Here is a 72089-nt window from a genome sequence, read left to right as displayed (position 1 = left end):
AATGAATTATTCCATGCATATAAACATCCTCTTCTATAAATTACTCTGTGCATTATCTAGATTTGCTCTGTCCACTATAGTAGCCACTAGCCACATGTGGCCCTTGAAACATGGACAGTCTGAATGGATTTGTGTTGTAAGTGTAATATACAAGATTGCCAAGACTTAGTGCTAAAAACAATATAAAAGGGCTGGGTGCGGTGGCTCATGCCTGTAATCCTAGGACTTTGGGAAGCCGAGGTGGGCAGATCACCTGAGGTCCGGAGTTTGAGACCAGCCAGATCAACATGGAGAAACCCCGTCTCTACTAAAAATACAAAATTAGCTGGGTGTGGTGGCGCATGCCCGTAATCCCAGCTACTCTGGAGGCTGAGGCAGGAGAATGGCTTGAACCCGGGAGGCGGAGGTTGCTGTGAGCCAAGATCACGCCATTACACTCCAGCCTGGGCGACAAGAGCGAAACTCTGTCTCAAAAAAATATATACAGATATAGATACACATATATCTATATGTATGTATATATATGTATCTATATCTATATATGGTAAATTATCTTATTAATAATATATATACATATATCTATATCTATATATGGTAAATTATCTTATTAATAATTGTATGTTGGTTAAATGTTGAAATGGTAATATTTTGGATGTTTCATTAAATAAAATATACATTAGGTCAGGTGTGGTGGCACATGCTTGTAATCCCAGCACTTTAGGAGGCCTAAATGGGCGGATCACTTGAGGCCAGGAGTTTGACACCAGCCTGGGCAGTGTGGTGACACCCTGTCTCTAGGCCGGGCATGGTGGCTCACGCCTGTAATTCCAGCACTTTGGGAGGCCGAGGCGGGTGGATCACCAGGTCAGGAGATTGAGACCATCCTGGCTAACACGGTGAAACCCCGTCTCTACTAAAAATACAAAAAATTAGCCGGGCGTGGTGGCGGGCGCCTGTAGTCCCAGCTACTCGGGAGGCTGAGGCTGGAGAATGGCGTGAACCCGAGGGGCAGAGCTTGCAGTGAGCTGAGATCATGCCACTGCACTCCAGCCTGGGCAAAGAAAGAGCGAGACTCTGTCTCAAAAAAAAGAAACCCTGTCTCTAAAAAAAAATACAAAAAAATTAGCTGGAGATGGTAGCGTAGACTTGTAGTCCCAGTTACCTGAGAGGCTGGGTGAGAAGATCACCTAAGCCTTGGACACTGAAGCTGCAGTGAGCTGTGATCATGCCCCTGCACTCCAGCCTGGGTGACAGAGACCTTGTCTCAAAAAACAAACAAACAAACAAACAAAAAACTACTTATCTATCAATTACATTAAAATTAATTCTACCTGTTTCTTTTTCCTTTTGTAATGTTATTAGGGGCGGCAAATATGTGGGTTACCAAATCCATATCAGTCTGTAGCTACCTTAATTCTTGCTTCCTCAGAATAAAGAATTTGACTGAGGGGCATAAGGCAGAAAAAGAGACCGAGGCAAGTTTCAGAGCAGGAGTGGAAGTTTACTAAAAAGCTTTAGAGCAGCAAAGGAAGGCAAGTGCACTTGGAAGAGACCCAAATGGGCACCGTGAAGGTCAAGTGTGACGTTGCATCTTTTGACTTAGGGTTTTATATGCTGGCTTACTTCCTTCCCTTCATCCTTCCCATAGCGCGAGCTGCCCGCATGCACAATGCGCTCCCTGCACTTGGGAGGTGAGCATGCACAGTGTGTTTAAGAAGTCGTATGCATGCTCACCTGAGCCGTTCTTTCCTTTTCTGGGGGAATGCCCACAAAGGTCATACTCCACCATTTTGTCTCTTAATGCGCACGCCTAGGCTCACTTGCCCAATTCTGGAAAAACTGTTGGAAGCTGCTTCTGCTGAATTTCAAGTGTTTTTATCTATTGAGAAATCCCTGGTGCCTGCAACCAATTATCAATTTAGTGTGACAACTGTGGGCCATCAGGAAATTGCCTCTCCCTAGCACCGGCTGCCAAATATCATTTTTAGAGAGGCAGTGTGACAATTGCCAAACCATCACCTGACGGTGCCTGACATTCCTGGTGGGTGGGGGGAGCCCTCTCCTGCCCCACTTATGCCTGACTCAACTTCCTACTGTAACAATGCGGCTACTAGAACGTTTAAAATTACTTAATGTGGCCGGGCGTGGGGGCTCAAGCCTGTAATCCCAGCACTTTGGGAGGCCGAGACGGGCGGATCACGAGGTCAGGAGATCGAGACCATCCTGGCGAACACGGTGAAACCCCGTCTCTACTAAAAAAATACAAAAAACTAGCCGGGTGAGGTGGCGGGCGCCTGTAGTCCCAGCTACTCGGGAGGCTGAGGCAGGAGAATGGCGTGAACCCGGGAGGCCGAGCTTGCAGTGAGCTGAGATCCGGCCACTGCACTCCAACCTGGGCGACAGAGCGAGACTCTGTCTCAAAAAAAAAAAAAAAAAAAAAAATTACTTAATGTGGGCTGGGCACGGTGGCTCACGCCTGTAATCCTAGCACTTTGGGAGGCTGAGGAGGGTGGATCACGAGGTCAGGAGTTCAAGATCAGCCTGGTCAAGATGGTGAAACCCCATCTCCACTAAAAATACAAAAATTAGCCGGGTGTGGTGGCGAGTGCCTGTAATCCTAGCTACTTTGGAGGCTGAGGCAGGAGAACCACTTGAATCTGGGAGGCAGGGGTTGCAGTGAGCCAAGATCATGCCAATGCACTCCAGCCTGGGCGACAGAGCAAGACTCTATTTAAAATAAATAAAATAGGCCAGGCGTGGTGGCTCACGCCTGTAATCCCAGCACTTTGGGAGGCCGAGACGGGCGGATCACGAAGTCAGGAGATCGAGACCATCCTGGCTAACATGGTGAAACCCCGTCTCTACTAAAAATACAAAAAAAAAAAAAAAAAAAATTAGCCGGGCGTGGTGGTGGGCGCCTGTAGTCCCAGCTACATGGGAGGCTGAGGCAGGAGAATGGCGTGAACCCGGGCGGCGGAGCTTGTGGTGAGCCGAGATTGCGCCACTGCACTCCAGCCTGGGCGACAGAGTGAGACTCCATCTTAAAAAAAATAAATAAATAAAATAAAATAAAATAAAAATAAATAAAAGAAAATAACCTATGTGGTTCACGTTTCCATTGAGATATGGGTGTTAGGAATTGAAAACCAAGTGTAGGCTGTGTGTGGTGGCTTATGCCTGTAATCCCAACACTTTGGGAGGCCAAGACAGGCAGATCACCTGAAGTCAGGAGTTTCAGAGTAGCCTGATCAAAATGGTGAAACCCCGTCTCTACTAAGAACACAAAAATTAGCTGGGCTTGGTGTGCACCTGTAATCCCAGCTACTCAGGAGGCTAAGGCAGGAGAATTTCTTTAACCTGGTAGGCATCTTGGTGCAGTGAGCCAAGACGGCACCACTGCACTCCAGCCGGGGTGACAGAATGAGATTCTGTCTAGGACAAAAAAAAAAAAAAAAGAAAAAGAAAACCAATTGTAGTGGGCTGAATGGTGGTCCCCCAAAGGACATGTCCATGACCTAATCTCTAGAACCTGTGAATATGACCTTAGTTGGAAAAAGGATATTTGCAGATATAATTGATTTAAAATCTCAAAATGAGATTATCCTAGATTAGCCAAGTAAGGCTTGAATATAGACAGTGACAACTGTCCTTATAAAAAACACACAGAGAAGATACAGAGAAGAGGAAAAAGCAGTGTGACCACAGAGGCAGAGATTACAGTGATGTGGCCACAAGCCAAAAAATGTCTGGAGCCACCAAAAGCTGAAAGAGGCAAGAGAGGATTCTTCCCCAGGACTTCAGAGGGAGAGCAGCCTGTCAAGACATTGCTTCCAGACTTCTGGCCTCCAGAACTGTGAGAGAATAAATGGTATGTTGTTAATTTAAGCCACTATGTTTGTGGTAATTTGCTACAACAGTCCTAGGAAACCAATACACCCATAAATATTATTTATAATGTTAGGACGAAAAGTTGTGATGGGTGGCCGGGCGCGGTTGCTCATGCCTGTAATCCCAGCACTTTGGTAGGCTGAGGCGGGCAGACCACTTGAGGTCAGGAGTTCGAGACCAGCCTGGCCAACATGGTGAAACCCCCGCCTCTACTAAAAATACAAAAATTAGCTGGGCTTATTGGTGTGTGCCTATAATCCCAGATACTCGGGAGGATGAGGCAGGAGAATTGCTTGAACCCGGGAAGCAGAGTTTGCAGTGAGCCAGATTGTGCCACTGCACTCCAGCCTGGGCAACAGAGCAAGACTCTATCTCAAGGAAAAAAAAAAAAAAAAAAGAGATCCATAAGGAATTAAATGTAATTCTTTGCACTGCACTTGTGCTGCTTGAAGGAGACATTCTAAGAATCCGGGTGGAATGGACACCCAGTTATCACACTTCATCTGTTTCTCAATATTAGCCTCTTACAGATCAGCAATAGCTTTGGGGTGAGGAGGATTGACTGGGAAGGGACATGAGGCAAATTTCTGGGGTGATGAAATATTCTTTGTCTTGATAGGGGTGTATGTTAAAAGAGGGTATTTCTATCTCAAAATAAATACAACATGAATCACAGATATATTTTAAAATTTTCTAGTAGCCACATTACAAAACAAAAAAAAAAACAGGTGAAATTAATATCAATGCTACATTTTACTTAGATTATTTGATAAAATGGTTGGATGCTACTCTTAAAATCTGAGTATTTTTCCATGTGTACATTAGACCTCACTTAAGAAAAATAGACTGGGTACAGTGGCTGACACCTGTGATCCTAGCACTTTAGGAGGCTGAAGCGGGCAGATCGCTTGAGCCCAGGAGTTTGAGACCAGCTTGGGCAACATGGCAAAACCCTATCTCTACAACAAATACAAGTATTAGCGGGGCGTGGTGGCACATGCCATCAGCTACTTGGGAGGCTAAGGAGGGAGGATGGCTTGAGCCCTAGAGGTCAAGGCTGGAGTGAGCCAAGATTGCGCCATTGCACTCCAGCCTAGGCAACACAGAGAGAACCTGTCTCGAAAAAGAAAAGAAGAGAAAAGAAGGGAAAGGGAAAGAGCTTGTTCATATATGGGCCACAACTTACATAACCTTTTGTTTTTCCTGGAGTTTTGTTTGCTTCTCTGGCTTTTTTATTGATGGAGAGATAAAGACCATCCTCTTTCTTTTTTTTTTTTTTTTTTTGAGACGGAGTCTCGCTGTGTCGCCCAGGCTGGAGTGCAGTGGCCGGATCTCAGCTCACTGCAAGCTCTGCCTCCCGGGTTTTTACGCCATTCTCCTGCCTCAGCCTCCCGAGTAGCCGGGACTACAGGCGCCCGCCACCTCGCCCAGCTAGTTTTTTGTATTTTTTAGTAGAGACGGGGTTTCACCGTGTTAGCCAGGATGGTCTCGATCTCCTGACCTCGTGATCCGCCCGTCTCGGCCTCCCAAAGTGCTGGGATTACAGGCTTGAGCCACCGCGCCCGGCCAAGACCATCCTCTTTCATAAACATTATTTGTTGACTGGAATCCACTTTCTTCTTGAAATAATTTTTTAATGAAACTCCCTGACTTGCTATTCTAATTGAACCACTAACTTTGCTGGTCTGTGGACAACTGTCATTCTCGGATTGTTTTTCCACATTGTGCTCTTCAGTTAATTTCACTATTTCCTGTTTGTGAATTCCTGTTTTATTTTGCTGGAGTATGTCCTTGAACCTGTTTTTCCCCCAGAAAATGCATGCGGGTGTACATCTATAGCATCAAAACTCCCTGAGAACTTGGAGGACGCTCTTTCAATATCTTAGACATCTTCTAGAACCCAATATTGTTGATGACAAATGTGATGCTAGTTGCAGATGACCTGTTTTCCTCTCTCCAGAAACATGTGGGAAGTTTTTCATTATCCTTAGAGTGCTGCAGCATCACCAGGCTGTGTCTAGTTTTGTTTTTGGCTTTTCTTTATCTTGCTTGACACTTGAACCCTTTCAATCTGAAGATTCTTGCCTTTCTTCAACTTAGGGATATTTTTCCTATTATTTCTTTTTTTATTCCCCCCTCAAGACAGAGTCTCACTCTGTCACCCAGGCTGGAGTGCAGTGGCATGATCTTGGCTCACTGCAAACTCCACCTCCTGGGTTCAAGCAATTCTCCTGCCTCAACCTCCAGAGTAGCTGGGATTACAGGTGTACGCCAGCATGTCCAGCTAATTTTTTTTTTCATATTTTTAGTAGAGACGGGGCTTCACCATGTTGGCCAGGCTGGTCTTGAACTCCTGACCTTGTGATCCGCCCTCCTCAGCCTTCCAAAGTGCTGGGATTATAGGTGTGAACCACTGCGCCTGACATTTTTCCTATTATTTCTATCCTCTCTCTTTTCTCTATCTATCCTTTTTTTTTTTTCTTTAATTGAGACAGAGTTTCACTCTTATCGCCCAGGTTGAAGTGCTGTGGTGCGATCTCCGCTCACTGCAACCTCCACCTCCCAGGTTCAAGTGATTCTCCTGCCTCAGCCTCCTGAGTAGCTGGGATTATAGGCACAAGCCACCAAGCCTGGCTAATTTTTTGTATTTTTAGTAGAGATGAGGTTTCACCATGTTGGCCAGGCTGGTCTCAAATTCCTGACCTCAGGTGAACTGCCTGCCTCGGCCTCCTAAAGTGCTGGGATTACAAGGATGAGCCACCACGCCCGGCCTTTCTGTCTCTTTCTTCTCTTTCTCTGGAACTTGGAGATGGACTGCCCCGCCTGTCCCCCTTTTTCCTCTTTTTTGGCACCTCTTTACCTGCCATCCCTTTGAATGCTGGAATTTCCCCAGCATGGAGCCAGCACATCTCCTGTCACTCATCACTTTTCTTCCACTCCTGCAGGGATTCACCTCTCTCTGGGATTTTGAGGTTCACCCAAACCACAGTGCCTTTCTCCACCGCTCTCCTGAACTGTGGATCCTAACTTCCTTCTGCCTTCTCAGTCTGTCCACATGGGCATTCCACAGATACCTTCAATTTAACATCTCACACCCAAATCACTTTCTTCCCACCCCATCACCAACTCTTCCCCACGTCCTGTGTCAGTGAAGTGCTTCACCTCCCAACAAGCCTCTCGAACACTACCAGGCCCTGCTTCTGCCCTCCGGGCCTCTGACCAGGCTCCTGAGTCTGCACCTGTTCCTGACCTTCCACACCATGCGGTTGGCTTGATTCCTGTCCTTGTGCCTTGCCATGGCTTCCCAGAGTGGGCCCTTTCTCTCTCCCACTGTGTTCACTGTCTGCATATTTGTGGAAACGAGAAACAAGATGAGAAAGAGTGGGCAAGGGGAAAAGGCAGAAAGGAAGGGAAGGGAAGGGAAGAGGAAGGGAGGGGAAGGGGAAGGGGAAGGGAGGGAGGGAAGCAGGGAAGGAGGGAGAGAGAAGGAAAGAAGGAAAGAAGAGACTCAAGGGATAAGTACTTCTTGAAAGGGGAAAGGCTGCTGATAAGTCTTTAATCAATACACTTGTTTTTACATTGATGAAGTTGGGATAAATCATACTAAGGACAGCCTTAAAGAAGAAAAAAAAATCAGCAAAGGATCACAGGCCTGGTGGGGGTTGTGTAAGACATGAGAGGATGGGGGCTCAGAGAGAGGAGGGCCAGGAGTGTGGGGATGAGTTCCAGCTCAGCGGTGTAAGGCTCTCAAGCACCAGCTGGGGGCACCCAGCTTCTCACAGTCCTGCCTCACATCCCCATTGCACCCTGCAGCAGAAGCTGCAGCGACCCAGGGCCTTACAGAACATAAGCATAGTTCGACCTGGGAACACAGTAACACCGGGATTGGTTCTGGAGGTTGGTGGGTGGAGGGAGAGAGAGTTTTATTGTAAGGCATGGGCTGTCACGTCTGAAATGTTTAGGGCAAGTCTACAGGCTGGATATCAGCAGGAGTCAGTGCTACAATCTTGAGGAGGTAACAAACAACTCCCAAATCTCATGGCTTCTAACAACAATGGCTTGTTGCTTGCTCTCACGTTATATGTTGGTGCCTGCAGCTCTGCCCCTGTGATCTCTCACTCCAGGACTCAAGGTGAAGGAGGAGCCCCTGTCTGGAACTAGGTATCCCTGAGGCAGGGAGCAGGACAGCTGCAGAAAGCAACGCAATGGCGCTTGTGAAAGGAAAATAGAAACTCTGGACCCCAGTTCATTGTGCCGAAAGGAAAAAAATTAAGCTGAACGCTGCATCATGCAATCCACTGCCTTTCCTTTTGTTCCTAAGCAGGTAGCTACAGGTGAAAGGTTAGAAATCTCCACAGGTGGCCAGGTGCGATGGCTCTCGCCTGTCCCTCACTTTGGGAGGCCGAGGTGGGCAGATCACAAGGTCAGGAGATCGAGACCATCCTGGCTAACATGGTGAAACTCCGTCTCTACTAAAAATACAAAAAATTAGCCAGGTGTGGTGGTGGCATACGCCTGTAGTCCCAGCTACTCGGGAAACTGAGGCAGGAGAATTGTTTGAACCTGGGAGGCGGAGGCTGCAGTGGGCCAAGATCGTGCCACTGTACTCCAGCGTGGTGACAGAGCAAGACTCCATCTCAAAAAAAAAAAAAAAAAAAAAAAAAAATCTCCACAGGTAGCTACTGTGTTTACCTTATGTAAAGTCCTGATTATTGAGTGTCAGATGAATACATAATTGACTGTCCCCTTCCCTGCTCCTTTTCTCTTGCAACATGTGAATAACTATGCCCTCTTTTCCCTCCAGCCCAGTTTCCCCTTTAAATATTGACACCTTCAAAATCATCTTTGGAGAAAGGCACTAACCTGTCTCTCAGGTGTGTCATTAACTTTGGCGAAATAAGCTTCTCCATTGATTGAGACCTGTCTTGGATACTTTTTGGTGTACATGCTTAGAGCCTCTGCTTGGAGCTGGCCTGTGTCACCTCCACCATGTTTCATGGGCCATACCCACATGGCCAGGCCGGACAGCAGGGCAGGAAAGGCACACTCTTTGCCCGGGAGGCACCATACATCTCATGGCTGGTGGGGATAAACAGTCCCCTTCTAGGAAGCGGGGCAGTGGATGACAGAAACCAGAATCCAATCCAATTGCCCACACCTGGTCAGCTTCCTTTTTCATGGTTATAATTGACCTTTTTAGCAGCATTATTTTGTAAATGCAGCTGACAAGAAAGAAAGTCATTTTATACCATGGTAGAACCAGGCACTGGGATGAAAAGGTCAGCACCGGGGTACAGGGCCCCCTTTTCAGTTCATTCACAGTGCTCCTGTCGGGGTCAGGGGGTGGCCAAGCCCTCCTCAGGCCACTGGGATTCCCCTCACCACAGGCTGCCCTCCCTCCCTGAGGTTATGGGTTCAGCCTGTCTGGGACCTTGGTGGTAGGGTTTTTTGGTGGTAGTCGGGTGTTTGCTTTTTTTCTCTAATAAACAAAGCAAGAGGTCAGTGGGATGAGCTGGCCACGCTGTCTGAAGCAGGCGGAAGTGCTGTGGTTTCTGGCAACTGTAAACATCTGTGTGCAGGAGGTGGTGTGGGCAGATGTGCTGGCAGAGAGGAGGGCCACTCTGCAGAAGCCCTAGGCTCTCATATATCTCTCTCCCTTGTTGTTTTGGCAAAAGAATCACATTATTAAAATAGAAGAAGTTCAGATCAAAAATAGAACTAGATAGCCGGAGGCAGTGGCTCATGCCTGTAGTCCCAGCTACTCAGGAGCCTGAGGCAGGAGGATCATTTGAGCACAGGAGTTAAAGACCAGTCTGGGAAACTTAGGGAGACCTTGTCTCTAAAAATAACAATAATAATAATAAAGATATAATCTGTGTAGAGCACCCTTGACCCAACTAACTCCATCTTAGAAAAAAGACTCCATTTTATATTTCACAGGGCACTTTGCCAACAAGGATAAGATGTTTTGCTTAATAAGAAAAAAAAAAAAAAGATAAAGGCTATATCCAACCAGATAAAGACACAAATAAGCACAACTTTCCAACTGTCAGTTGTCACCAGAGGGCTCTATGACTCTAAAGGAGCAGGCCTGGCTGTGCACGGTGGCTTATACCTGTAATCCCAGCACTTTGGGAGGCCAAGGCAGATGGATCATGAGGTCAGGAGTTCAAGAACAGCCGGGCCAACATGGTGAAACCTCGTCTCTACTAAAAATACATACATTAGCCAGGCATGGTGGTGTGTACTATAATCCCAGCTACTCAGGAAGCTGAGGCAGGAGAATTGCTTGAACCTTGTCTCATGACCACAGAGATCAAGGATGCAGACACACAAAGAGTGAGGGGTGAAGAGCAGAAATTTAATTGGCAAAAGAAAGAGAATAGCTTTCTGCTACAGAGAGGTGTCCTGAAAAAATGGGTTGCTGATCAGTGGTGAAATGCAGGGGGTTTTATAGATGAGCTAGTGTGAAGGTGGTGTCTGATCTACATAGGGCATGAAAAACTGGTTAGGACCAAGTATCCTACATCTGCCACCCATCTGCATAGGGTGCAAATCTCTGGCAGCCCCCAGCCAGTCTTTTATTATGCAGGTGGGTTCTCTGCCTGAGCTGTGCCATGTTGCCTATTTCTTTCTTACTGTACACATGCTGACAAAAAATGGGAAGGTGGAGCTTCCATGGTGGACGTGCCTGGCCCCCAGGTAGCCCTTTTCTATTGGCGCAGCTGCCGGCATTCCCCCATGCAAGTTTCCAGCTTCCTTATTTATGTTTGCAGCTTGATTTTTCAGGCTGCTCTTTGTTAGGGAAAAAAAAAAATTTCTTGGGCTGCTTTTTGTTAGGAGAGGAGTTCTGCCAAGGACTCTTTTGCCCTCACTATCTGCCTAAATAATTTCTATCTCCTGTTTCAACACCAGTGTCTTGACTGACACTTATCATGAGTGACAAGAACTCCACGTCTGCACCCAAGGCCCTGCCATCAAAAACTTTTTTTTTTTTTTGAGATGGAATCTTTCACTGTCACCCTGGCTGGAGTACAATGGTGTGATCTCGGCTCACTGCAACCTCCGCCTCCCAGGTTCAAGCGATTTTCCTTCCTCAGCCTCCCAAGTAGCTGGGATTACAGGTGTCTGCCACCACACCCAGCTAATTTTTTGTATTTTTAGTAGAGACGGGGTTTCACTATGTTGGCCAGGCTGGTCTTGAACTCCTGACCTTGTGATCTGCCTGCTTTGGCCTCCCAAAGTGCTGGGATTACAGGCATGAGCCACGGCGACCTGCCAAAAACTCTTTCTTGCAAGACTGACTGATGGCCCGGCCCAGACCAGGACTCTTCACTATCCTTCGCTCCCCCTAGACTGGTTCATTAAGTTTTTCTCCTTTCTGTTTTTCCTCTTGATGTTAAATATGACTTTGTTTGTTGTGGCCTGTTTAACCTATAACAATTCTATATTAAGTATACTATTATGTATGGTTTGCAATATTGATGGACTTGTGGGGTGGCTCGAGCCTGTGTGCCTGCGACTCTGACTACCAAGTGAATGGCAAGTACTGAGGAGAACTGCCTCCTTGGGAACTCCCTGTAGCTCGTGGCTTTTGTGATGGAAACAGCATCAATAAAGGCCTGACATTATGGTGTGATAAGAAAATAAAAACTTGGGACCCCAATTCACTGTGCCAGAAGGAAAAAATGAAGCTGAAAGCTGAGTTATGCAGAAAGCTAAAGAAAAAAGAAACCAAAAAAAGGTTAAATATCTGTGCAGAGAGTTACTCTATGCTCACTTTATCTTTTTGTTTTTTGTTTTTTTTTGAGATGGAGTTTTGCTCTGGTTGCCCAGGCTGGAGTGCAAAGGCACAATCTTGGCTCACTGCAACCTCCACCTCCCTAGTTCAAGTGATTCTCCTGCCTCAGCCTCCCGCATAGCTGGGATTACAGGCATGCACTACCACGCCCAGCTAATTTTGTATTTTTAGTAGAGACAGGTTTCTCCATGTTGGTCAAGCTGGTCTTGAACTCCTGACCTCAGGTGATCTGCCCACTTCGGCCTCCCAAAGTGCTGGGATTGCAGGCATGAGCCACTGCGCCCGGCTGCTCACCTTATCTTATGTAAAGTGCTGATTTGCTGAGTGCAAGATGAGTATGTAATTGACTATCCTACTACCTGCTCCTTTTCTCTTGCAACATGTGGATTCAGTAATATGACCACACACTCCCCTTTCTCCTCCAGCCTGCTTTTCCCCTTTAAATAGGGAAACCCTCAAAAATCATCTTTGGAGAAAGGCACATGAAACTGCCTTTGCAAAAATTGTATCAGTGAGAAAAATTGTAACAGTAAGCTAAGCTAACTGTTCAACCCTCACTTCCCCTTTCTCTTAATTTTTCCTGGGCTATTGGGCCACGATAACTTTGGAAGACATTTAGGCTATAGTTTAAATGATAATAGGCTTTGCCCCAAACTCAACTGCTTTTGTAAAGTTAATGGAAGGCCATCAGGTTCACTGGAGCGACCTGAGTCCTGGTAAGGCGCAGACATGAAGGGATCAGCCAGGCCGGGCACAGTGGCTGGTGCCTGTAATCTCAGCACTTTGGGAGGCCAAGGCGGGTGGATTACCTGAGGTCGGGAGTTCAAGACCAGCCTGACCAACATGGAGAAACCCCGTCTCTACTAAAAATACAAAATTAGGCAGGCATGGTGGCACATGCCTGTAAACCCAGGTGCTAGGGAGGTTGCGGCAGGAAAATCGCTTGAACCTGGGAGGCAGAGGTTGCAGTGAGCCGACATCGCGCCACTGCACTCCAGCCTGGGCAACAAGGGCGAAACTCCGTCTCAAAAAAAAAAAAAAAAAAAAGAAAAGAAAAAAAACGGGATCAGCCATTATTCCGGAGGTTATAAGATGCAACTTCCCCAATTGCTCCTGCAAATAACACTATTGTAGATTGGCCTTTTGAGATTTATTTCCAGTTTTTTTGTATGTCCGATGCCCATGGCTCTACCTGGACCTGATGGCTCCACCTGGACTGCCAACCCTGTTCCTGTGGCCCCACCCAGAAGAGATTCAGCTCACAGGAGAACTTCAACCCCTATGATTTCACCCCCCCCAACCAATCAGCAGCAAGTATCTGTTGATACTTGGCCACTCCCACCGCTTCCCCCAAACTGTCTTTGAAAAACCCCTAACCTGTGAGCTTAGGACAAGATGATTTGTGTATGAACTCCATCTCCCATGTGGTAAGGCCGGCCTGGTGTCTATTAAACTCTTTCTCTACTACAATGCTGTGCTCTTTCTTTATGCAGGAGGCAGGAGGAACCCCTCGGGCAGTTACACACAGACCTGTCTCTCAGGTATGTCCCTAACCTTGGCAAAATACACTTCTAAGTTGAAGACTTGTCTTGGATACTTTTTGGTTTACAGTGGAAAGACACAAATATGCATGGACCTGGTTATCGCTAACCTTGCACCACTCATGACATAATCACAAAAGGCAAGATTTGAAAGAGACTCTAGAAACCAAGGTTTGCTGAAAAACCAACTGACAAAAGGCAAATAGGAGAAAAGTCACACAAATTTATTTGGTCATAGTTTTATGTGACACAGGAGACTGCAAAATGAAAACCCAAGATATAGCAGAGTATGAACCCCAAATATCTGAGGCAGGTCTCAGTCGATTTATTTATTTATTTATTGAGACAGTCTGACTCTGTCACCCAGGCTGGAGTGCAGTGGCATGACCTCAGCTCACTGCAGTCTCTGTCTCCTGAGTTCAAGAGATTCTCCTGCCTAAGCCTCTGGAGTAGCTGGAATTATAGGCGCCTGCCACGATGCCCCAGTAATTTTTGAATTTTTAGTAGAGATGGGGTTTCACCATGTTGGCCAGGCTGGTCTTGAACTCCTGAGGTCTCAGTCAATTTAGAACATTTATTTTGCCAAGGTTAAGAAGGCACTTGTGGCCGGGCGCAGTGGCTCACGTCTGTAATCCCAGCACTTTGGGAGGCTGAGGCGGGTGGATCACAAGGTCAGGAGATCGAGACCATCCTGGCTAAAACGGTGAAACCCCGTCTCTACTAAAAATACAAAAAATTAGCCGGGCGCGGAGGCGGGCGCCTGTGGTCCCAGCTACTCGGGAGGCTGAGGCAGGAGAATGGTGTCGGCCCGGGAGGCGGAGCTTGCAGTGAGCCGAGATCGCGCCACTGCACTCCAGCCTGGGCGACAGATCGAGACTCCGTCTCAAAAAAAAAAAAAAAAAAAAAAAAAAAAGAAGGCACTTGTAACATAGCTTCAGGAGGTCCTGATGACATGTACCCAAGGTGGTTGGGCATAGCTTGGTTCTAAGCACTTTAGGGAGACTTGATCGTCAATCAATGTATGTAAGATGTATTTAATACATTGGTTTGGTCTGGAAAGGCAGAACAACTCAGAGTTGTGTGTGTGTGTGGGGGGGGTGCTTCCAGGTCACAGGTAGATGAGATATAAACAGTTGCATTCTTTTGAGTATCGATTAGCCTTTTACTGAATGCACAGTTTACAGGAATATGCCTTAGTCTGGATTAGTGTGAAACAACAAGGCAAAAGAAGCCATCAGATATGCATTTGTCCCATGTGAGCAGAGGGATGACTTTGAGTTTTGAGTTCTGTCCTTTGTCCACAAGGAATTTCCTTGTGGGCAAATTGTGAAGGAGGTATGTAGTATTTTTTTTTTTTTTTTTTTAATCTTTGTAGCTATCTTATTTAGGAATAGAATGAGAGGCAGGTTTGCCCAACGCCATTCCAAGCTTGACTTTTCCCTTTGGCTTAGTGATTTGGGGAAGATTTATTTTCCTTTCACAGGAGATTGTCCTTTTTTTTTGCTTAGGTTCAACGAAGTATGGACAGCTGTATAGAAATATGATTGGACAAAAAGGGTGTGATGTAGCGCTAACAGCCTGAGTGGGGAAACCCAGCAAGCCCTGTCCATGTAGATTCTTCTTGGCCTCTCTCTGCAGCAGTCCCTTTTTTCTGGGTGTGGGGAAGGACTCTCTCTGGAATGGAGGTGTTATGACCTGCAGTCAAACAAGGCAGGTTCATTTCTTTATGACCAGTTTTTACACAGAAAGGGGGCAGGATTAGAGCAATATTTTTGGGTTTTATGGCTCGCCATGGGGAAGAGGGGCTCTGGTTTCTATGGCTTGCCTTGGGGAAAAGTTCTAGTTTCTATCCTAGCCTGTGGGGGAACAAGGGGCTAGAGACAAAAGAGCAGAAGGTCAGAGAAAAACTTATTTCTGGAGCTGCTTCTGAGACCTTCATCTCGGAGTATGGTATTGTGGGCCGCAACACGGCTGTAGATGAAAAGAGTCAAACTCTGTAAAATATTTGAAGAGATTTATTCAGAGCCAAATGTGAGTGACCATGGCCCAGGACACAGCCCTCAGGAGGCCCTGAGAACATGTGTCCAAGGTGGTCAGGATGCAGCTTGGTTTTATACCTTTCAGGGAGACATGACACTTCAATCAAATACGTTTAAGAAATACATTAGTTTGGTTCAGAAAGGTGGGATAACTGGAAGTGGGGACTTCCAGGCTATGGATAGATTAAAAGATTTTCTGGTTGACAATTGGTCTTTATCTAACAATCCATTAGGATCAATAGAAAGGAAATGTCTGGGTTGAGATAAATGATGGTGGAGACCAAATTGTTATTTGCAGAAGAAGCCTCCAGGTAGCAGGCTTCAGAAAGAATAGGTTGTAAATGCTTCTTATTAGACTTAAAGGTCTGTGTTGATGTTAATACTGGAGAGGTTTAATGAGGCATGTCCGACCCCTACTTCCCATCATGGCCTGACAGGTTAAATTTTAAGAGCAATTTAGAATCATTTGGGTATATACCCAGTAATGGGATTCCTGGGTCAAATGGTATTTCTGTTTCTAGATCCTTGAGGAATTGCCACACTATCTTCCACAATGGTTGAACTGATTTACACTCCCACCAACAAATGCAAATGTTTATTGCAGCACTATTTACAATAGCAAAGACTTGGAACCAACCTGAATGCTCATCAATGATAGACTGGATAAAGAAAATGTGGCACATATACAGCATGGAATACTATGCAGCCATAAAAAAGAATGAGTTCACGTCCTTTGCGGGGACATGGATGAAGCTGGAAACCATCATTCTCAGCAAACTAACACAGGAACAGAAAACCAAACACTGCATGTTCTTGCTCATAAGTGGGAGTTGAACAATGAGAACACATGGACACAGGGAGGGGAACATCACACACCAGGGCCCGTCAGGGGATGGGGGTCAAGGGGGGGAGAGGGAGAGCATTAGGACAAATACTTAACACATGGGGGGCTTAAAACCTAGATGATGGATTGATAGGTGCAGCAAACCATCATGGCACATGTATACCTATGTAACAGCCCTGCACATTCTGCAAATGTATCCCAGAACTTAAATAAATAAATAAATAAATAAATAAATAAATAAAAGCTGAGTGCGGTGGCTCACATCTGTAATCCTAGCACTTTGGGAGGCTGAGGCGGGCAGATCACGAGTTCAGGAGATCGAGACCATCCTGCTAACACAGTGAAACCCCGTCTCTACTAAAAAAAATTACAAAAAATTTGCCAGGCGTGGTGGCACGTGCCTGTAGTCCCAGCTACTTGGAAGGTTGAGGCAGGAGAATAGCTTGAAGCTGGGAGGCGGAGGTTGCAGTGAGCCCAGATCATGCCACTGCACTCCAGCCTGGGTGACAGAGCAAGACTCCGTCTCAAGGGGGAAAAAAAAAAAAATTAACAGCGCCCTGGCCAAGGAGAAAGAAGTCCATTCAGATGGTTGGCGGGGTTGGGGGTGGAGAGGGGTGGCGCTTAGAATTTTATTTTTGGTTTATACACTTCACAAAAAGAAAACCTATGTATGTTAAGTGTGCAGTCCAAGGTCACTCAGGGAAAGCTGCGTACACTGCATTCTGCCATCCCCAGTGCTCAGCACTGAGTGGGTATTCGGTAATGGGATGGAGTCATTCACGAATCCTGGAGCTCCCGTATATTCCACTCCAGGGTTTCCAGCTGACAAGGCTCAGGTAAAGAAGCCTCCACAGCAGTGTAAAGGTCTTCAAGATCTGGGATTCCTTTTGTTCTCCAGGTAGTGGGGGAGGGGCACCTCGCAGCCTCTCCTGGTTTGTCTCTCCAGCTTTTCAAGGTAATGTCAACCTAAAAGCTTTTTTAGGTGTCCTGTGAACAATGTAATATCCACAAGCGAGCCAAACAGAACCCGTAACTATTGGGTCCACAGATCTGACATTTCCTGTGGGAATGGGACTCCTCGGACTTCATTTTTTGAGATAGGGTCTCGCTCTATCACGCAGACGAGTGCAGAGGCATGATCACGGCTCACTGCAGCCTCAAGGGATCATCCTGCCTCAAACTCCCTAGTAGCTGGGACTACAGGTGTCCACCACCTTGCCCGGGTAATGTTTATATTTTTAGTAGAGATGGGATTTCGCCATGTTGGCCAGGCTGGTCTTTAACTTCGGAGCTCAAATGATCCGCCCACCTCTGCCGCCTAAAGTGCTGGGATTACTGGTGCGAGCCACCGCACCCAGCTTGGTGCTGTAAACTTGGTCTGAGTTACACTTTAGACTCTAGGATTCCACTTCAGAAGGAGGATACTTACAGATGTGAATGGAATTTATAAAATGCCAAATTAGGCCGGGCACTGTGGCTCACGCCTGTAATCCCAGCACTGTGGGGGGCTGAGGCAGGCAGATCAAGAGGTCGAGTTCGAGACCAACCTGGCCAACACGGTGAAACCCCCATGTCTACTAAAAATACAAAAATCAGCTGGGCCTGGTGGCGCACACCTGTAATCCCAGCTACTCAGAAGGCTGAAGCAGGAGAAGCGCTTGAACGCGGGAGGCGGAGGTTGCCAGTGAGCTGAGATCGTGCGATTGCACTCCAGCCTGGGCAACAGAGCGAGACTCTGTCTCTCTCTCTATATATACATGCCAAATCAAATAGAATTCAACAGGTTGTGTTATCAGGGGCAAAGCTCACCTTTACTGAGCCCTCACTAATCTGTCATGGACTGTTCTGAATGTTACAATTAAAAGAGTTCGTGTATTCAGAATAAACACCTATGTGGTAGGTACTATCATGAAAACACCGGAGCACAGACAGGGTCAGTAACTTATCCCAGATCACGCAGCAAGAAAGCAGCAGGAGCTGAGATTCAAGTCCAGGAAACCTACACTCTTAGCCCATAGCACACATTGCTACATTGTCTGTAGCCACGATTACTATTCATTGAGCATTTTCTTTGCCTGGGACATGGAACTAGTGTCTTAGAGCTACCTAATTTCATTTACTCCTCAGCACAGTCCCTTCAGGTGAGAGGTATTATTCTCACTTAAACGCAGAGACTGAACTACTTACTCAGGGTCCTGGTGTGTCCGGAGTATGGTTCCTTCTGGTGGGTTTGTGGTCTACCCTGACTTCAAAGAACGAAGACGTGGACTTTTGCCATGAGTGTTTCAGCTCTTAAAGGTGGCACGAACCCAAAGAGCTAAAGAACAAAGCTTAAACAGCATAGAAGAAGAAGCCAAAGGGCTGCTGCTGCAGGCTGGTGGTAGGGGCCAGCTTTTATTCCCTTATTTGTCCCCGCCCATGTCCTGCTGATTGGTCCATTGTATAGAGTGCTGATTGGTTCATTTTACAGAGTGCTGGTTGGTCCATTTTACAAACCTCTAGCTAGCTACAGAGTGCTGATTGGTGCATTTTTACAGAGCACTGATTGGTGCATTTTACAAACTTCTAGCTAGCTACAGAGCATTGATTGGTGCATTTTACAAACCTCTAGCTGGCTAGAGAAAAGTTCTCCAAGTCCCCACTAGACCCAGGAAGTCCAGCTGGCTTCACCTCTCACTGGTACTAATTGGTGGTGGAATTGGATTTGGACATCAGGTTGACTCCCAAATCACTCCTCTCCCATATTCTTTCTGTTTTTTGACAGGCAGGGTCTTGGTGTGTTGCCCAAGCTGGAGTGCAGTGGTGCGATATAGACTCACTGTAGCCTCGACCTCCTGGGCTCAGGCAATCCGCCTCAGCCTCCTGGGTAACTAGGATCACAAGTGCGCATCACTATGCCTGGCTAATTTCATTTTTTTTTTTCTTTTTTAGATACAGGATCTCACTATCTTGCCTGGGCTGGTCTAGAACTGCTCAAGGGATCTTCCCACCTTGGCCTCCCAAAGTGCTGGGTCTCGAACTCGACCTCTTGATCTGCCTGCCTCAGCCCCCCACAGTGCTGGGATTACAGGCGTGAACCACTATGCCAGGCTCTCCATATTCTTTTTTTTTTTTTTTTTTTTTTTTGAGACGGAGTCTCACGCTGTTGCCCAGGCTGGAGTGCAGTGGCGCGATCTCGGCTCACTGCAAGCTCCGCCTCCCGGGTTCCCGCCATTCTCCTGCCTCAGCCTCCTGAATAGCTGGGACTACAGGCGCCCGCCACCGCGCCCGGCTAATTTTTTGTATTTTTAGTAGAGACGGGGTTTCACCGTGGTCTCGATCTCCTGACCTTGTGATCCGCCCGCCTCGGCCTCCCAAAGTGCTGGGATTACAGGCTTGAGCCACCGCGCCCGGCCAGGCTCTCCATATTCTATATTTCTTGAGGCACGGTCTCACTTTGTCATCCAGGCTGGAATCACAGCTTTACTGCAGCCTTACCTTACCAGGCTTGTATGATTTGCCAACCTCAGCCTCCCCAGTAGCTGGGACTACAGGTGCATGCCACCATACCCAGCTGATTTTTTTTTTTTTTTGAGATGGAGTCTTGCTCTGTTGCCCAGACTGCAGCGCAGTGGCACAATTTTGGCTCACTGCAAGCTCCGCCTCCAGGGTTCACGCCATTCTCCTGCCTCAGCTTTCCGAGTAGCTGGGACTACAGATGCCAGCTACCACGCCTGGCTAATTTTTTGAATTTTTGTAGAGACGGGGTTTCACAGTGTTAGCCAGGATGGTCTCGATCTCCCGACCTCGTGATCCACCCGCCTCGGCCTCCCAAAGTGCTGGGATTACAGACTTGAGCCACTGCGCCCGGCCCTGTGTTTTTTGTCGAGATGGGGTTTCATGTTGCCCGTGCTGGTCTCAAACTCTTGAGCTTAAGCCATCTGCCTGCCTCTCCCTTCCAAACTGCTGGGATTACAGGTGCGAGCCACTGCGCCTGGCTCCTCCATGTTCTTTTTTTTTTTTTTTTTTTTTTTTTTTTGAGACGGAGTCTCGCTCTGTCGCCCAGGCTGGAGTGCAGTGGCCAGATCTCAGCTCACTGCAAGCTCCGCCTCCCAGGTTTACGCCATTCTCCTGCCTCAGCCTCCTGAGTAGCTGGGACTACAGGCGCCCGCCACCTCGCCCGGCTAAGTTTTTGTATTTTTTAGTAGAGACGGGGTTTCACCGTGTCAGCCAGGATGGTCTCGATCTCCTGACCTCGTGATCCGCCCGTCTCGGCCTCCCAAAGTGCTGGGATTACAGGCTTGAGCCACCGCGCCCGGCCTTCCTCCATGTTCTTAAATGTTAATTGAGGTCAGCAGAAATCCCCTGGTGACCATCAAGTAGACCTCCAGAGACAAAAACTCCTTCTCTGGGGAATTCAGAAGTAATTAGGTTTCCCTATTATCTAAAGGCACCTGGTTCCAGGCCTCTTTTCAAGTTAAAATGTGTAAGTAACTAGAATTTCTATACATCTCCGGAATGCATGCATGCAGAAACTCATTGTTCAACCCTTGCTGATATCAAGGCACCAAATATCTAAAAATGTAATCATGTATCGTGCAAATTACCCTTCAGCTCCTACTTTAGGTCCATATATATCCCTATCTAAAAGTCCGCTGTGATGCACTCTGTCCTGTCTTGCTGAGGCCTCCACTGAACTCTGCTGCAGGGTTCCTTCTTTCTAACCAAACTTCCCTTTTTCTTTCTTTCTTTTTTTTTGAGATGGAGTTTCGCTGTTGTTGCCCAGGCATGATCTCGGCTCACCGCAACCTCCGCCTCCCGGCTTCAAGCGATTCTTCTGTCTCAGCCTCCCGAGTAGCTGGCTTTATAGGCAGGCGCTATCACACCCGACTAATTTAAAACTTTCCTTTTTCAAACCTCTACTGTTAGTAAATTCTTCTTTTTTTTTTTTTGAGACGGAGTCTTGATCTGTCACCCAGGCTGGAGTGCAGTTGTGCAATCTCGGCTCACTGCAAGCTCCGCCTCCCGGGTTCACGCCATTCTCCTGCCTCAGCCTCCCGAGTAGCTGGGACTACAGGCACCCGTTACCACGCCCAGCTAGTTTTTTTTTTGGTATGTTTTAGTAGAGACGGGGTTTCACCGTGTTAGCCAGGATAGTCTCGATCTCCTGACCTCATGATCCGCCCGTCTCGGCCTCCCAAAGTGCTGGGATTACAGGCTTGAGCCACCGCGCCCGGCCAGTAAATTCTTCTTACCAATCCACAAGCCGATCACTTTCCGAAGCCAGAGCTCTGACCCCTCACCTGGCATTAATAATTGTTGAAGGTGGACGATGGGTCCTGTATGGAGCCTAATGATCCGTTTAATCCTTTGTAAAGGAAAAGAAAAATCTCAGGACCCCAAAACTCTTTATGCCAAAGTGAAGCCTGGAGACTGAGTCATGCAGTAACACCAACCTTTTCCCAGGCGGAGAGCTGCTGCTTCACAGGCTTGTGCTGAAGCATTATACAGTAGCCAGACTCCCATGAGGAGGTGAAAAGTCTCATGGCTGCCCTCACAAATTGCTCATACATTCTTTGCTGGGCCCTAAACCTTTCAAGATATATAGATCATCCCATAAAACAAGGACATATTAAGTATAACTTCAGGTTTGCAACCTAAGTCTAACCCCTAAAACTACAGTCTTTTAGGTTTTTCACACTGACAAGGCTGATTACAAGCTTATCTTCCTAAGTGCCTCACCTCCTAACCCTCTCTTCCTAGGTGCCTTCTTCCCTTTAAAGACATTTGTAAATTCTGAAAACTGCTTTGGAGAGCATGGGCCACGGATGTTTCTGTGACCTGTCTCTCCTGGGTGTGACCTCAAACTCTCACTCAACAAATCTCGATGAACTGAGTGAGACCCTTGGCTCAGTCTCTAATTTTGGATTAACACTGTCTTAGTTCTTCAGTGGAATATCCAGCTGGGTTTAGAAACCAAATTAAATACAAGAAAGATTAACAAGAGAAAAGCATGCAAGTTTTCTGTTGTTGTTTGTTTTTGAGACAGGGTCTGGCTCTGTCACCGAGGCTGGAGTACAGTGATGTGATCACAGCTCACTGCAGCCTCAAATTCCTGGGCTCAAGGAATCCTCCCACCTCAACCTCCTGAGTAACTGGGACTATAGGCACGCACCACCACACCCAGCTAGTATTTTTTGTAGAGAGTCTCCCTATGTTGCCCAGGCTGGTCTTGAGCTCCTAGGCTAAAGCGATCCTCCTGCCTTGGTCTTCCAAAGTGCTTGGATTACAGGCGTGAGCCACCAAGCCCAGCTACAAGTTTTGTTAATTTTATGTGCACATGAGGATCTTCACAAGAGAGTGACGACCTAAGAAATGACCAAAGCAGAAAGCCTTTTGGACAAAGAATGATCGGTTTTATGAAGGCACTGGGAGAACGGGGGTGGCGGAGCGGGGAGAGAATGGGGTAGAGCCATGGGAAGTTGCACCCTTTGCAGGGGAGAGGAACCTGGCCTCTCCTGTTCCTTGGTGGTAACCTGGGATTCAATCTGTGAGGCGGGAAGCCTGCTAGCAGGACTCTTGCTTTGCTGAGAGTCCCTGTTCCCTTTTTTTTAATTGTTTCTTTTCTTTTTTTCTTTTTTTTTTTTTTGAGACGGAGTCTCGCTCTGTCACCCAGGCTGGAGTGCAGTGGCCGGACCTCAGCTCACGGCAAGCTCCGCCTCCCGGGTTTACGCCATTCTCCTGCCTCAGCCTCCCGAGTAGCTGGGACTACAAGCGCCCGCCACCTCGCCCGGCTAGTTTTTTTTTTGTATTTTTTAGTAGAGACGGGGTTTCACGGTGTTCGCCAGGATGGTCTCGATCTCCTGACCTCGTGATCCGCCCGTCTCGGCCTCCCAAAGTGCTGGGATTACAGGCTTGAGCCACCTCGCCCGGCAATTGTTTCTTTTCAAACAATAAACCCTACCCTTCTCACCCTTCAAAGTGTCTGTGAGCCTAATCTTTCATGATTGTGAGGAAAGAACCCAGTTTTTTTCTACAACACTAATGAGAGACCACTAGAGGTGTAGACATGAACGACTGCAGCCATTATTCCAGAGGTCATGAGATATGCCAATTCCGGCCAGGTACAGTGACTCACACCTGTAGTCCCAGGACTTTGGGAGGCCAAGGCAGGAGGATCTCTTGACCCCAGGAGCTGGAGACTAGCCTGGGTAATATACAGAGACCTCGTCTCTATTTATTTAAAAAACGATTATTTTACAAAAAGATATAGGCCGGGCGCAGTGGCTCATGCCTGTAATCCCAACACTTTGGGAGGCTGAGATGAGAGGGTCACTTGAGGTCAGGAGTTCAAGACCAGCCTGGCCAACATAGTGAAACCCCATCTCTACTAAAAATACAAAAATTAGCCCGGCATGGTGGCACACACCTGTAATCCCAGCTACTCGGGAGGCTGAGGTGGGAGAATCGCTTGAACCCGGGAGGCAGAGGTTGCAGTGAGCCGAGATAGTACCACTGCAGTCCAGCCTGGGCAAGATAACATCATTAGGATAGAACCTAAGATTGGCCTTTTGAGATGTCTTTTTTTTTTTTTTTTTGAGACGGAGTCTCGCTCTGTCGCCCAGGCTGGAGTGCAGTGGCCGGATCTCAGCTCACTGCAAGCTCCGCCTCCCGGGTTCACGCCATTCTCCTGCCTCAGCCTCCCGGGTAGCTGGGACTACAGGCGCCCGCCACTTCGCCCGGCTAGTTTTTTTGTATTTTTTTAGTAGAGACGGGGTTTCACCGTGTTAGCCAGGATGGTCTCGATCTCCTGACCTCGTGATCCGCCCGTCTCGGCCTCCCAAAGTGCTGGGATTACAGGCTTGAGCCACCGCGCCCGGCCCGAGATGTCTTTTTGTATATCTGACAACCGATGGCTCCACGTGGACCGGCCAGCTGCTCCTGTGGCTCCACCCAGAAGCAACTGAGTACACGAGGACCGTTTTCCACACCCCTATGATTGCACCCGGAGCCAATCGGCAGCAAGCACCCATTGCCTAGCCACCCGCCCTTTCCCCAAACTGTCCTTGAAAAACCTCAGCCTCCAATTTTTGAGGAGGCTGATTTGAGTAATAATAAAACTCCAGGGGTGGTGCGCGGCGCGGAGCACCGCAGGGAACTAAGTCAGGTGGCCACTGCCGCCGCCCCCGCCCCCGCCCCCGCCCCCGCCCCCGCCCCCGCCGAGTTTGTCGCTAGAAGGAAGATGGCGGGTCTGGAGGCGCAGTTATCTGATGAAAGAAGGGAAAAAGCAGCCCGTGCACAGTATAACTCGGAGCAGTTTACTTGTGTAAAAATGGAAGGTTATGAATATCAGATATTGATAACAAAACATGGCGATTCAGGAAATGGAAAGTTTTTGGATCCAAAGAACAGAATCTGTTTTAAATTTGATCACTTAAGAAAGGAGGCAACTGATCCAAGACCCTGTGAAGTAGAAAATGCAATTGAATCATGGAGAACTTCAGTAGAAACTGCTCTGCGAGCTTACGTAAAATAACATTACCCGAATGGAGCCTGCACTGTGTATGGCAAAAAATAGATGGACAGCAAACCACTACTGCATGCATGGAAAGCCATCAGTTCCCAGCAAAAAACTTTTGGAATGGTCGCCGGAGGTCAGAATGGAGGTTTACAATCACTCCTCCAACCACTCAAGTGGCTGGCATCTTGAAAATTCAGGTTCATTATTATGAAGACGGTAATGTTCACCTAGTGCGTCATAAAGATATACAAGATTCCCTAACAGTGTCTAATGAAGTGCAAACAGCAAAATAATTTACAAAGATTGTCGAAGCTGCAGAAAATGAGTACCAGACTGCCATCAGTGAGAATTATCAGACAATGTCGGACACTACTGTCAAAGCCTTACATCGACAATTGCCAGTTACACGCACTAAGATTGATTGGAACAAGATCCTTAGCTACAAGATTGGCAAAGAGATGCAGAATGCATAAAATGAACATTGTATGACTGGATCATTTTAGTGTCTTTGTGTTAAAAAATTATTGCAAAAGTATTCTGAACTGTCAAGCTGCCCAGTCACATGGGCTATTGCCATTTAAAATCACTGTAATTAGTTTGATTAGAGCACAAAGCTTAGCTAATTAACCATTATTTTTCATTTTGTTCTAAGAGGACTGAAAATCAGTTTAGTTTAAATGTCTTACTTTCTGTTAGTCCTTTCTTTCTTACAATGAAGAGATGGTTCTTCTAGTTTATGGTTAAAAGTTTTTGAAGTGTTTCAAAAATATTTTACTTACTGTAACCCTAAAATTGTTATCTTTTGGTTTATCAAATGGTTAATTTTGATATTTCTCCAGTTGGTGGTTGATGGATTTAGCCATATATGCTGCTAAAGAAATTGTCTATCTTCTCTCCTTCACCTGTTCCAATTATGTAAGGTTGAGATTAGAGGGAAAACATTTTCTATATCGATTGTGTTTTTAAACCTTTCAAGAAGGTTATTTAGCTAGCTTAGTACTTAATTTTTTAAATTTTTTTATTTTTATTATTATTATTTTTCTTCTTTTTTTTTTTTTTTTTTGAGACGGAGTCTCGCTCTGTCGCCCAGGCTGGAGTGCAGTGGCCGGATCTCAGTTCACTGCAAGCTCCGCCTCCCGGGTTTACGCCATTCTCCTGCCTCAGCCTCTGAAGTACCTGGGACTACAGGCGCCCGCCACCGCGCCCAGCTAGTTTTTTGTATTTTTTTTTTTTTAGTAGAGACGGGGTTTCATCATGTTAGCCAGGATGGTCTCCATCTCCTGACCTCGTGATCCGCCCGTCTCGGCCTCCCAAAGTGCAGGGATTACAGGCTTGAGCCACCGTGTCCGGCCTTAATTTTTTTTAAACAAGGCAAGGTCTAATGCTGTTTTGAGATTCTGAAATTAAATGAAAATACTTATTTCAGAAATGCATTTAATGCTTTTTTCTTGTGACAGTTATGCACATCAGCTTGAATTTCATATGTCCCAGAGTTATTTTTATCATAAAGCCACAAATGTATTATAACAAGGCAAATTGTAATATATATAATCCTGAACTCAAAAAAGAAAAAAAAAAAAAACAAACTCTGATCTTCTGTATACCCGGCCCTACGTGTATAAAAGTCTTTCTCAGGCCGGGCGCGATGGCTCAAGCCTGTAATCCCAGCACTTTGGGAGGCTGAGACGGGCGGATCACGAGGTCAGGAGATTGAGACCATCCTGGCTAACACGGTGAAACCCCGTCTCTACTAAAAATACAAAAACTTAGCCGGGCGAGGTGGCAGGCGCCTGTAGTCCCAGCTACTCGGGAGGCTGAGGCCGGAGAATGGCGTGAACCCGGGAGGCGGAGCTTGCAGTGAGCTGAGATCCGGCCACTGCACTCCAGCCTGGGTGACAGAGCGAGACTCCGTCTCAAAAAAAAAAAAAAAGAGAAAAAAGAAACCCCGTCTCTACTAAAAAATACAAAAAACTAGCCGGGCGAGGTGGCGGGCGCCTGTAGTCCCAGCTACTCGGGAGGCTGAGGCAGGAGAATGGCGTAAACCCAGGAGGTGGAGCTTGCAGTGAGCTGAGATCCGGCCACTGCACTCCAGCCTGGGCGACAGAGCGAGACTCCGTCTCAAAAAAAAAAAAAAAAAAAAAAAAAAAGTCTTTCTCTTGCAATTCCCCTGCCTTGATAAATCTACTCTATCTCGGCAACAGGCAAGAAGAATACATTGGGAGGTGACAAAAGGGTGGCTCAGAAGGTCCTATCGTATCTACAACTGCTGCTGCTCAGATGCTTTCAGCTTGAAATCATCAATATGCCAGGTCAGGGTATTTTGGGGTGTTATGTCCTTAACTCCTTTGGTCCAAAGAGTTGATTTTACTAATCATTCTGCTTGTGTGTATTTGAAAATTGCCTTCAAAACAGAACCCATGCCTTAGCCACTATGTGGTCCCAACTTAGCAGGTTACTGTAGGTTTCTGAGATGGGTGGGGGAAGGGAAAGGAGGGGGAGGGTTGAACATGGGTTAGCCAAATTCCTCAAATGTTTGTAGCTGTAGAACCCCTTTTGTTTTATTTGAAGAATTTTTATGAGACCAGAAATCGAAGACCTTTCCTTGGGAAGCTGATCTCTCACTCCCTGGGAGGATGCTCAGCCTTGCCTGACTTGGTGCCCTCAGAGAGATGCCTTCTGTGGCTCTTGCGGTGGGGTCGGGTAACAGCAGGAAGCCTGTTGACAGGTAACAGCAAGAGAACAGGTGTGGGGGCACTGGGTCTGGGGAGAGGGCTCTCAGCGACCTGCTTATAGCTCCAGGAACCTTCCAAGCAGGCACGGAGGAGACCTCTCTGAGTAGTGGCCCAGGAGGAGCAGGCAGGCGCCCGGGCAAGGGAATAGGTGGTTACAGCATTTCCAGGTCACTGCAGAAGACAGAAGGGGAACATGGCAAGTCCAGCTGGGACTTGAAATTCCCTGAGTTCATTATGCTCATTTATCTTTGTACACTTTCCCACACAGCAGCTTACTCCATCTCCACAACGCTTCAGGAAGTGGGCAAGGTGGATACTGCGCCTCAGTTTTCAGCACTGAGGGCAGAGTTTCTGTGACTTGTCAAGGTCACACAATCAAAGGTCACAGAAGGGAGGGCACCATGGGAGCCCAGGATGTCCATGCTCTTTCTACTCTGTCATTCAGCATCGGCGGGTTTGGAATCTTTAAATTTGGGGCATCCATTTGGTCTAGAAAGTGTGGGTGTGGCCTGCGGTTACCTGGGAGAGGCATGAGTGCCCCTGGGAGGGGGGTGCCTCATGCAGGCTGTGCAATGCCCCAACAGGAGAGGAGGTGCCTCATGCAGGCTGTGCAATGCCTCAGACAGGAGAGGGGGGTGCCTCATGCAGGCTGTGCAATGCCCCACCTGGAGAAGGGGTACCTCATGCAGGGGCTGGTTTAGGAGGCAAGAGGTTAGATTCATGAACTGTGAGCGAGGGGATTGAATGCGGAGGAGGGGGCCCGAGACCAGGAGGGGCAGAGAACAGATCCAGGAAAGGGTTCCGGGGCCTTGAGGCCCTCATGGGCCAGATGCGTCCCCGGTCTGGGCCCAGCCTGCAGTGCAGGCCCAGCTGGGTGGAGGCACCGCCCCGGGGCTCCAGGCTGATTCAGACACCAGATGCCCCCTTCCGGGGTCCTCACCTCCCACATTCCATCAGCTGCTGCTCCCTCTGGTATTGTTTACTTTTCTCTGGGTTTATTTACCCGGTCCCGACCCCCTCATTATTGCCTTGTGTTATCACCCAGAGTTTTACCATGAGTAAAACCTACCTGTTTTGTTTGTTTCATGACTTTCTTAAAAGTAAAAATAAAAATAAAAAACAAGGAAGTCATTTGGATGTTTACAAACAAACAAACAAACAGAAACAAGGTGGGCTCCTATCACCCTGGCTTGGAAAGGGGCGGGCACCAGTTACACTCCTGAGAGGCAGGAGCAGAGCTGTGACTCCAGCTTGATTAGTTTACTATGGTAAAGTGTGCATAATGTGAAATTCATCATTTTAATCAGTTTAATTTATTATTTATTTATTTTTAGAGACAGGGTCTCCCTCTTGCCCAGGCTGGAGTGCAGTTGCGTGATCACAGCTCACTGTAGCTTCAAACTCCTGGGCTCAAGCAATCCTCCCACCTCAGCCTCCTGAGTAGCTGGGACTACAGGAGGGGACCACGGTGGCAGGCCAGATCTCACTAACGCAGGCCTCCAGCACAGCTGTTTCAGGACTGACTGAGTGGTTAAGTTAAATATTAAAAGCTGAAGAAGGCCGGGCGCGGTGGCTCAAGCCTGTAATCCCAGCACTTTGGGAGGCCGAGACGGGCGGATCACGAGGTCAGGAGATCGAGACCATCCTGGCTAACACGGTGAAACCCCGTCTCTACTAAAAAAAATACAAAAAACTAGCCGGGCGAGGTGGCGGGCGCCTGTAGTCCCAGCTACTCGGGAGGCTGAGGCAGGAGAATGGCGTGAAACCAGGAGGCGGAGCTTGCAGTGAGCTGAGATCCGGCCACTGCACTCCAGCCTGTGCGACAGAGCGAGACTCCGTCTCAAAAACAAAAACAAAAACAAAAAACAAACAAAAAGCTGAAGAAAAGCCAGTAGGAGTTATTGATAAATCATTTTTAGGCGGATAGTAAGTGTAAAGGTTCTCGGTGGAAATGTTCTTGTCATAAGAAACAACCCCTGAACTATCTCTTTTCTAACAGAAAAGGTGGCTTGAAGGGCTGCGCTGGCAAGCTTTAATATGCAAATGCAGGCCATTAGAAACTGGGCTCATTCAATATGGCGATTCCCACCATCTTCTCCTTGTAACCAGGTGTACCAGGTGTCTTGGGCCACCTCAGATAACACCATGTGTTCGGAACATCTTAGCGACCCACATTTGCATATTAAAGGACTAAGGTGGGAGGGCCAGGTTTTTCGAGGGCTATGTAAACCACTCACCTGATCAAACCAATCCCCTGGGGCTTATGGAAACCAGACATCACTTCCTCCAGCATCCCAATAGAAGCAGACACTTTTCTGCCCCACATGGGGTTTTCTTTTTGTTTGAATCCCCCCTCCCTCTGTCTCTGTATAGGGGAGTTTTCCTCTTCCTTCCTTCCTTCTTGCCTGTTAAACTTTTCATTCCTTAAAATCACTCCACGTGTGTCCATGTCGTTAATCCTATCAGTGCGAGACCGAGGACGCTGGTGTTCCTCCAGTCATCGGAGCGGTATCACAAAGGCTGGAATGTAACAAAAGGCCACCAAGAGTTTTGCCTAGGCCTTTCCTGGGCCTTAAGCATGACAAAACAATGAATGAATTCTTAACAGGACCCATTTAGGATTAAACAACTTTTATTGGGGGTCTGAAGAAACTCCCCAAGCCTCCACAAACACGTTTATTGGAGGTCTGAAGGAACTCCCCAAACCTCCATGATTTAGCAGGAGACAAGATAAGGGTAATCACCCCAGCACCCAGACCCATTTAGATAAACTTACTGAGGCTCCTGAAGAAGGTCTTCGGACTCAGACCTTAGTTATAGATTGAAAGAAGTTATCACTTATGTCTTTAGATGAATGCACACTTACACACAGACATAGAGCTTAGAAGGTATATAAGCTCTGAAAAACTTTGTAATTTTGAGTTGGTCTGGTGATAATTTCCAGGCCTTCTTTCTGTAACCGGTTACAGAAATAAAAACTCTCTTCCTCCCCAGTTCATCTGCATCTCATTACTGGGCCTCGAGAACCAGCAGCCTGACCTCAGTTTGGGCCAGGAACACCGCCATGCCCAGGTAATTTTATTTTTTTTAATTTTTGGTAGAGGCTGAGTCTCACTATGTTGCCCAGGCTGGTCTCCAACTACTGGCCTCAAGGCATCCTCCTGCTTTGTACTCCCAAAACACTGGATTATAGGCATGAGCCATCATACCTAGTCATGCCATTTAACCATTTTTAATTGTATAACTCAATAGCACTTAGTACATTCACAATTTTGTGCAACCCTCCCCACTATCTAGTTCCAGCATATTCCATCATTCCAAAATTCCAAATGGAAATCCTTCTACCTATGAAGCGGTCATTCCCCACTCCCCTTTTCCTCTACCCGCTGGCAACCACCAATCTATTTTCTGTCTCTACGGATTTGCCTAGTCTGGATATTTCATATAAATGGCATCATGCGGCTGGGCACGGTGGCTCATGCCTGTAATCCCAGCACTTTGAGAGGCCAAGGCAGGCGGATCAGGAGGTCAGGAGATTGAAACCATCCTGGCCAACATGGTGAAACCCTGTCTCTACTAAAAATGCAGAAATTAGCCGGGCATGGTGGCGGCACTTGTAGTCTCAGCTACTTGGGAGGCTGAGGCAGGAGAATCGCTTGAACCCAGGAGGCCGAGGTTGTGGTGGGCCGAGATGGCACCACTGCACTCCTACCTGGGTGACAGAGCAAGACTCCATCTCAAAAAAAATTAAAAAAAAAATAAATAAATGGCATTATACAATATGAGGCCTTTTGTATCTGTCTTCTTTCACTTAGAATGTTTCTTAGGTTGGTTCATGTTATAGCATGTAGTACTTCATTCCTTTTTATGACTGAATAATATTTCATTGCATGGATATGCCACTTTTATTCATTCATCGGCTGATGACATCTAGTTGTTTCTACCTTTTGGCTATTGTGAAGAATGTTGCTGTGAACATTTGTGTACACATTTTTGTTTGAACACTTGTTTTCAGTTCTTAGGAGTTGAATACCTAGGAGTGAAATTGCTGGATTACACTGCTAATTCTATGATTAACTTAGGAACATTGGTTTGATTTTAGTTACATAACTCAGATTCTAATTTTATGTCACCATGCCTCAGTTTCCCTATGGGACAGGGTGCTGAGGTGTCAGGTCAGACTGGTACCACAGCCTGCCAGGCCAGGGCCACCTGCAAGGGTAAAGAGACTGTATCTCCCATTGTGCTAGTTCTCCCCTTCTTGTTCCCTGGCTGCTAGGAATGTGCATAACGACCAGCATGGATTCAGTGCTTACCAAGTTCCAGACGCCATTCCCAATGGAAAGTGTGAATGAAATGGCACTTGTCCTTTTACCTGAAATCCTTCCTCATTGCACTTTCATCCATTTTATTTCATTTTTATTTATTTATTTAGAGACAGGGTCTTGCCCTGTTGCCCAGGCTGGAGCGCAGTGGCATGATCACGGCTCGCTACAGCCTTGACTTCTTGGGCTCAAGCAATCCTCCAGCTTCAGCCTTCTGAGTACCTGGGACTACAGGCATGCACCATCACACTCAGCTAATTTTTAAATTTTTTGTAGACACGGGGTCTCGCTATGTTCCTCAGGCTGGTCATGCCCTCCTGGGCTCAAGCGATCCTCCTGTCTTGGCCTCCCAAAATGCTGAGATTACTGATATGAGCCACTGTGCCCAGCCCCTCCTCTATTTGAATATTATTTCAGTCATTTAATCAAATGTCCAGGTGTGTATGGAATGGTGAGGTGTATATGGAATGGTAACAAGGTTTGGCTTCCTATGTCCCAGACCCCCTTAATCACTGTGGGAATGCTCTTGTGTCTGGGACCCCAGGACTTATGGCAGGGGCAATATGATATAGTGACTACGCTACCTCCTGGCTGTGTGACCTGGGCCAAATTCCTTAACTGCCTATACCTGAGTTCTCCATCTATAAAAAAAAGAGCATTTAAAAAAATAGAGTTGTGAGCATAGAAGTTAGTATATGTAACACAGAGGTCCATGTTCTAACCCCAAAACCTGTGAATGTGACCTTATTTGGGAAAAGAGTCTTTGCAGATGTAATTAAGTCAGGGATCTTGAGATAAGGAGATCATCTTGGATTATCCAAGTGGGCTCTAAATCCAGTGACAATGACAGGGGCAGAAGAGGAGGAGACATGCAGGGAGGAGGAGGTTGGAGTGAGGCAGCCACACACCAAAGAACACCTGGGGCCACTGGGCGCTAGAAGGGGCAAGGAAGGAGTCTCCTCTTGAGCCTTTGGAGGGAGCTTGGCCCAGCCAAATACCTTTTCAGATTCCAGTTTCCAGAACTGCAAGAAAATAAGTTCCTGTTGTTTTAAGCCACCCAATTTTTGGCAATTTATTACAGCATCCACAGGAAACTAATACAATGCTTAAAGTAGGACTCTTCTTAAGGAAGTGAGAGTGAGCTTCTATTATATTAGGGTTAGCTATGATTTTGCTCCCTGAGCTGTGTCAACCACAGCCCAGAGAGTGCTGGGCCACAGGCACCCCTGGGCTGTATGCTGGGACTACGGGTGGCTCCGGGCTCTCTGCAGCTTTTAAAATGGTCACACAGGCTCTCACGCCTAGTGGATACTTCCTCCCCTGAGGATTGACTTAGAATTTCAGAAGACCTCCGGACTCAGGCCAGTTCCCACAGCATCACGGAATATCTGGCTACGGGGAGTCCTCCTGGGAGCTGCTCTAGCAGGGGCCCGGGGCTGGGGCTGCAGCTTTAGCAACCTTCAGGGACAGTGGGGGTGTCCATCCTGCATTGCCCAGTGCCAGAAGGTCTATTCTGACCCAGTGTGCCCTGTCCCCTTAGATGCAGTGCCAGAGCCATCTGATTCAGGGCCGTCACCCTTGTCTAGAGCCAGCTCATCGGATGCCAGGTCAGAAGGCCTCGGCAGGAAATGCTGCCTCCCACTTTTTTCTTTTTTTTCTTTTTCTTTTTTTTTTTTTCTTTTTTTTGAGCTAGAGTTTCGCTCTTGTTGCCCAGGCTGGAGTGCAATGGCGCGATCTCAGCTCACCGCAACCTCCGCCTCCTGGGTTCAAGTGATTCTCCTGCCTCAGCCTCCCGAGTAACTGGAATTACAGGCATGCACCACCATGCCTGGCTAATTTTGTATTTTTAGTAGAGATGGGGTTTCTCCATATTGATCAGGCTGGTCTCAAACTCCTGACCTCAGGTGATTCGCCTACTTCGGCCTCCAAAAGTGCTAGGATTACAGGCATGAGCCACCGCGCCCGGCCCCACTTTGTTCTTGAGGAAGGATCAGGCTGAAATTCTAGGAATTTCCAAATGGACTGGGTTGGCTGGAGGGAAGTGGAAGTTAAAGGAATGTGAGGCTCAGGACTTGGGGTCTAGCTGGGAAGATGGTGAATCCCTCTCCAGTCCAGTGAGGGAGAAGCCCCTTCTGACTTCCGGCACTTTGACAGGAGCTGCACAGGATGCCAAAGTTCCGTTTATTCCTCTGTTCTCCGCAGGGTCTGCCCTCTCAGGATTTCAAAGTATTTATAGTGTCTCGATCATTGTGTTTGCTCAGTGGATGGATTACTGCTTTTAAGACATCGAGTAAAAATGTAAAGAGCCGAACAATGGTTAGTGAGTCATTTTATAACTAGAATTATTACTCACTGGCTTATTCTCTCTTCCAAAATTTGGGTTTTTGTAAATTGAGTTTTCTGAAGTGGTTGCATATTTAAAGGGCAAAAAAAGGGAGAAAAGTAAATTCTGCAGTCATACGTTCCAAAGAAGTAGCTACTATATATTATTCGGGACTTTCTATGTGCCAGAAACTGTTTTATTGATTGATTGATGGAGACAGGGTCTTGCTGTGTCGCCCAGGCTGGAATGCAGTGGTATGACCATGGCTCACTGCAGCCTCAATCTCCCAGGCTCAAGCAATCCTCCCACCTCAGCCTCCTGAGTAGCTGGGATTACAGGATCATGACACAACTCCTGGTTCCTTTTTAAATTTTTTTATAGAGATGGAGTCTTGCTATGTTGCCAGGACTGGGCTTGAACTCCTGGGCTCAAGGAATCCACCCACCTCAGCCTCTCAAAGTGTTGGGATTATAGGCATGAGCCATCATGCCCAACTCAGGCACTATTTTTTTTTTTTTTTTTTTGAGACGGAGTCTCGCTCTGCCGCCCAGGCTGGAGTGCAGTGACTGGATCTCAGCTCACTGCAAGCTCCGCCTCCCGGGTTCACGCCATTCTCCGGCCTCAGCCTCCTGAGTAGCTGGGACTACAGGCGCCCGCCACCTCGCCCGGCTAGTTTTTTGTATTTTTCAGTAGAGACGGGGTTTCACCGTGTTAGCCAGGATGGTCTCGATCTCCTGACCTCGCGATCCGCCCGTCTCGGCCTCCCAAAGTGCTGGGATTACAGGCTTGAGCCACCGCGCCCGGCCTCAGGCACTATTTTAAATCATTAAATATATTATCTCATTTAATCTTTATAGTTACTCTGTGTGATAAGCATGATCATGCATCACTTAACAATAGGGCTACGCTCTGAGAAATGCATTGTTAGGTGATTTCTTTGTTGTGAGAACATCATAGAGTGTCTTACACAAACGTAGATGGCATGGCCTACTACACACCTAGGCCGTATGGTGTAACCTATTGCTCTTAGGCTACAAACCTATATAGCATATTACTGTACTGAACACTGTAGGTAATTGTAACACAATGGTAGGTTTTGTGTATCTAAATATGTCTAAACATAGGAAAGGTACCGTAAAAATACTGTAAATAAGATTAAAAATGGGCCAAGCATGATGGCTCCTGCCTGTAATCCTAGTGCTTTGGGAGGCCAAGGTAGAAGGAATGCTCGAGGCCAGGAGTTCAAGATTAGCCTAGGCAACACAGTGAGACCCCGTCTCCAAAAAGTTTTTAAAAAATTAGCCAGGGAAAAGGCCGGGCGCGGTGGCTCAAGCCTGTAATCCCAGCGCTTTGGGAGGCCGAGACGGGCGGATCACGAGGTCAGGAGATCGAGACCATCCTGGCTAACACTGTGAAACCCCGTCTCTACTAAAAATACAAAAACTTAGCCGGGCGAGGTGGCGGGCGCCTGTAGTCCTAGCTACTCGGGAGGCTGAGGCAGGAGAATGGCGTAAACCCGGGAGGCGGAGCTTGCAGTGAGCTGAGATCCGGCCACTGCACTCCAGCCTGGGTGACAGAGCGAGACTCCATCTCAAAAAAAAAAAAAAAAAAAAAAAAATTAGCCAGGAATGGTGGCATATATCTGTAGTCGTAGCTTCTTGGGAGGCTGAGGCAGGAAGATCACTTGAGACTAGGAGTTTGAGATCAGCCTGGGCAACGCAGCAATACCCCATCTCAAAAAAGGAAAGAAAAAAATGGTATGGTATACATATGGTACATGTATATAGGGCACTTACCATGAATGGAGTTTGCAGGACTAGAAGTCGCTCTGAGTGAGTTCATCAGTAAATAGTGAGTGAATGTGAAGGCCTAGGACATTACTATACATGTTTGTGTGACTGGAGCACAGTAGGTTTGTTTACACCAGTATCATTCCAAATGCACAAGTTATGTGTTGTGCTATCACTCTCAACATGTGAATAATATCAACAGCTAAAATGTCACTAGATGATAGGAATTTTAAGTTCCATCATCTTTTTTTTTTTTTTTTTTTTTTTGAGATGGAATTTCGCTCTTGTTGCCCAGGCTGGAGGAGTGCAATGGCGCAATCTTCGCTCATTGCAACCTCTGCCCCCCAGGTTCGAGTGATTCTCCTGTCTCAGCCTCCTGAGTAGCTGGGATTACAGGCATGCACCACCACGCCCAGCTAATTTTGTATTTTTAGTTGTGGGGGTTCAGTCAGGATGGTGGGGAGAATTATAAGCCACAAACCTTCTTTTTGCAAAAGTCTCAGGATAAGGTTATGGCTGAAGGCAACCGAATTCTTACCTTGAATAAATAGCTTAAAGTGGGTACAAAGGAAGGTAGAGTAGTTTATCTAACTAGCTTGTTTATTCATGTGGTCTTAAGACCAACCTTTGATCATTTAGGGGTGCATGATAGCTCTCTCCGGGGTGGGGGCGACCAGGTTAATTACCCACAGGTGTGTTTACTCACAACCTTTGTCAATTAATCTTTACTGAATGCAAGTCTCGCTGGCAAGTTGAGGCCGTGGCTGATGACTCGGTACAGAACCTTCCTTGGTGTCTGTAAGTGGCACGGACACTCAGCCGGACTGGCAAAGCAGAATGTCTATGTGTCAGTGCACATTATTCATCCGTCGTTGGGTCAGGGTCTGTAGGAGAGACCCCTGCATTTAGTAGAGATGGGGTTTCTCTATGTTGGTCAGGCTGGTCTCGAACTCCCGACCTCAGGTGATCCACCCGCCTCGACCTCCCAAAGTGCTGGGATTACAGGAGGGAGCCACCACACCCGGCCCCATTATAATCTTATGGGACCACCATCATATATGCAATCCATTGTTTACTGAAATGCTGTTTGTGACACATGGTGTACTATTATTATCATTATTTTTGAAACAGGGTCTCACTTTGTGAGACCTGGAATGCAGTTGCACAAACATGGCTCACTGCAGCCTCAACCTCCTGGGCTCAAGTGATCCTCTTGCCTCAGCCCCCCACAAGTAGCTGGGACTACAGGTGTGTACCACCATGCCCAGCTTTTTTTTTTTTTTTTTTTTTGTAGAGACAGAGCTTCGCCATATTGCCCAGGCTGGTCTTAAGCTCCTGAGTTCAAGTGATGCACCCGCCTCAGCCTCCCAAATTGTTGGGATTACAGGTGTGAGCCACTGCATCTGGCCTGACTGTACTGTTATTTTATCCCCCTTTTTAGGGATGGATCCAGGTTTTATGAAGTTTATAAAATAGAGACGGCCAGGCATGGTGGCTTATGCCTGTAATCTCAGCACTTTGGGAGGCCAAGGCTGTAGGACCACTTAAGCCTAGGAGTTCTAGACCATCCTGGGTAACACAGTGAGACCCCCGTCTCTACAAAAAATAAAAAATTAGCCAGGCATGGTGGTGCATGCTTATACTCCTAGCTAAATTTGGGAGACTGAGATGGGAGGATCACTTGAGCCTAGGAATTTGATCATAGTGTGAGCTATGATCATGCCACTGCACTCCAGCCTGGGTGACAGAATGAGACTCTTTCTCTTAAAAAAAAAAAAAAATTCAGAGGACTTTCTTTAAAAGATTAAATTGCAATGATACAGTTATAATACAAAATTAGGTAGAGAGCCTTAGCAAGTAAGTTGTCCCAAAGCTTAAGCTTCATTAGCTTCATGGCCTGATTTGAGGATGGAGAAAATTAGTTTAGAAGAAACTAAGTTTTTTTTGTCCAAGGTCACACAGCTCAGAATCAGTGGAGAAGGAATTTAAAGCCAGGTCTGCCCAACTTTTCATCAGCAACTTACCCTTCTCTGAAAATGGGAATAACACACATACAGCATTCACTATGTGCCACACACATAGGAAGCACTTTACGTATTTTAAATAATTAATTTTCACAACACGCTACGATGTAGGTTTTATTTTCATCATCCACTTTTATATATGAGGACATTGAGGCCCGGAGAGGTTACGGATTAATAACTTGCCCAAGGTCTCACAGCTAATTGATGGGAACCATAAGAAATCATGAGAACTGGTTTGCTGAGGCATCCACTTTGAGTCTGTAGTAAACAGAAACTAGAAGATGCACCCTGAGCCTCATAAAAGGCAACTTGAGCCTGAACCTCTGCTTCATGATTTCTTTGAGATCTTACTTTCTAATCCCAACCAAATCCTTGGTTCTCAGCCTGCCTGTATGGGAGCTTTGTCAGGTAATTTGGTTCATATAATTAGGATTTAAAGGAGAATGAGAGGTTGGGTGCAGTGGCTCACACCTGTAATCCCAATACTTTGGGAGACCAAGGTGGCAGGATCACTTGAGCCCCGGAGTTCGAGACCAGCCTAGACAACATAGGGAGGCCCCGTCTCTATAGCAAAAAAAAAAAAAAAAAAAAAAATTAGCTGAGCATGGTGGTGCACACTTGTTGTCCCTGCTACTCAGGAGGCTGAGGTGGGGAGGTTGCATAAGCCTGGTAGGTCCAGGCTGCAGTGAGCTGTGATGGTGCCACTGCACTCTAGCCTGGGTGGCAGAGCAAGACTCTTGTCTCAAATAAATAAATCAATACATAAAAATAAAAGAGAATGGGCCAGGTGCAGTGGCTCACGCCTGTAATCCCAGCACTTTGGGAGGCCGAGGCAGGTAGATCACCTGGGGTCAGGAGTTCAAGACCAGCCTGACCAACATGGAAAAACCCTGTCTCTACTAAAAATACAAAATTAGCTGGGTGTGGTGGTGCATATCTGTAATCCCAAGTACTTAGGAGGCTGAGGCAGGAGAATCTCTTGAATCCAGGAGGTGGAGGTTACAGTGAGCTGATATCAAGCCATTGCATTCCAGCCTGGGCAACAAGAGTGAAACTCCATCTCAAAAAAAATAAATAAATAAATAAAATAAAATAAAATAAAAGGGAATTAACTGTACCCTAAAAAGATAGGGTGGTAAATTTATCATAACTCATGTTGTTAAAGGTACCTTTTTGGGGTCTACTCTTTGACCTAATAATTCTTATGGATGCCTGGTCTGAAGAAATCATCTTAAAGATAATGCTTTATGCATAATAGTGTTAACCATACAGTGAAAACTGGAAAACAATTCATATGTTCGGCAATAGCAAAATGGTTAAGCAAATCATGGATGAATTATTAGACAACAAGCAAACAAAGTTTACAGAGAGGTATAATAACCTGGCAGAGTGCTTATGTTATGATGTTAGGCTTTGAAAATGATCTATACAATTATATGCATGGTTTATCAGTTAAATATTGCTGTGTAACAAACCATTACAAAATGTAGGGCTTAAAACAACACACATTTATTATTTCAGAGTGCATGGGTCAGCCTAGGTTGACTCCTTTCCTTCAGAGTTTGTCATGAGGTTACAATCAAAGTATTGCCCAGGGCTGTGTTCCCATCTGAAGACTTGACTGGTGCAGTATCTGCTCCCAAGCTCAGTCTCATAGATTTTGTCTGGATTTAGCTCCTTGAGGCTGTTGGAATGAAGCTTCCCTCAGTTGACCAGGCAGCTGCCTCTATCAGGGCAGGCATGTGAGAAGAGCCAAAGAGAGAAAATGCTGGCACGATGCAATTCAGTCTTTTATGACCTAATCTTGAAATTGACATTGACACTTTTGCTGTATTCTGTTTGTTAGAAGCAAGTCACTAACTAAGGTTCAGCCCACACTCAAGGGGAAGGAATTATAGAAAAGTGTGAGTACTAGAAGATGGGATGAATGAAGGCCATTTTAGAAGACTGCCTATTATACAAGTCATAATTTTTAACTTTGTTAAAACCACATGGATAGGATAAAAGTTGGAAGGACATACACAGCAAAATGATTACTGTGACTCTTTCTGAGTTGAAGGATTCGAATATTGATTCATTCCTTCTTAAATGCTTCTGTACTGAATAGGCAACCTAGAAATAAATCCATATATTTAGACCCAACTGACTTTTGAGAGGACAAACATTGGGGAAAGGATACCCTCTTCAACCAATGGTGCTGGAAAACTGAATATACATAGGAGAAAAATGAAACTAGACGTCTATCACCACACACAAAATCAACTCAAAATGGATGAAACACTTAAATATAAGACTTGGAACTCTAAAGCTACCAGAAGAAAACAAGCGAAATGCTTCAGAACATTGCTCTAGGCAAAAATTTAATGGCAAAGACTCCAAAAGCACAGGCTACAAAAACAAAAGTAGAAAATTGAGTCTGTATTAGACTAAAAAGCTTCTGCTCAGCAAAGGAAACAATCAACAGAGTGAAGAGACAACCTGTTGAGGCCGGGCGCGGTGGCTCAAGCCTGTAATCCCAGCACTTTGGGAGGCCGAGACGGGCGGATCACGAGGTCAGGAGATCGAGACCATCCTGACTAACACGGTGAAACCCCGTCTCTACTAAAAAATACAAAAAACTAGCCGGGCGAGGTGGCGGGCGCCTGTAGTCCCAGCTACTCGGGAGGCTGAGGCAGGAGAATGGCGTGACCCCGGGAGGCGGAGCTTGCAGTGAGCTGAGATCCGGCCACTGCACTCCAGCCTGGGCGACAGAGGGAGACTCCATCTCAAAAAAAAAAAAAAAAAAGAAGAGACAAGCTGTTGAATGGGAGAAAATTGCCAGCTATTCATCCCCAAGGGACTAATATCCGGAATGTACAAGGAACTCAAACAACTCAACAGTGAAAAACCAAATCCCATCAAAAAGTGGGCAAGAAGTCAGGTGTGGTGGCTCATGCGTGTAATCTCAGCACTTTGGGAGGCTCAGGTGGGAAAATTGCCTAAGCCCAGGAGTTCAAGACCAGCCTGAGCAATATGATGAAACCCTGTCTCTACAAAAAATATAAAAATTAGCCAGGAGTGGTGGTACACACTGTAGTCTCAGCTACTAGGGAGGCTGAGGTGAGAGGATGGCTTGAGCCCGGGAGGTTGAGACTGCAGTGACCCAAGACTGTACCACTGCACACTCCAGCCTGGGCAACAGAGCGGGGCTCAAAAAAGAACATGGATAGACATTTCTCAAAAGAAGACATACAAATGACTAGCAAATATGTGACAAAATGCTCAATAACACTAATTACTAAAAAAATGCAAATCAAAATCACAATGAGATGTTATCCCACTCCAGTTAAATGGCTATTACTAAAAGACAAAAAATAACAAATGCTGTGAGAAGTCTGAGAAAAGAGAACTCTTATAGATGGTTGGTGGAAATGTAAATTATTATAGTCACTATAAGAAACAGTATGGGGGTTTCTCAAAAACTAAAAATGGACTTATCATATGATCCAGCAATCCCACTGCAAGTCAGTGTATTGAAGAGACACCTGCACCCTCATATTTATTGCAGCACTATTCACATAGCTCAGATATGAAGTCACTGTAGGTGTCCAACAACAGATTAGTGGATAAAGCAAATGTGGTATATATTCATAGTAGAATGCCATTCAGCCAGAAAAAAGAATGACATCCTGTCATTTGTGGCAACATGGGTGAGTCTGGAGGATGTTGTTACAAACAGATACGATGTTTTGTTTTGGGCAGACAAGAGAGGGTGGATACCCACACCTGCCTTCCAGAAAAAAAATATATATTTTTTTATTTTTTTGCTTTGAGACAGAGTCTTGCTCTGTTGCCCAGGAGGGCAGTGATGCGATCACTGCTCAATGCAACCATGATATCTCGAGCTCAAATGATCCTCCCACCTCAGCCTCCTGAGTAGCTGAGACCACAGGTGTGTGCCACCATGCCCACCTAATTTTTTTTTTTTTTTTTTAACGTAGAGATGAGGTCTCACCATGTTTCCAAGGCTGGTCTCAAACTCCTGGGCTCAAGCAATCCTCCTACTTCAGCCTCTCAAAGTGCTGGGATTACAGCCGTGAGCCACTGTGCCTGGCTGAAAAATATCCTTTATAAAGCAAGCTTTCTTGGTAAAGCATGCCGCTGGTCATGCTTCAGACTTTCTTGCGAAATTTGTAACCACTGGGGAGGAGTTTAAACATTTGTATGAGGGGTTATCTATGTTATAGGCATTGCTTCTTTGTGAGGGGTAATCTACGCTCTGGACATCGTTTAAAGACCTTGCGGCAGAAGAAGTCAAACATTATCCATTATGGCAGTTTCACTTCAAAATGGTATCATTCTTGCCAAGCAACATGCTGTTTTCCTATAGGGCAGACAGTGAGAGGTTGGTTAATGGATACAAAATTACCGCTAGATAGGGGCAATGAGTTCTGGTTTTCTGCAGCCCTATAGGGTGAATACGATTAACTATATTTATTTTATTTATTTATTTATTTATTTATTTGAGACGGCATCTCGCTCTATTGCCCAGATTGGAGTACAGTGGCGTGATCTCAGCTCACTTTAACCTCCACCTCCTGGGTTCCAGCGATTCTCCTGCCTCAGTCTCCTGAGTAGCTGGGACTACAGACACGTGCCACCACGCCAAGCTAATTTTTGTATTTTTAGTAGAGACGGGGTTTCACTGTGGTAGCCAGGATGGTCTCGATCTCCTGACCTCGTGATCCACCCGCCTCGGCCTCCCAAAATGCTGGGATTACAGGCATGAGCCACTCCGCCCAGTCTATATATATATATATATATATATATATACACACACACACACACACACACACACACACATATATATATATACACATTTTCTTTTTCCCCAAAAAGCTAGAAGATAGGGTTTTGAACGTTCATGTATTAGGCCATTCTTGCATTGCTCGAAAGAAATACCTGAGACTGGGTAATTTATAAAGAAAAGAGCTGTATTTATTTATTTATTTTTGTTTTATTTTATTTCTTGAGACGGAGTCTCACTCTGTCGCTCAGGCTGGAGTGCAATGGCATGATCTCGGCTCACTGCAACCTCCGCCTCCTGGGTTCAAGCAATTCTCCTGCCTCAGCCTCCGGAGTAGCTGGAGTTACAGGCACCTGGCACCACGCCTGGCTAATTTTTGTATTTTTAGTAGAGACGAGAAACGGGGTTTCACCATGTTGGCCCAGCTGGTCTCGAACTGCTGACCTTGTGATCTGCCCACCTTGGTCTCCCAAAGTGCTGAGATTACAGGCATGAGCCACTGTGCCCGGCCAGAAAAGAGCTTTAATTGGGTCTCGGTTCTACAGGCTGTACAGGAAACATGATGCTAGCATCTGCTCTGCTTCCAGGGAGGCCTCAGGAAACTTACTATCATGGTGGAAGGTGAAGAGGCAGTAGGCAGGTCAGTCACATGGACAGACCTGGAGCAAGAGAGAGATGAGGAAGTGCCACACAAATGGCCAGATCTCGCGGGAACTCACTCACTATCATAAGGACAGTACCAAGGTGATGGCACTAAATCAGAGATGAGAAACCTCCCCCATTGAGGCAGGAGAATAGTGTCTGGAAGCAGGGAACTTAAGGCCAGCTGGTACTGACTTCTTAAAGCTGAATCAAGGGAAAACACAAAGTCTCAGGGCAGGGAATCTGAGGCCAATTCATGATAATTTCCTAAAGCAGCATCAAAAGGGAAACACCTGGGTCTGGGGCAGGCCCCCGCCCCCGCAAGGCAGTTAACACCAACTTTCTACAGCTGAACTAAAAGGAACCCACCCACTCCCCACCCCCGCCCCCACCACCCAACTACCACCTGAGTAGCAAAGGATCAAAGGCTGCTCTTCTGCACCCCTCCGGCTTCCACCACTCTCAGATAGAAAGAGAGAGTGCCTTGGATTGGCAGCAGGCCAAGCACAGGCCATCCCTTCATCTGCAAGGGGTGCCAGTTCACCTTGGCCTTTAATTAGCCACAGGCCAAATCCTTCATCTAGATCAGGAGTAGCCGACAGGGACCCCAAATGGAGTATTTAAAACCCAGAAAACTTTGTAACTGGGTCCTTTAGCCATTTGCTCCAGCCCACTCCCTCCCTGTGGAGTGCTTTCTCACCTTTTTTTTTTTTTAATTTATTGAGATTCAGAGTTGCTCTGTCGTCCAGGCTGTAGTGCAGTGGCTCGATCTTGGCTCACAGCAATTTCTGTTGCCTGGGTTCAAGAGATTCTCATGCCTCAGCGTCCTGAGTAGCTGGGATTACAGGTGCACACCACCATGCTCGGCTAATTTTTTTTTTGTATTTGAGTACATTGTATTTGAGTATTTTGATGAGCCCAGACAGCGTCATTACCACATTCTCATTACTGGGTTAGTTTCCAAGCTGGTATCCTGCTTCCCTCTCTGGTCCTTCCCAAGCCATTCTACCAAGGCATGACTCATGACTTCCCGTCACCTGGACCTCAAGGCCCCTTGAGCATTCAGCCTTTCAGCCTCACCTCCCATCATGACCTCAGGCAAGTCCTTCTGCTGTAACTGAACTAGGACTCTAAACATATGGAACTCATGCCTGCCTCCTGCCTTGGCTATACCTGATCCTCCCCCTTGGAAAACCCTCTTCTTTTTTCTCTGCTTCAAGGCCCAGTTTAAGTTTCACCTGCTCATAGGGCCTGATAAGGTTTGGCTCTTTGTTCCCACCCAAATTTCATCTTTTTTTTTTTTTTTTTGAGATGGAGTCTTGCTCTGCTGTCCAGGCTGGAGAGCAGTGGCACAATCTAGGCTCACCGCAACCTTTGCCTCGGGGGTTCTAGCAATTTTCGTGCCTCAGTCTCCCAAGTAACTGGGACTACAGGTGCACACTGCCATGTCTGGCTGATTTTTTTTTGTACTTTAGTAGAGACAGGATTTCACCATGTTGCCCAGGCTGGTCTCAAACTCCTGAGTTCAGGCAATCCACCCACCTCGGCCTCCCAAAGTGTTAGGATTACAGGCGTGAGCCACTGCACCCAGCCATCCAAATTTCATCTTGCAGCTTCCATGATTCCCACGTGTTGTGGGAGGGACCCGGTGGGAGACTATTAAATTATGGGGATGGGTCTTTCCCGTGCTGTTCTTGTGATAGTGAATGGATCTCATGAGATCTGATGGTTTTTAAAATGGGAGTTGCTCTGCACATGCTCTTTTTTTGCCTGCTGCCATCCACGTAAGATGTGACTTGCTTCTTGCCTTCCACCATGATTGTGAGGCCTCCCCAGCCATGTGGAACTGTAAGTCCAGTAAACCTCTTTCTTTTGTAAATTGCCTAGTCTTGGATATATCTTTATCAGTAGCATGAAAACGGACTAATACAGGGCCCTTCATTTTATTTTTTGAGACGGAGTCTCGCTCTGTCGCCCAGGCTGGAGTGCAGTGGTGCCATCTCGGCTCACTGCAAGCTCTGACTCCCAGGTTCATGCTGTTCTCCTGCCTCAGCCTCCCGAATAGCTGGGGCTATAGGCGCCTGCCACCACACCCGGGTAATTTTTTTGTATTTTTAGTAGAGACGAGGTTTCACCGTGTTAGCCAGGATGGTCTTGATCTCCTGACCTCGGGATCCGCTACCGGGCACTTCTTGATTAACCCAGCATTCCTACTAGGGATCCTGGTGTACAGTATTGACTTACAACAGTCCAACCTTTGGTATACTTTGAAATGCCTCTTCCCTCCTTCTCTCTTGCATGACAATGGTAGCTAATAGAGCTTTAGGTCAGCTTCCTATGGAGTGTTTATGTGCTGTCTGTGAATTATCTCATTTAATTATCGAAACAAGCAAAGTAGCTGTTTTAATGCCCATTTTATAGATGAGGGAGTCAAGGCTGCAAACTATTAGGCATCTGACCTGAGGTCACACAGCTAGGGAATGGCAGAGCCAAGTTTCTAAGAGCAAATATCAGTCTGTTTTAACCTCTCCTGTGCTTGACCTGGGAGCTGCTCATAATGCTGAAAGACACAATCCTGAATGCTATTATCCCAAATGTCAAAATCCCAAAAGATCAAAATCTCATGAACTTAATTCAGAAAAAAAAAATTATTTAAAAGGTATTTGTTTACGTATTAAAAAGTAGATATATTTGAGAAACATACAAAAACGTGATAGAACACTTCATAGGCCAGTTTACACAATAAAATGGGCAATAATATTCACATTTTTGCAAGCATAAACACTTAGATATACTAACAGCAATTGCAATTGGGTATAGCAGTTATAAGGAGGAGGACTGTGTTCATAAAGAAATAGATCAAAGGCCGGGCGTGGTGGCTCACGCCTGTAATCCCAGTACTTTGGGAGGCTGAGGTGGGCAGATCACTTGAGATCAGGAGTTTGAGACCAACCTGGTCAACACCGTGAAACCCCGTCTCTACTAAAAATACAAAAAAAAAAAAAAGAAAAAAAAGAAAAAAAAATTAGCTGGGCTTGGTGGTGGGCACCTGTAATCCCAGCTACTCGGGAGGCTGAGACAGGTGAACTGCTTGAACACGGGAGGCAGAGGTTGCAGTGAGCCAAGATTGCACCACCGCACTCCAGCCTGGACAATAGAGTGAGACTCTGTCTCAAAAAAAAAGGGAAAAAAAAGAAATAGATCAAAAAGAGAAATGTATAAACACATATCACTATGGTTGGTAATTATGTGCACCCAGCTTTGTAAATATGGTCATCTGAAAGATCATGACGAACAACCTAAGTCTTTTGATGAGAGAGATAAAAAACCACGATGAGTCACCACCACATATGCAATCACCCAAAGAGCTGTGATCACAAGAAAATTCATCTCTCACAAATGTAGGTGTACAGAAAGGATATCTCTTCATTAAGGAAGTTTCAACATTTTTAATGTATAGACACAATGCTTACAGCTAACCTTGTGATAATGCACTTTGGTAGAGTCAAATTTGCAAAAACTGCATTAGAACTTTCTAAATGTCCTATACAATTTATACATCCAGTATTGGAAGTGATGTGGAGATGAAATATGTAGCATAGCAAATTGTAAAAAATAATGCTAAGAATTTAAAATAGTGAAAAAAAGAACTAGTAATAAATGTAAAAGAGGAGTGATAGCAGCAAGATGGTGAATTAGAGACACCTGGTGCTCATCCCCCTCACAAGAAAGGATCAAGGCAATGAATACAAAGATAAGATTTGTCTGGAATGTCGAAGGGAGAGTGTTGGAGTGCAGCAGGGGAGTGGAGACCAGAAGTCCAGGAGGGCAATGTGGAGTCACCTAGCTGCTGCAGCCCTATCTCCCTGCCTGGATCAGATCTGCCCAGAGTCAGGAGGAACCTCCCACTGTGTGGAAAAGGTAAGCAGAAGAACCCCACCAGCCCTCTTTGCCACCAGGTACACCTACAGGCCTCACTACCCCACAGCCCTTGCAAGCCCAGTTTAGAGAGCTGAATACAGGGAATAAAACTTGAAATTAACAAAAAGAAAAGCACTCAAAATTATACAAATATATGGAAATTAAATGACATGCTCCTGAACGATCAGTGGGTAAAGGAAGACATTAAAAGAATGAAATTTGAGGGCCGGGTGCGGTGGCTCACCAGCCTGGCCAACATGGTGAAACCCCATTCCTACTAAAAATACAAAACATTAGCCGGGCACGGTAGCACATGCCTGTAATTCCAGCTACTGGGGAGGCTGAGGCGGGAGAATTGCTTGAACCTGGGAGGCAGAGGTTGCAGTGAGCAGAGATCGCGTCACTGCACTCCAGCCTAGGTGACAGAGCGAGACCCTGTCTCCAAAAAAAAAAGAAAAGGAATGAAAGGACTAAAATCTTACTGTCACAGAAAACCACCCAATCATAAAAATAAACAATGCGAGAGGAAGTAAGGAACAAGGGATATATAAAACAACCAGAAAACAATAAATAAAATGAGAAGAGTAAGTCCTTATCTATCAATAATAACTTAACCCCGAATGTAAACAAAATAAATTCTCAATTCAAAAGATAGAGACTGGCTGAATGGATAAAAAAGACAAGACCCAACTAGATGCTACCTACAACAAACTCACCTCACCTGTAAAGACACACATAGGTTGAAAGTAAAGGAATAAAAGATATTCCATGCAAATGAAAACCAAAAGCAAGCAGGAGTAGCTACACTTCTATCAAACAAAACAGATTTCAAGTCAAAAGCTGTAAAAAGAGACAAGAACATTATATAATAAAGGGATCAATTCAGCAACAGGCTATAATAGTTGTAAATATATATATACTGAACACCAGAACATCCAGATATATAAAGCAAATATTATTAGACTTACAGGGAGAAACAGACATCAATACAATAACAGTTGAGGACTTCAATACCCCACTGTCAGCATCGGACAGATAATCTAGATGGAAAATCAAAGAAATATTGGATTTTTTCTTTTTCTTTTTTTTTTTTTTTGAGACGGAGTCTCGCTCTGTCGCCCAGGCTGGAGTGCAGTGGCCGGATCTCAGCTCACTGCAAGCTCCACGTCCTGGGTTTACGCCATTCTCCTGCCTCAGCCTCCCGAGTAGCTGGGACTACAGGCGCCCGCCACCTCGCCCGGCTAGTTTTTTGTATTTTTTAGTAGAGACGGGGTTTCTCCGTATTAGCCAGGATAGTCTCGATCTCCTGACCTAGTGATCCGCCCATCTCGGCCTCCCAAAGTGCTGGGATTACAGGCTTGAGCCACCGTGCCCAGCCAGAAATATTGGATTTAAACTGCATCATAGGGACCAGGCATAGTGGCTTACATCTGTAATCCCAGCACTTTGGGAGGCTGAGGCGGTGGATCTCTTTGAGTACAGGAGTTCAAGACCAGCCTGAGCAACATGGCAAAACCCCGTCTCTAGAAAAAACACAAAAATTAACTTGGCATTGGTGGCTCACACCTGTAGTCCCAGCTACTTGGGAGGCTGAGGCTGGAGAATTGCTTGAGCTTGGGAGGCAGAGGTTGCAGTGAATGAGATCACTCCACTGCACTCCAGCCTGGGTGACAGTAAAACCCTATCTCAAATAAATAAATGAATAAATAATAAATAAAAACTGCACCGTAGACCAAATGGATATAACAGACATTTATAGATCATTTCCCCCAACAACCGAAGAATACATATTTTTGTTTTGTTTTGAGATGGAGTCTTACTCTGACACCCAGGCTGGAGTGCAGTGATGCGATCTTGGCTTACTGCAATCTCCGCCTCCCCAGGTTCAAGTGATTCCTTTGTCAGCCTTCCCAGTAGCTGGGACTACAGGCACCCACCACCACACTTGGCCAATTTTTGTATTTTTAGTAGAGACAGGGTTTCACCATATTGGCCAGGCTAGTCTTGAACTCTTGATCTCGAGTGATCCGCCCACCTTGGCCTCCTAAAGTGTTGGGATTACAGGCATGAGCCACCGTGCCCAGCCAGATGTTTTTTTGTCAGCACATAGAACAGTCTCCAGGATTGACCACATGTTAGGACAGAAAACAAGTCTCAAAAATGTTTTAAAAATTGAATTTGTACCAGTGTCTTATCTGAATACAGGGAATAAAACTTGAAATTAATAAAAAGAAAAGCACTCAAAACTATACAAATATATGGAAATTAAATGACATGCTCCTGAATGATCAGTGGGTAAAGGAAGACATTAAGAATGAAATTTAAGGGTCAGGCATGGTGGCTCACCAGCCTGGCCAAGATGGTGAAACTGCGTCTCTACTAAAAATATAAAACATTAGCCGGGCACTGTAGCACATGCCTGTAATTCTAGCTACTGGTGAGGCTGAGGCAGGAGAATCGCTTGAACCTGGGAGGTGGAGGTTGCAGTGAGCCGAGATCGCGCCACTGCACTCCAGTGTAGGTGACAGAGTGAGACTCTGTCTCAAAAACAAAAACAAATAAAACCAAAAATTTAATTGGTGAGGTTGCCGAGACAAGGGAATCCTTATACCCTGCTGGTGGAAATAGAAGTTAGTCCAGCCACTGTGGAAAGCAGTTTGGAGATTTCTCAAAGAACTTAAATAACTATTATTTCGGTGCTGGGCACATGACTCAAGCCTGTAATCCCAGCACTTTGGGAGGCCGAGGCAGGCAGATCACCTAAGGTTGGGAGTTCAAGATCAGCCTGACCAACATGGAGAATCCCCATCTCTACTAAAATAAACCACCTAATAATGCAACTCAAGGAACTAGAAAAGCAAGAACAAGCCAAACTCAAAGCTAGAGGAAAGAAATGATAAAGATCAGAGCAGAAATAAAGAAAATTGAGACTAAAGAAATAATACAGCTGGCCATGGTGGCTCAAGCCTGTAATCCTGGCACTTTGGGAGGCCAAGGCAGGTGGATCACCTGAGGTCATGAGTTTGAGACCAGCCTGGCCAAACATAGTGAAACCTCATCTCTACTAAAAATACAAAAATTAGGTGGGTGTGGTGGCAGGAGCCTGTAATTCCAGCTACTTGGGTGACTGAGGCAGGAGAACTGCTTGAACCCAGGGGGTGGAGGTTGCATTGAGCTGAGATTGTACCATTGCATTTCAGCCTGGGCGAAAGAGCGAGGCTTTGCCTCAAAAAAAAAAAAAAAAAAAAAAAAAAGATATAATACAAAAGACCAACAAAACAAAAAGTTGGTTTTATGGAAAGATAAAAAATGGACAAACTATTCGCTAGATGAAGGAAAAATGAGAGAAGATAGGAATAAAAACAGAAATGAAAAAGGAGATGTCATAATGGATGTTACAGAAATAAGGATCATTAGAGGCTAATATGAACAACTATATGCCAATAAATTAAAAAACATAGAGGAAAGGGATAATTTCCTGGACACATAGAACCTAGCAAGATTAAACCAAGAAGAAATAGAAAACCTGAACAGACCAACAACAAGTAATAAGATTGAGTCAGTAATAAAAAGTCTCCCAACAAAGAAAAATCCAGGACTGGATGATTTCACTTTTGAATTCTACTGAACCTTTAAAGAAGAATTAATAACAATTATTCTCAAATGACTCCAAACAATTCAAGTGGAGGGAATTTTTCATAACTCATTTAACAAGGCCAGCATAACCCTGATACCAAATTTAGATTATGTCACAACAAAAAAGGAAAACTACAGGCCCAAGTCCCTGATAAACATTGTTGCAAAAAATCCTCAATAAAATACTAGCAAACTGAATCCAACAACATATCAAAAAGATAATACAGCCGGGCATGGTGGCTCACACCTGTAATCCCAGAACTTTGGGAGGCCAAAGTGGGCAGATCACGAGGTCAGGAGATTGACAACATGGTGAAACCCCATCTCTACTAAAGTATAAAAAATTAGCTGGGCGTGGTGGTGGGTGCCTATAGTACCAGCTACTCAGGAGGCTGAGGCAGGGGAATTGCTGGAACCTGGGAGGTGAAGCTTGCAGTGAGTTGAGATCATGCCACTGCACTCCAGCCTGGTGACAGAGCAAGACTCCGCCAAAAACAAACAAACAAAAAAACAAAAAGCCCTAGAGACTTTATAAGAAACTCCTCTTAGGCCGGGCGCGGTGGCTCACGCTTGTAATCCCAGCACTTTGGGAGGCCGAGGCGGGCGGATCACGAGGTCAGGAGATCGAGACCATCCTGGCTAACACGGTGAAACCCCGTCTCTACTAAAAAATACAAAAAATTAGCCGGGCGTGGTGGCGGGCGCCTGTAGTCCCAGCTACTCTGGAGGCTGAGGCAGGAGAATGTCGTAAACCCGGGAGGTGGAGCTTGCAGTGAGCCGAGATCGTGCCACTGCACTCCAGCCTGGGAGACAGAGCAAGACTCCGTCTCAAAAAAAAAAAAAAAAAAATTAAAAAAAAAAGAAACTCCTCTTAGAACTGATTAGGAATGGAGTAAAGTTGCAGAATACAAGATCAACATACAAAATACAGTAGTGTTTCTATAAACAAATAATGAATTGCCTGAAAAAAATAAAGCAGTCCCTTTAACAATAGCTACACATACATGCATAATACCTAGGGATTTAACCAATAAGGTGAAAGACCTCTACCAGGAAAACTAGAAAACACTAATGAAAGAAATTGAAGAGGATACAAACAAAATATGACATGTTTATGGATTGAAAGAATATTGTTAAAATGACCATATTAATCAAAGCAATCTAGAGATTCAATGCAATCCCTATGAAAACACCAATGATATCCTTCACAGAAATAGAAAAAGAAATCCTAAAATTTGCATGAAACCACAAAGACTCTGTATTAGTCTGTTCTCACATTGCTATAAAGAACTACCTGAGACTAAGTAATTTATGAATAAAAGAGGTTTAATTGACTCACAGTTCCACAGGCTAAACAGGAAGCATGACTGGGAAGCCTCAGAAAACTTACAAGCATGGCAGTAGGCAAAGTGGAAGCAAGCACTTTCTTCCCGTGGTGGCAGGAGACAGAGAGAGAGAGAGAGAGAGAGAGAGAGAGAGAGAGAGAGGGCAGAAGTGCCACACACTTTTAAACCATCAGATCTCATGAGAACACACTACCATGAGAACAGCAAGGGGGAAATCCACCCCCATGATCTAATCACCTTCCTTAGGTCTCTTCCCTGACCCACGGGGATTACAATTTTGCATGAGATTTGGGTGGGGACACAGAGCCAAACTATATCAGACCCCAAATAGACAAAAGAACAAAGGTGGAGGCATCATACTACCAGACTTCAAAATATACCACAAAGCTGTAGTAACCGAAACAGCATGGTACTGGCATAAAAACAGAAGCACAGACCAATAGAACAGAATAGAGAACCCAGTAATTAATCCACATATCTATAGCCAACTGATTTTTGACAAAGTCACTGAGAATACACATTAGAGAAAGGACAGCCTCTTCAATAAATGGTTAAATTTATTTATTATTAAATAAATTTATTTATTTCCTAAATAAAATAGGAAAACTGAATATCCATATGAGGAAGGATAAAACCAGATCCCCTTCTCTTGCCCTATACACAAATAAACTCAAAATAAATCAAAGACCTAAAGGTAAGACCCAAAACTTTAACACAACTAGAGGGAAACATAAGGGAAATGCTTTAGGATATTGTTTGAGGAAAAGATTTTATTAACAAGAAGACTTCAAAAGCACTGGCAACAAAAGTAAAAATAAACAAATGGGATTATATCAAATGAAAAAGCATCTGCACAGCAAAGGAAACAATCAACAGAGTGAAAGGATATCCTGCAGAAGAATGGGAGTAAATATTTGCAAACCTTTCATCTGACAGGGGATTAATATTCAGTATATACAAGGAACTCAAACATCTCAATAGCAAAAAACCAGTCTGACTAAAAAACGGGCAAATGATCCGAACAGACTTTTCTCAAAAGAAGACATACAAATGGTCAACAAATATATGAAAAAAAAGCTGGGTGTGGTGGCTCACGCCTGTAATCCCAGCACTTTGGGAGGCTAAGGTGGGCGAATCACCTGAGGTTGGGAGTTTGAGACCAGCCTGACCAACATAGAGAAACCCCATCTCTCCTAAAAATACAAAATTAGCTGGGCATGGTGGCGCATGCCTGAAATCCCAGCTACTCGGGACGCTGAGGCAGGAGAATCGCTTGAACGTGGGAGGCGGAGGTTGCGGTGAGCCGAGATCGCACCACTGCACTCCAGCCTGGGCAACAAGAGCAAAACTCCATTTCAAAAACAAAACAAAACAAACTATATATATACACACATACTATATATATATAAACTATATATATATATATGAAAAAATGCTTAACATCACCAATCATCAGGTTTATGTAAATCAAAACCATGATAAGGTATCATCTCACCCATTAGGATGACTATGATCAAAAAGACAAAAAATAACAAACGCTGGTGAGAATACTGAGAAAAGGGAATTCTTATTCACTGTGGGTGGGAATGTAAACAAGTACAACCACTATGGAGAATAGTGTGGAGGTATCTCAAAAAACTATAAACAGACCTATTATATAGGGCTTGGCATGCTGGCTCATGCCTATAATCCCAGCACTTAGGGAGGCTGAGATAGGCGGATCCTCTGAGCTCAGGGGTTCAAGACCAGCCTGGGCGACATGAGGAAGCCCTGTCTCTACCAAAAATACAAAAACTAGCTAGGTGTGGTGGCAGGCATCTGTAATCCCAGCTACTTGGGCCATTGAGGCAGGAGGATCACTTGAGCCCAGAAGGTGGAGGTTCCAGTGAGCCGAGATTGTGTCACTGCAGTGACAGGGCAAGACTCTGTCTCAAAAAAAAAAAAAAAAAAAAAAAAGAAACTATCATATATATGATCCAGTGATTGCACTACTGCACGTTTATCCAAAGGAAAGGAAATTGGCATGTAGAAGAGACACCTGCACCCTCACACTTATTGCAGTATTATTCACAATAGCCCAGATATGGAATCAACTTAGGTATCCAACAATAGATTAGTGGATAAAGAAAATGTGGTATATGTACATAGTGGAATACCACTCAATCATAAAAAAGAATGAATTCCTGTCATTTGTTGGCAATTTGCATAGAACTGGAAGGCATTATGTTAAATGAAGTAAGCTAGAAACAGAGTTAGATACTGCATATTCTCGCTCATATGTGGAAGCTAAAATAAAAAAAAGTTGGTCTCCTAGAAATAAAAAGTAAAACAGAGGCTAGAAAGGGTAAGGGGAAAGGAGCAGTAGGGAGAGATTTGTTAAAGGACACAAAATCACAGCTAGATAGGAGGAATAAATTCTACTATTCCATATCACTGTAGAATGACTATCGCTAACAACAATATATCTTACATAGTTTCAAATAGCTAGAAGGAGAACTTGGAATGTTTTCAATACAAAGATATGATAAATGTTTGAGATGACAGACATGCTAATTACCCTGATCTGATTACTATACAGTGTATGTCTCACAGCATCACTATGTACCCTATAAATATGTACAATTATTATGTGCCAATTTAAAAAACCTTAAAAATAAAAAAATTTAAAAGAAAAAAGTGAAAAAATGAACAAAACAAACTAAGAAGAGAATTCAACATATGAAGGTGTGTTGTAGGGATAGATTATGGGCAGTTGCATTGGTTGACTTTCACAATCATTAACTATATTTTTGAAGTCTTATATCACAATGAAGAGTTGCTTTTTTTCTTTTAGGACATGGCTGTCCTTGGAGAATATGTTCATCTTTGTTTTCTTTCTTTTTTTTTTTTTTTTCAGACCAATGACCTCTGAAGTTTTTATTGAACTCCTGCTTCCCAAAAGGTACCCTGCTTCTGCTGGCTCAGTGCCTCAGAACTTTGGTGTCGTTGGTCTCAGACCCCACTTTGCCATCCACCAGTCTGCAGGCGGTGGTCTTTTGGATGGTTTGTTTGGAGTTGCCGCCGTCCAGGGCATCACCGAGAATGAAGTCCTCCTTGTCTTCCAGCAGGCAGTGGTAGGTGGTGATCTCAGTCTCCAGCTTGACCTTGATGCTCATCAGGGCCTCGTACTCCTGGGCCTGGTGCTGCCCCTCTGTCTGGGTCTGTGCCAACTCTGACTCCAAGTGCAGCAGGACACCATTGAGCTGCTCCATCTGCGTAGTGTAGCGAACCTCCACCACCCTCAGGCTGTTCTCCAAGCTGGCCTTCAGATATTGAGTCCAGGTCGATCTCTAAGGACTGAACTGTATGTCTCGGCTCCACGAGCATCATCTTAACAGCTCCATGGACTGCTAAGATGACATTTAACATCTAAGCAGACTGAGTGGTGACCACTCTGGTGCCCTCCTCAATCTGCTGGGACCAGTACTTGTCCAGCTCCTCTCGGTTCTTCTGAGCCAGCTTGTCATACTGGGACTGGATGTCTGCCCTGATCTTGCTGATGTCCTGAGATCTGGGGGCACCTACCTCCATGATTAACCCATAGCTGGCAATCTGGGCTTGTAGGTCTTTTACTTCCCCCTCATGGTTCTTCTCCATGAAGAGCAGCTCCTCCTTGAGAGCCTTGATCTCTGTCTCTGGCTGCAGCCAAGTGACATAAACGAACTTGCAGATTTCATGGATGTCACTCTCCACAGACTGGCACATGGCCAGCTCTGTCTCATACTTGGCTCTAAAGTCATCAGCAACAAGAAGGACATTTTCAACATGAAAAATGATGCAGGCATTGTCCACAGAATTATCTGAGACCTTAGGTTCTTGATGGTCTTGAAGTAATGCCCCTAGTCTCTGACCTGGGGTCCCTTCTTCACCAGGTGTTTCCAGATTTTGCTCTTGAGCCTCTGATTCTTGGTCTGTAGGCTCCTCACTCTGTCCAGGTAGGAGACCAGGAAGTCATTCAGGCCTTGCATGTTTCCTTTCTGCTCTGGTTGCCCACCATTCCCGCCAGACCCTTGGCCATCCCTGCGGCCAGGTCCTTGGACTCCCAGCCTCCTTGGAAGCTGGTAGAGCAGGACATGAAGATCCAGGAGCATAACCCCCAGCACCTGCATAGACACTGGCCATGCTGCTCGTGAGCCAGACACTGTGGCTGGGTGACAGAGCCCAGGGACTAGTAGTTGGTGGAGAAGGTGGTGGAATGAGAGATGAAGCTCATGTTGTCTGGGGAGGAGAGAAAGGGAACAGGATTCAGGTTCTGTCCCCACCTTCATTTTCCAGGTAGCACTGCTCTTTTTGAAAATCTTCTGGCTCGATATACGCTGACATGAGCATTCCCTATTAAAATTTCCCATCTTCTGTCTTCTGTGCCATGCTTCTATGTTTGTTGTTTGTTTGTTTTTAGACAGAGTCTTGCTCTGTCACCCAGGCTGAAGTGCAATGGCACAATTTTGGTTCACTGCAACCTCCTGGGCTCAAGCAATTCTCCTTCATCAGCCTCTCAAGTAGCTGGGACTATGGGCACACGCCACCATGCCTGGCTAATTTTTGTGTTGTGTGTGTGTCTAGACAGGATTTTGCCATGTTGGCCAGGCTGGTCTCGAACTCCTGAACTCAGGTGATCGGCCTGCCTCAGCCTCCCAAAGAATTGGGATTACAGGCGTGAGCCACCGTGCCTGGCCTTGTATGTTGTTTTGGGTATGGAGAAATCCATTCTGCATGCCCCAATTTAGGGGCCACAAATTTGGTGGAAACAATACTAGTGATTGAACAGCAGCATTGTTGCCTAAGTGTCTTATTATTCTACCAGGCACATAATTATTTTCCAACGATTCAGTAACTTCGTTAGCTTCTTCAGGTAAATAAGCCTTTAATTCATCAAACACTCTTGGAATGTCATCAGCTGGAAGGAACATCAGTGTAGACAAATGATGCCTTTTTAAACTGAAGTTATTGTTTTTGCCACATTGCTTGGCCAGTCCACTCATCTGAGTTTTCCACCAAATGCGTGGGACTGAATAGAAAAAAACAAACTTTATTGGAAGGTTACCTTGTAACCTTGATCACACCTAATTCCAAATCTGTCATTATGGTTTGGGTATTCAATTGAAATCCATTTTCTTCTGCATAGTTTATCAAATCTTCAAATAAACTTTTATAAATTGCACCACTTTTTTCAGTCATTAATACATAAACAAGTGGATAAGTTCTAGAGTTTTCAGACCCAATAGGGGCATGAATTGTATATAGTTGATTTAAAAAAAAAAAAGGAGTGACAGTTTTGAAAGTCCCATTTATTTGCCACAGTGAAGTATATGCAAGTTATTTTTTAGTATTAGAGTTAGTGATAAACATAAAAATTCTATATTCTTTGACAGTCAAACCCCTAATCAAGACTAGTTTGGCTGAGTGCAGTGGCTCATGCCTGTAATCCCAGCACTTTGGGAGGCCAAGGCAGGAGGACTGCTTGAGCCCAGGGGTTTGAGACCAGCCTGGGCAACATGGCAAAAACTCTTTCTCTACAAAAAATACAAAAATTAGCCAGGCATGGTGGCACATACCTGTGGTCCCGGCTACTCAGGAGGCTGAGGTGGGAGGATCATTGGAGCCTGGGAAGTTGAGGCTATAGCGAGCCATGATCATACCAGTGCACTCCAGCATAGGTGCAGAGTGAGACCCTGTCTCAAAAAAAAAAAAAAAAAAAAAAAAAAAAAAAAAAAAAGCCTAGCTCACCATTTAATGTGTTTTGTAACATTGGAGAAACCTCAGTATCAGCAAGCATCTTTGGTTCAGAGGTTGCTGAGCTTGTTAGATTCTTTTTATTCCCTGATGAAGGGCATTTTTTGAAGGCAAGCACGGCACCATGTGTGAAGGGGCAGAAGTCCTACATGATTGAATAATGTGGTAGAGGAGATTTCTTGCATTTTTTTTTGCCACCAGTTTCACTTCTATCATCTTCAAAACGTTTGCTACATTTGCATTTGTAAAGTGGTTCTGGTCTACAAATGTTTTAAGTATATGCTATTCATTTGAAAGTCTGGTTATTGCCTGCCCATTGCAATTAAGTGCATTTCTATTTTCACAGAACCAAATTAAGTTCACAAATCCACCCTTTGTGAACTGAGAACCCATACACATCTCCTTGAACTGTGCTTCATTTCCAAATAAAGACAGTAGTTCCACCTAACATGATCCTGTGATAGTGATTTTCAGGATTTTAGACTTTATGGATTTTGATCTTTTAGGATTTCAACATTCAGGGTTTTGTCTTTCAGGATTATTATCCAAATCTGCCTGACACATCTTCTGATTAAACTAGAAGCTCTGAGGGGTGCCTTAGACCTCTTGGTGTCCCCATGACCTGGCTGAATGCCTAGCACAGAGTGGCATGCAATATTAGTGAAGGAGAAGTCTGCTGGGGAGGTGAGAGGCTGGGTGAATTTTGAAAAGGGATTCATCTCCAGCAGATGCTTGGGGCTGGGAGGAGAAACCACAGACCAGGAACCTGTGTTCCCTTGGCAGATAGGCCTCTTGGGGTTGATCTGTTCCAGCGGGAGGCTAGGTTCTGAGATCCAATCACTGCCTCAGGCCCCAGTCCAAAGTCCCTTCCCTGATCAGTCAAGACCCGCATCATTTGCTCTTCTGAAGGCCAGCCTTGAAAGTCTCATTATCCTGGGAGAGTCTGATTTTCACCTGGCACTCAGGTCTCCAAAGATCCTAATAATTTTTCTAGTTTCTACAGATGTTCTCAGCCCTAGGAATAGGATTCCTAGATGCATCCTTTATCACTTCTATCTGCATGACCTTGGGCAGATTCCTTCTGGATCTCAGGGTCCCATCTGCACTGCAGGATCCACTGTGCCTGCTCTGTACCTTTCCTCGCTCAGCAGCATGAGCCAGAGCATGCACTGCCTGTGTATTAGTCTGTTCTCCCACTGCTATAAAGAAAGACCTGAAACTGGGTAATTTTTAAAGAAAAGAGGTTTAATTGGCTCACGGGTCCATAGGCTGTACAGGAAACATGGCTGGGGAGGCCTCAGGAAACTTACAGTCATGACGGAAGGCGAAGGGGAAGCAAGGTACCTTCTACTCATGGTGGCAGGAGAGAGAGAGAGTGAACGGGGAAGTGCCACACACAGTTAAACCATCAGATCTTATGAGAACTCACTATCATGAGAACAGCAAGGAGGAAATCTGCTCCCATGATCAGTCACCTCCCACCAGGCCCCACCTCCAACATTGGTGATTACAATTCCACATGAGATTTGGGTGGAGACAAAAACCCAAACCATATGGATCTGTAACCCCTAAGGCTCTACACCACTTCCTGAGGGCCTGCATGCAGGGTGCCCTGCTGTCATTTATGTTAACTCATTTTATTCTCACAGCAATCCAGGCAGGTCCTCACTGTTACCTTTGTTTTTCTTCATTTAAATCTTATTTTATTTTATTTTATTTATTTATTTATTTTGAGACGGAGTCTCGCTTTGTTGCCCAGGCTGGAGTGCAGTGGCTGGATCTCAGCTCACTGCAAGCTCTGCTTCCCGGGTTTACGCCATTCTCCTGCCTCAGCCTCCGGAGTAGCTGGGACTACAGGCGCCCGCCACCTTGCCCGGCTAGTTTTTTTTTGTATTTTTTAGTAGAGACGGGGTTTCACTGTGTTAGCCAGGATGGTCTCGATCTCCTGACCTTGTGATCCGCCCGTCTCGGCCTCCCAAAGTGCTGGGATTACAGACTTGAGCCACTGCGCCCGGCTGAAATCTTATTTTTTTTTTTATTTTATTTTTTTGAGACGGAGTCTCGCTCTGTCGCCCAGGCTGGAGTGCAGTGGCCGGATCTCAGCTCACTGCAAGCTCCGCCTCCCGGGTTCGGGCCATTCTCCTGTCTCAGCCTCCTGAGTAGCTGGGACTACAGGCGCCCGCCACCTCGCCCGGCTAGTTTTTTGTTTTTTTTTAGTAGAGACGGGGTTTCACCGTGTTAGCCAGGATGGTCTCGATCTCCTGACCTAGTGATCCGCCCGTCTCGGCCTCCCAAAGTGCTGGGATTACAGGCTTGAGCCACCGCGCCCGGCCTTATTTTAAATATATAGTAATTTAAACAATTCACACTCACACCTGTAATCCCAACAAGTAGGGAGGCTGATGTGGGAGGATCGTTTGAGACCAGGAGTTTGAGACTAGCCTAGGCAACATAGTGAGACCCTGTTTTTAAAAAACAACAACAACAATAACAAAAAACAAATTTTTTTTTTTTACCAGAAAAAAAAATCAAAATTTTAAAGCTCCAAAAGGTACACTCTGAAAAAGTCTTCCTCTGGCCTGGCATGGTGGCTCATACCTGTAATCCTAGCACTTTGGGAGGTGGAGGCAGGTAGATCACTTGAGGCCAGGAGTTTAAGACCAGTCTGGCCAACATGGTGAAACCCCATCTCTACTAAAAATGCAAAAATTAGCTGGGTGTGGTGGTGGGTGCCTATAATCCCAGCTACTTAAGAGGCTGAGGCATGAGGATCGCTTGAACCCAGGAGGTGGTGGTTGCAGTGAGCCCAGATTGTGCCATTGCACTCCAGCCTGGGCAACAGGGTAAGACTCTGTCTCCAAAAAAATAAAAAAATAAATAAATAAATAAATAAATAAAAAATAAAATAATAAAAAGTCTTCCTCCTTCTCCCTTTCCTTCTTCAGCCACCCAATTTTTCTTCTTGGAGGGAACCCAAAAGCCCATTTTTTGTTTATCTTTTCTGAGACATTTTATGTTTTATGCATGCACAAGTAAATGTGTGTAAATGTTATGTCTCTCTGTCTCCTGCCTCCTTGATTGGTGGCTGTTATGTCTCTCTGTGTCCTGCCTCCTTGATTGGTGGCATGCTATGCTTGTATTCTGCACCTTGCTTTTTTTTTTTTTTATTAACAACATACCCCATCCCCGTTATTTTAAATGAGAGGATTCTGAGGTTCAGAGGGCTTATGTAGCCTAGTTGGTGTATGCAGGTCTCTTTGAATGCAAAGCCCGTGCCTCACTCTAAGCGGGGAGGCTCTGACTGTGAGGGAGTGTCAGCTGGCCTGGGCCCCCTGGATGTGCCCATTCAGGGCCTCTCCTCAATGAGCCCTGGGCAGCTCTGCTGCCGCATCTCCTGGTGCCAAGGGAACTGGGAAAGAACTAACCAATGGTCCGGCCTGGCAGAGGGTCTGAGGACCTGGAGAAAAAAGAGCTTTGTTCCACACCCCCTGAAGACTGGCAGTAGTTGGCCTGCCCAGCCATGCTGCCTTTTTCTGTACCCTCTATAAGAGCAAAAACATTTTCGCTTCCTGCCAAGACCTGATGGCAGCCTGGCGGGTCCTGTGGTGGCCCCTCCGAGGGCCGGCTCCCACGCCTCACTGCCTTTTGATGGCCTTGCTGGAGATGGGCAGCTGCAGTGGTCCCTGCCAAGGCCTCGGGACTGGCCTCCCTGAGAATGTGCATCTGCTCCCACGTCTGGATCTCACTGCTGCACTGGGAAGAAACTCTCCCTGCCCGTGCTCCGGGCCAACCAGCCTTATGGGGATTGGTGCAAAGGCTGGGGGCCCGGGAGAGGTGGCCAGCCTGAGCTAATGGGGAAGCATCATTGGTAGTTCAATGTGTAGTTATGCTTTTCCCTACAAAAAGCCCTGTGACCTCTTCTTCCTCAGGCTCTCCTCTCTTCAAAAACAGCTCAGCCTGAAAGGTCTCCTGGGAGGCTGCAAGCAGCTTCCGGTGCTGCGTGCTTGTGAGCGCTTGCTCCTGGGTCCAGGCCTGCTGGCTGGGCTGGAGGGGAATGCCGGGAGCCAGGAGCTGCCTAAAGCTCACAGCTCTAGTGGGGTTTCTCCTCAGAGGAGCCAGTGCCCCAAACCAGGATTTACTCTTTTTGCCTTCAGACCCCAAGCAAGGCGTCCAGCAGGTCTGTCCCTGAGCAAACAGCCAATGGGCAGTGTCTCTGTGCCTCATCCTCCCAAGTGTGAAATGGTCACAATAAGGAGATTTGTTTGCTTGGTTTTTTTCCAGGTGCTTCAAAACACTCTTTCATAATTGAGATTTTATTGGCTGTGTTGAGGCTCAGTACACAGACATTTCAGTTTGCACACAGTTCTTATATGTACTGAAAATCTAAAAAGCCATGTATTGTAATTCTTTTTAAAAGTTATTCCAGTGACTTTCCAGCTTAACATTTGGAGGCAAATTTTCCTTAAGAGGCTATCAAGTACCAGTATCTGCACATGTGGATAAGCTGTTACATACATGCCACCAATACACAACTGAACAGCAAATATACCACATACTCAAATTTTCAATCTTTCACAGCACATTAACAAAGTTACTAGGAAAACAGGACTACCACAACCAAGGATGTTACAGAGTGCACACAATTCTCAGGGAGTGCCACAATCAAGTGGATTTCTTTAGGAAACAATTCTGCTACAAAACAATATGGGTAGGCCCGGCGTGGTGTCTCACATCTGTAATCCCAGTACTTTGGGAGACCGAGGATGGCAGATCACCTGAGGTCAGGAGTTCGAGGCCAGCCTAGCCAACATGGTGAAACCCTGTCTCTACAAAAATGCAAAAAATTAGCCGGGCATGATGGCAGATACCCTGTAATCCCAGTTACTTGGGAAGCTGAGGCAGGAGAATTGCTTGAACCCAGGAGGTGGAGATTGCAGTGAGCCGAAATCATGCCATTACACTCCAGCCTGAGTGACAGAGGGAGACTCCATCTCAAAAAAAAAAAAAAAAAAAAAAAAAGAATTAACAACAACGTGGGAATAGAAGTAATTTTAAATGCTCAGGACATTAAATGCAGGACTGTGACTCCATATTGCCATTTAGTATGCTTTGTATTATAGGATATAAAAACTAACCCCTCTGTCTATGGAATGTTAAGCTGACACCCAAGACAGTCAAAGCCTCCCATAATCCAATAGCCCACTCTATTTTCTGGTTGTACCAAAAAATAAACAAGCAGCGAATGGTTTCACCTTTTAAAAAAAGCATTTACACTTAAAAAATGGGATTAGGTGTGATTCCCTCCTTCTTAAAAATGTTTCTGGCTAACTCTCTTTTCGGACTCAGCCCGCCTGCACCCAGGTGAAATAAACAGCCATGTTGCTCACACAAAGTCTGTTTGGTGGTCTCTTCACATCGATGGCATGACATTTTGGTGCCGTGACTTGGATCAGGGGACCTCCCTTGGGAGATCAATCCCCTGTCCTCCTGCTCTTTGCTCTGTGAGAAAGATCCACCTATGACCTCTGGTCCTCAGACCAACCAGCCCAAGGAACATCTCATCAATTTTATTTTATTTTATTTTTTTTTTTTTGAGGCGGAGTCTCGCTCTGTCGCCCAGGCTGGAGTGCAGTGGCGCGATCTCAGCTCACTGCAAGCTCCGCCTCCCGGGTTCCCGCCATTCTCCTGCCTCAGCCTCCCGAGTAGCTGGGACTACAGGCGCCGCCACCACGCCCGGCTAATTTTTTTGTATTTTTAGTAGAGACGGGGTTTCATTGTGTTAGCCAGGATGGTCTCGATCTCCTGACCTCGTGATCCACCCGTCTCAGCCTCCCAAAGTGCTGGGATTACAGGCTTGAGCCACCGCGCCCGGCCCATCTCATCAATTTTAAATCAGGCAGGAATGTCAGGCCTCTGAGCCCAAGCCAAGCCATCGCATCCCCTGTGACTTGCACGTATACATACACCCAGATGGCCTGAAGTAACTGAAGAATCACAAAAGAAGTGCAAATGCCCTGCCTCGCCTTAACCGATAACATTCCACCACAAAAGAAGTGAAAATGGCCGGTCCTTGCCTAAAGCAATGATATTATCTTGTGAAATTCCTTTTCCTGGTTCAAAAAGCTCCCCCACTGAGCACCTTGTGACCCCCCATTCCTGCCCACCAGAGAACAATCCCCCTTTGACTGTAATTTTCCTTTACCTACCCAAATCCTATAAAACAGCCCCACCCTTATATCCCTTGGCTGACTCTCTTTTTGGACTGAGCCCGCCTGCACCCAGGTGAAATAAACAGCCATGTTGCTCACAAAAAAAAAAAAAAAAAAAAATGTTTCTAGGCCGGCCATGGTGGCTTACACCTGTAATCCCAGTACTTTGAGATGTCAAGGCAGGCATATCTCTTGAGCTCAGGAGTTTGAGACCAGCCTGGGCAACAAAGTGAGACTCTGTCTCTACAAAAAATACAAAAAAGTAGCCAGGCATTGTGGCATGCACCTGTGGTCCCAGCTACCCAGGAGGCTGAGGTGGGAGGATAGCTTGGGCCTGGGAGGCAGAGTGCAGTGAGCTGAAATGGCGCCCCTGCACTCCAGTCTGGGCATCAGAACCAGACCCTGTCTCAGAAAAAAACCACTATTATTTTGTAAACTTGCATTTACGAAATAGTTGATGAAAATATTTATCTCGATGGTACAAAAAGGGAGATGGGGACCACTGATAAACCATGGTATGTGATTTAATCAGACTTGGCTTCTTTCTCTCCAGCTTCATCAGCTGGAGAGAAATCATTTTAGTTTCTCCATTTTCTGCAGGTAAATCTTCTTTAGTTTCCTAGTTAGCCACTTAGGCCTGTTTTCCCTTTGCTCCCCTTTCCCCTTTTGTTTGCACTTTTTTGTCCGAAGATTTATCCTTCTCTGCTGCCTTTTTCAGCTTCGTTTCCACTGTTGCAGGAGCAGGTTAGCTGACAACCTCCTCCTGGGCTCTTCCTTGGAAGCTGCGTCTGTGGAGCAGAACTTCCTCTTCCTCTTTGGCAGTGGGGAGGGTGCGTGCCCAGTGCTGCTGGCTGTGGAGGAGCTGGGCTGCCTTGCTGCTCACAATAAAAAGATTTGATGAAGGCAAGAGTGCCCTGATTAAGGGAGGAGACCACCCCTCATATTGTCTTATGCCCAATTTCTGCCTCCAAAGAAAGAAGAAGTAAAAACTAAAAGGGAGAAATGGAATCCACAGGCAGATAGCCCAGCACCACGCATTGGGCCTCGTAGTTAAAAATCAACCCCTGACTTGGCCGAGCGCGGTGGCTCATGCCTGTAATCTCAGCACTTTGGGAGGCCAAGGCTTGCAGATCATGAGGTCAGGGGTTCAAGACCAGCCTGACCAACATGGAGACACCCCGTCTCTACTAAAAATACGAAATTAGCCGGGGTGGTAGCACATGCCTGTAATCCCAGCTACTCGGGAGGCTGAAGCAGGAGAATTGCTTGAACCCTGGAGGCGGAGGTTGCGGTGAGCCGAGATTGCGCTATTGCACTCCAGCCTGGGCAACAAGAGTGAAACTCCATCTCAAAAAATAAAAATAAAAAAAATAAATCAGCCCCCGACCTAACTGCTTGTGTTATCTATAGATTCCAGACATTGTATGGACAAGCATCGTGAAAATCCTATCCTGTTCCATTCTGATTATCGGTGCATGCAGCCCCCAGCCACTTACCCACTGCTTGTTCAATCGACCACAACCCTTTCACGTGGACCCCCTTAGAGTTGTGAGCCCTTAAAAGGGATGGGAATTGCTCACTCAGGGAACTCAGGTTTTGGAGACGTGAGTCTGCTGATGCTCCCAGCTGAATAAAGCCCTTTCCTTTTCTACAACTCGGTGTCTGAGGGGTTCTTGTCTGCGGCCCGTCCTGCTACATGATGAAGCTGGGAGAGCAGCAAGCTGAAGCTGAGCCTCTGCTGGGAGAAGCTTTGCCGGAAGAGCAAAAATAGAGGGGCCTGTTGGTGGCAGGTGGGGAGAGGAGAGAGCTTTGCGTTGGCTGGGGTCCACACTCAACCCAGGTGTTACCGGAAAGGGGTCCTGATACAAACCCCAAGAGAGAGTTCCTGGATCTCTCCCAAGAAAGAATTCAGGGCGGATTCAGGGCGGATCCATAGACTAAAGTGAAAGGAAGTTTATAAAGAGGTGAAGGAATAAATAAGGGCTACTCCAGAGGCAGAGCAGCCCCAAGGGCTACTGGTTGCCCATTTTTATGGTTATTTCTTGATTATATATGCTAAACAAGGGGTGGACTACTCATGTCTCCCCTTTTTAGACCATATAGGGTAACTTCCTGACGTTGCCATGGCATTTGTAAAGTGTCGTGGCACTGGGGGGAGTGTAGACATGAGGATGACCAGAGGTCATGCTTGTGGCTATCTTGGTTTTGGTGGATTTTGGCCGGTTTCTTTACTGCAAACTGTTTTATCAGCAAGATCTTTATGACCTGTATCTTGTACCAATCTCCTGTCTCATCCTGTAACTTAGGAAGCTTAACTCTCTGGAATGCAGCCCACTAGGTTTCAGCCTCATTGTACCCAGCTCCTATTCAAGATGGAGTTGCTCCGGTTCAAATGCCTCTGACTCTGGGACGTGGGCCCCCAAATGTGGTACCGGGGGGACATGGCCCAGGGCATCTTCAGCATGGGCCTGTCCTGTGAGGGATGGCAAGGAGAGACATCAGTGTTTGGGATGTAGGTCCAGTACCCTGAGAATGGAGTGGCCTGACACAGGTCACAGCCCACTTGAAGCAGCTGCAGATGGCAGCCTTGTGGATGCGATTGCAGCCTGCAGTCTTTCCTAGAGGTGCAGGGGCCAAGAGAAAAATGTTCTTTTTGCTATCTGAAGGTTCACTGAGAATCACTGACAAAACCCAGACTAACAGGCCAAAAAGCATACAAACCTATTTGATCACAATTTTATGTGATGGAGGAAACTTCAGAATGAAGACCCCGAAGATACAGAGGAAGCTGTCCATTTTTATGCTTAGGTTCAGAAAAGTATGAGTGGTCATGTAGAACTGTGACTGGACAAAACTCTAATGTTAATAGGCCTAGTGGGGAAATACAGCAAGGCCTGTCTGTATATTTTCTTCTTGGCCTCTCTGTGGAGCATTCTTGCCTTCTGGGTATGGGGCAAGACTCTCTGTGGAACGGGGATCTTGTGACCTACTATCGAACAAAGTAGGTTAGATAATTTCTTTTTCTTTCTTTCTTTTTTTTTCTTAAGACAGGGTCATTCTGTTGCCCACGCTGGAGTGCAGTGATGTGATCCTGGCTCACTGCAGCTTTGACCTCCCAGACTCAGCTGATCCTTCTGCCCCAGCATCCCCAGTGGCTGGGACCACAGAGCATGCGCTACTGCACCTGGCTAAGTTTTAAATTTTCTGTAGAGAGGAGGTTTCGCCATGTTGCCTAGGCTCATCTAGAACTACTGGGCTCAAACAATCCACCTGCCTCCACCTCACTAGGTGCTGGGATTATAGGCATGAGCCACTGCACCTGGCCTGGTCAGATGATTTCTTTACAGCCATGTTTTACACAGAAAAAGGGAGGAAGTTAGAGTAATATTTTGGGGTTTGATGGCTGGCTTTGGGGAAAAGGGGTTCTGGTTTCGAAGGCCTGCCTTGGGGAAGAGAGACTCTAGTTGTTGTGGCTAGCCTTGGGGGCCAGAGACAGGAGGCAGGAGAAGATCGGAGAGAAACTTTTGCTTCTGAGGTTGCTTTTGAGGCCTCCAATTTGGAGGAGCATCTTTTGAGCCCCAGTCGTAGCATAGGGGAAAATGGTCATAATACTTAGAGAGGGTAAGAAGAAGGCTATGGGTCCCTGCGGGGAAGTTCAGGACAGCACTCGTGCAGGAGTTCTCTGGGAGGTACTGGAAAGCAAGTAGGGGACTGTCACCCCAGGAATGCAGGAAACAGGGTTCGGTGCTAACTCAGAAGGGGGAGGGTGTTGGGAGACCCTCCTGATCCTCCCTCCCAAACACATCCTTCAGGGAGTTCAAGCAGCAAGTGGCTACCCACATGCTTTTTCATGGAGAAAATAGAATTTTATCTGGTGTGGGGTTTTGAGAGTTCAGCTGACATTCCTGGCAGCTGAAAGGCATTAAATCTGCAGTCAGAAGGCCTTATGGAGAGACATTCAGAGTGTGCTGTGTGTGATTCAAGCAGTCTGACCTGTCTCTGAGAGCCACTGTGGTTTTGTTGAGATGGGCACTGGGCATTTGCGCTTTGTTAGTCCTGGATGAGCTTGTTTCCCCATGGGACTTGGAGCTTCTCCTGGTCACCTTCATGTTCCATTGGCATCCAACACAGGCTTGGCAGATAGGACATGCTCAGTAGGAGGATGGAAAATTTAATAAACCATTTGAAAATTTCCAGAGCCATTTTGCAAATATAAATCAACTGAGGCTTATAAATAATTAGAGGGATCTGTCTGGTGTTCTGTAGGACACCCTACTTTTGTTCTTTCCCCTCCAACCCTAGTAGAAAAGAAATTTTTAGCATGATAATGAGGCAAAGTCAGGGTAGGAGAGGTCATGAAAAAAGGTTTGTCTGCCTGCAGATTCTCACCTTGGTGAATCTGAAAGACCCAAGACCCCTAGAGTAGGTAAGTCCCCATCTCTGCCCACTCCTCTAGGATGGAACTAGGAACGAGGTTCCAGGACCACACATGTCAGCTGTCAGGGTGGTACCAGGCTTGCAGGGAGGGCAGAGAGGACAAAAAAGGGAAAGAGAGGAATACCAGAGAGAAAAAGGGATGCCTGGATCTCTATCCAAGCCTGCCCATATGGGAAAAATAAAAAGTAATGTTTTGCACCACCCTATGAAATTGCTCATTGACTAAGATTTTGTTCCAGTTAAGGAATAATATCCGCAATACCTTCTTGAGTATTGTGATGAGGGGGTTAAGCAGCCAAGCATGTTGCTGATATTTTGAATGAACACAGGAGATATCACCCCCTAAAATGCCACATTGTTATGCTGATTGCTTCAAACTGAAGGCATCTGGGAAAACAGTGGATACACAGAGGGGCTTTTCCTGAATTTCCCTTATCTGAGTAAAGGTAGATTCTCCAGAAGGAAGCCAATTGTCGTGAAAACCCTCCCTAGAAATTTGTATCTATCAGGAAGATTAACATGTCGCAGGACTCAAACCTAGGAGAGATTAAAGTTGACGTTTCATCCAGACAGTCTATTACCTATTCTTCTGAAGGCTCATCCGTTTTTTTTTTTTCATAACCATCTGTATGTAGGTGGCCTACATACCCCACTCCCCTCTCCCCTAGATGGGTAAGGATGTTTCAGTCAATGACAGACCACATGTAAAATGGTGGCCCCATGAGAAAAAAAGGGAGCTAATTTTTTTTCTTTTTTTGAGACAGGGTCTCACTCTTGCCCAGGTTGCAGTGCAGTGGGCTGATTCATGGCTCACTGCAGCCTCGACCTCCTTGGCTCAACCAATCCTCCTGCCTCAGCCTCTGAGTAGCTGGGACTATAGGTGCACACCATCATACTGGGCTAATTTTTAAATTTTTTTTGTAGAGGCAGGGGTCTCACCATGTTGCCCAAGCTGGTATTGAACTTCTGGCCTCAAGTGATCCTCCCATCTTGGCCTCCCAAAGTGCTGGGATCACAGGTGTGAGGCCATAGGCCTGGCTGAGCTGAAAAATTTCTATCATCTAGTGACACCTAGCCTTGGTAATATCATAGTGTAACATATTATCTTTTCTATGGTTAGACATGTTTAGATACACAAATAGTCACCATTGTGTTACAGCTGCCTACAGTAGTCAGTGCAGTAACATACAGTAAAGTTTATAGCCTAGGAGTAATAGGCTATACCTATAGCCTAGGTGTGTGGTAGGCTATGCCATCCAGGTTTGTGTAAGGGCACTCTATGATGTTCCCACAATGATGAAATTAACTAATGGTGCATTTCTCAAACATATCCCATTCCTTAAACAGTGATGATTAGAAAACTTCATTGGGTTACTGGCTTTTTGCTTTTCTGTGATGCCTCTGTTGGGGGTCATAAAACAATAGCCCAAAAACAAGGCCTCAGAGGCAGCTCTCTCTAACCTTCTAATCTCCTGTTTCTAGACTCGCATTCTCTCTAGAGGCTAGCCATAGAAACTAGAATCCCTCTTTCCCAAGGGAGGTCATGAAAACCAGACCCCTTTTCTCCAAAGCCAGCCATAAAACCCAAAAATATTACTAACTCTGCTGCCACCCCAGCCTTTCTGTGTAAGAACTGGCTATAAAGAAATTTACCTTTTTTTTTTTTTTTTTTTTTTTTTGAGATAGAATCTCTCTCTGTTGCCCTGGCTGGAGTGCAGTGGCATGATCTTAGCTCACTGCAACCTCTGCTTCTTGGGTTCAAGTGATTCTCCTGCCTCAGCCTCCCGAGTACCTGGGACTACAGGTGTCCACCACTGTGCCTGGCTAATTTTTGTATTTTTAGTAGAGATGGGGTTTCACCATTTTGGCCAGGCTGGTCTTGAACTCCTGATCTTGTGATCTGCCCACCTTTGCTTCCCAAAGTGCTGGGATTACAGGCATGAGCCACCATGCCCAGCCTTTTTTTTTTTTTTTTCAGATGGTTCAAGTGATTCTCCTGCCTCAGCCTCCCGAGTAGCTGGGATTACAGGCATGCACCACCACGCCTGGCTAATTTTTTGTATTTTTAGTAGAGATGGGGTTTCTCCATGTTGGTCAGGCTGGTCTCAAACTCCTGACCTCAGGTGAGCTGCCTGCCTCATCTTCTCAAAGTGATGGGATTACAGGTGTGAGCCACTGTGCCCAGAAGAAATTGATCTATCTTATCTGACCTATCTTGTAGATCATAAGACCTCTGTTCCAGAGAGGGTCTTGCCCCATACCCAGAAGGAAGGAATGCTGCACAGAGGCGCTAAGAAGAATTACACAGAGAGGCTTGCTGGGTTTCCCCACTCAGTCTATTAGCGCTGCATTATACCCTTTTGACCGATCACGTTTCTGAATGTCCATACCATGTGGAACCTGAGCATAAAAATGGACAATTTTCCTATATCCTTGAACCTTCTTTCTGAAGGTTCTCATGCCACATAAAACTAGGATCAAATAAATTTGGGCACCTTTTCTCCTATTCATTCACCATTTGTCAGGTGATTTTTCAATAAACCTTCAGAGGGCAGAGGGTAAGTTTTCCCTTTGCCCCTACACCCTGCTTCCCACTCCCATACAAATAAATGTGTATGCTTTTTTTCCTGTTAACCTGTCTATTGCCAGTTTTTTGTTCGTATGTTTGTTTTGTCTTTTCCTAGCAGACTTAAAGACTGGAACCAACAGTTTCATCAGTGGAAGAAAACTAGAGAATTGGAAGATCTGATCCCTGCAGTAGTGGTGGAAATTCAGGAGGTCCGAGGGCCCCAGGGACTTGAGCAAAGAAGTAGGACATGGAGTGAAGTACCTGGCAGAACAGTCCTCTTTGAAAGGGAGGCTGGGTCTAGGTTCAGCAAGAGCTTGAGAACATGATGCTTCTGTAACATTTACTGAGCACCTATTGTAAGCCAGGCATTGTGATCACAGAGAAGGAAGAGACTGTAATTTCTCTTGAGGAACTAATGGTCTTGGGGAACAAGAAAGGATATGGGAACAAAACAAATTTTAACTCCTTTTATATACCTGGGCTTGTGCAAGTTACAACTACAGTCGGCCCTTTGTATCCACAAGTTCTACATCCTTGTATTCAACCAGCTGTGGATTGAAAATATTTGTGAAAAAAAATACAACAATAAAAAATAACACAAATTTTAAAATACAGTATAACAAGTATTTATATAGCACTTACATTGTATTAGGTATTATTAGCAATCTAGTGATTATTTAAAGTATAGGGGCTGAGCACAGTGGCTCACTGTGGGAGCCTGAGCACTTTGGGAGGTTGAAGTAGGAGGATCTCAGCACTTTGGGAGGCTGAGGTAGGAGGATTGCTTGAAGTTAGAAGTTTAAGACCAGTCTGGGCAGCACGATGAGACCCAGCCACTACAAAAAAAAAAAAAAAAAAAAAAAAAAAAAAATTAGCCAATATGGTGGTGTGAGCCTGTGGTCCCAGCTACTTGGGAGGCTGAGGTGGGAGGATTGCTTGAGCTTGGAAGGTCAAGGCTGCAATG

At 45.8% G+C, this 72089-nt stretch overlaps 2 pseudogenes; one reads left to right on the top strand and one right to left on the bottom strand.

The window, feature by feature from the left end:
- The first annotated feature begins 24315 nt into the window (after positions 1-24315).
- LOC144329655 (F-actin-capping protein subunit alpha-2 pseudogene) lies at positions 24316-25190 on the top strand (annotated as a pseudogene).
- Positions 25191-55098: 29908 nt separating this feature from the next.
- LOC144329654 (keratin, type I cytoskeletal 18 pseudogene) lies at positions 55099-56390 on the bottom strand (annotated as a pseudogene).
- Positions 56391-72089: the final 15699 nt, after the last annotated feature.

This window comes from Macaca mulatta, chromosome 7, assembly GCF_049350105.2.
Source record: "Macaca mulatta isolate MMU2019108-1 chromosome 7, T2T-MMU8v2.0, whole genome shotgun sequence".
NCBI lineage: Eukaryota > Metazoa > Chordata > Mammalia > Primates > Cercopithecidae > Macaca > Macaca mulatta.
This window is presented reverse-complemented; position numbering and strand designations above follow the sequence as displayed.